Here is a 72,089-nt window from a genome sequence, read left to right on the forward strand (position 1 = left end):
CCAGAGATATCTTGGGTTTGGTATAAGTTGTTGTTTTCAGTTTGCTTATTAGGTCCTGGCCAATTACTCGGATTCTCTATCTAGAAATAATTGGGTACTGTATATATTAACATTAACATTATCATCATTCATCATATGTTAGTATGTTTACCGGTGACAAATTTTCAAGGATGTGGATATCCTTTCGGGTTTAGATGACTGTGCTGGAGTATGACAGCTATCTTGGCAATAATTCATGATGTATTGTATACTTTCATATGAGATTTTCTGGCTTGGTAGCATTTAAAAATCCTGGTTACGTCACACTAGGCATATACAGTATTACTGCATCGCACACTATCGTTCACTCTGGTTACGTCACTTAGTAATAGAGGAGCAATAATGAAAAGAAACTTGAATAGTACTTTGTTTTTGATTTTTTCTTATATGCGCATCAATCAATAACCGTACTCTAAAGAAAAATTTTCCGAGTCTTTCTGTTTTCTAGTATTACACATATAAATTTGATGACATTTTACATTTGTGATTTCTGGATTTTGCTTTCAGGATGAGGTGCATCAAAAATTGAGGCCGGAAGAAGCAACTACTTGTGTGTTGCGAACTCTAGTGTCGAGAATCAAAGACCATGCTAATGCAAAAGATATTTTGGAGATGATCAAGCCTAGTTTGGGAGAAAGATGCAATTCAATGTACTTGTCATCAAAATGTGTAACAAAAACGAGTTTGTAACAACAGGTTCACATTCACTTAAAACTCGTGAGTTCCTGTAATAACATAGTAGACATTCAATAAAAACTCGTTTATTCTTGTAATAGAAACATGTACAAACTCGTCTATTCTTGTTTAACTCAATGTTCCTGTCGTCGTCTATTGAAAAAATGGAAATGTGCAACTGTCGTTGCCAGAAAATGTCAGAAACTTTTCCACCACTGGTAAAGATAAAAATGTGTAACAATTTTTCCACCACTAGTAAAGATAAAAATGTGTAACAATCAAGGAAATGAGATGGAAAGATAAGGTCTGGACCGGAATTTGTCAGGAGAATCAAAACCAAAATAACAAAAAGAATCAGAAAATAACACCAAACCTAAAGTGTTGCCAAGAGAATCAAAACAAAAACTAAAATGCAAGGAAAACTACACCAAAAATTAGTGAATGATTACTGGTTTTTCAGGTTGTGGCTCTTTAAAGTTCATCCTTTTTTTTGAATGTCTTCATCTTATTCCTCATATTTTTTTGGCCAGACCTTGGCATCTTCGTATGCATTCTGAATCCACATGTTGCAGGGAGGTGGTATAGGAGCCCCTAACTTTAACTTCATTGGAACAAAATTGTTCCCTCCAAAAAAAGCCATCAGTATAACTCTATGTTTCTTACCTTTGATTGTCCCATGCCTCGAAGGGAATAAGGTTGCACACATTTCTTTTGAAAGCCAAACAAGAACAACACGGAATGTTTGAGCCGCTACAATACCATTTTCCGGCATTTTAAACCATTTACTGACGTCCATTTCATCTCCATCTTCAAAACTTAATCTTTTGAGCATGTTGTTCAACCTTTCCTCAGAGTACAAGACTTTATCATAAAACGTCCTGTGATTAAAAACTTCCGCATGCATATTATTACGAATATGTCGGAAATCATCTCTACAGGAAAGGCCTGGTTGGAAAGCAATGCTATGGAAGCCACAATGACCATCTGAAAGCACATAATGAGTTCCTTCTATGTAAAATTGCATAGCCTCTAGCAGTTGTGATACATAACTTGGATTTGGTAAATTCCAGTCTTCTGGTCGAGGTTCACCCCACCTCTATAGTTGCCACGCATCTTCATCATCCACAAGTTTGTCTTCAGCAAAAAAGTATTCTTTCTCTTCTTCATCTTCTTCTTCTTCTTATTCTTCTTCTGGGTTGTTCATTATTGATTCAAAATAGTAAATAGGCACATCATGGTCTGTTTCCTCATCCAAACACTCCAACGTAAAATCTATAATTTTTCTCTCCACATCTAGTTTTTCAGTACCGCTTGTAACTTCCTCTTCAGTCACAACCATAAAGTCGTTCACCCTATCTTCCACTACCTTATCGGCATCATCAAGTTTTTCAGTTCTGACCATACCTTCCTGGATTACCATTTCCATTGCGTCATTTTTAGTCTCAAACGTAACCTCTGAAGTTTCTGTTCTTGTCTTCTTTTCCCCCCAATATTCAATATTTTTTTTTGTATATTTTCTTTTTTGTTTGGAACCGTGGGTTTCTTCAGTCTCTCCTGGTTGTTCTTGAGTTTTGGTGCTCTCATGTAATACTGGAGGTACCTTATGAATACCCAACAAATACAAACAAAAACTAGGATATAGTTAACTAAGAAAAATATAAAAGAATGTATGTAAGCAAAATATTATAAACATAAAATACAGTTAAGACGATACCTTTTTTTGTGAATCAGCATGTTCATGCCTAGAAAGATCTCGATGACAAGAATTTTCTTCGATTTCTTTTTTATTTTCGGCTATTGTTTTCCTTCCTTTGGTTCGAACAGGAGCTGGTGGTTCCTGAAAATTATTCTTATCGGGATGAACAATTTTGGTTACAAAAACTGTCACCAATTCATTAATGCGACTCTTCTCTGGGTCAGTAGAATTTTCCCACTTTCTTCTTAAAATCTCTAACTGTGGCAGATAATCATACACAACATTTGAACGAGAAACATGTGGAACTAAATTAATCTGCCTCCATTGCGAATCGATAGAAGAAAGTGGGATGGGTTTACCCTGATTCCGATATTCAGATATCATGTGGGTACAAGGTAGGCCATGCGTCTTGTGTAGAATGCATCTACACAAGTTTTCGTCAATACTTCTCGACTTTTCCAATCTTTTTATTTCAGAGATGATGAAATATAAGGCGTACTGCCAGACATGGCAATATAGACTCTTGAAATCGTCTATTCTGTCATCATGCTTCATCAAGGTTAAAGTTTGTTGAAATTTGGCTTTGATAGTCACCAGTTGAGATTCATGCATATTGTGCATTTGATGCCAGCACTCAACAAATCCACCTTGACTATTTCCCAAAAATTTGTTGGAGAGTAAAGCGATCTCAGATGTTGCAAGGCCCATTCATAGTTTCTTGTTAGCTCGGCGCTCATAAATGCAAAAGCAATGGAAAATGTCGTGCCCATAAATGTCATACCCTCCGCATGAAACAAAGGCATCTTCCATCTATTTGTCTTGTATGTACAATTAATAATCACCACAGAAGGAAAACATTGAGCACATAATGTTGACTCTGGATGTGCCCAGAAGATATCAGTCACCTCACATGTATCAGAATTTTTCCTATTCCATGTTACATAATGGGAATCATCCAGGTACTTATGAAGCAGTTGCATTCTTGTTCTACCCGCTCTTTCGGATACCCTATGTTTTTGTATGCAGTTGTCAATGGTCTTCAAAGTTGAAGCGTTCTTTTTAAAATTTTCCCTTAAAGCAATGAGAATATGTCTTGGTGGCATACCGTGTTCGTGGAATTTTATAACAAATTGTTTTTCTTCGTCTGAGAGTCTACCGGCGAACGAATGCCCCAAAAGTGTATCTGCTGGAGCATGGTTATGGTGTCCATCTTTGACAATCAAATTCCATTTCGAAGCATCTACACAAGTCGACCGCAACTTAAAAGGACATCCACATTTTTTTGTTGCAGTTCCTTTCCTACATTTAGAAGGACTCACCGTACAGTTACGTTTTCTGTATTTCCCACCTCTCTCGCATCCAAGTACAATGGCGTAACCCTTTCCACCATGATTCTCATTCTTATTCACCCATTTTTTAATCACAACAATTATGTTGTATTGACTATCAATCTCGCGACACCCCTCTGTAACATTTTCTTTTGAATTAAATGTCTACACAACAAACGAAACATATATCAATATCGATACCAATACAAAATGATTTTTTTTTTGACGTATCACTCTGAAGAGTGAAGAAATAACATACAATACCTTATTTGTGGTGAAGTACTCAGTGGACTCAAAACCAACAACATTAATTGGTTCCTCGGAACTACATTGGACGACATCTAAAACGACTTCATCCTCTCTCTCTTCAACACCAATAGTTTCTTTGGTCGATTCTAGATGATCGGAGAATAGCTGTACAAGAAAAAGAAAAATGACCCACCAGTTCATAAGAAACTTAAAAAAGAATTACTGAAAAAGATAATATAAAAAATTACTGATTGAACAATGGTTACCGATCATATAACTAATTAACTAACCTCTTCTTCACCTAACGGGTTTTCAACAGAACTAGCATAATCTTTTTGTATGTTTGATTCATCTAGGGTTTGGATTTTCCCCCTAGATTTTCATTAATGGAATCTTCCATGATCTTGATTTACCTATTAATCAAGGATTAATTCGCATAGTCTTGAGGAATTAAACAATAAAAGAGTAGATATTGATGTATTATAATAATTGAATAGAAATCTGACCTAGGGTTTCTAACTGATGGGTTTTAATGGTTTTATTTAATATAAATGGGAGACTAGCGGAGAAGAAGGAAAAATAAAAATGGTAATAGTAAAGGTCATACTTAATTTGACTTTTTAGGTGGTACATAGGAAAAACAGAATTGAAAAGTAAATTAGTTTTAGAAATTGTAAATGAGAAAGGAAATAGGAAAAGTAGGGGTTCGAAATAGGGAAAACCTTTTTTTAAGCGTTTGAAAAATTGTTTAGTTAGCAATGATGCTGGTTGTGGTTTAGGTAGTTTTATTTTTCATAAATTAGACATTGATATTCAAAAAAGTGTTGGGGCACATCTTGTTGCTGGGTTACCAACTACAACTTTGTACGATTCTATTCTTGGGTGAGATTAATAATTTGGAAAAAAAACTATTATTATGAAATAAATAATTGTGCACTCATTTGTTTAACAAATGATCACTAGCTAATTCTAATCGCTGACTGTGTACCAGCTAAGTTCTTGTCGTGTAGCCTGCAACGTCGAATTTTTGGTGGAAAGGGAACCTTGTATATTTAAAGAGGATATTAATTTATTTGTCTTTTAGGACTAAAAAAAAATAATCCAGGAGTTGTTGAACCAATTTTGTGTAACGCGAACGATAATACTTTAAACTCGAAGGACTCAATATCAACTCGCTTTCTAGACAAGCTTTGCACTACCATAATAAGTATATTGAGAAATGACCTGTTCACAAATGTTTACTCATGGCTGATGACCACGACTTAATTTATGAATATTTCTGATAGCTGTATTCTGCAACGACTCCCTTTAAATAATAATGTATGTGCACCGCCTAGCTAGATAAGAGCAGATTTCTCATACTTCAATAATCATCCGCAATTCAATTAGTCGCAGAATTCTTAACGGCCTCTTCAAATATTCAAATTTTCCTAGCATAAGTATTTCATTTCATTTATTTATTTATTTATTTTTTATTTTTTTTTTGAGTTTTCTATCGTTTTGAACCAAAATCATATCTTTATCTTCTGGTTTTGCGATGGAAAGAGTAAATCAACTATCAATATTCATCTCATCATCAAATCTTAATGAATACAAAATCGAAATCAGTATATTCCTGATTAGTGTCGTGTCAGCCTATGTCTTCATGCACAGATGGAATCAAAGGAATGTAAAAGGCCCAAAATCATGGCCAATCATTGGTGTACTTGTAGAAGTTCTTATGAACTACTATAGAATGCATGACTGGATAACCGACTACTCTGTTGAATCAAAAACCTTCAACGTTCCACTGCCTTTTACAACTGCAACTTTCATTGCAGATCCTGCAAATATTGAACATATTCTGAAAACCAACTTCGACAACTACCCAAGGGGTGAAGATTTTCATGCAATCATGGAAGAGTTTCTTGGAGATGGAATTTTTAATTCAGATGGTGAAATGTGGAGGCAACACAGAAAGATTGTTGGTTTGGAGTTTGTATCTAGAAACTTGAAAAATTTCAGCACTATTATTTTCAAAGACTATGCCTTGATTCTCTCTGATATTTTACACCAAGCATCAATCCACAATAAAGAAATTGATATACAGGTAAGTCATTAAATTCCCAACTATTTTATAGCTGAATGTTTTTTTTTTTTTTTTTTAAATGGAAAGAGCATCCTTCAATATAATATTGTACAGGTGGATATAATGACCGTTTGTTTTTGGTTAGGATCTGTTCCTGAGGATGACTCTAGATTCTACATGTAAAGTTGGACTTGGGGAGGAAATTGGTAGTTTGGGTCATGAATTATCGGATAATCTTTTCGCTAAAGCTTTTGATCAAGCAACTAGTACTGTTACCTATAGATTTGATAACCCTTTATGGAGATTACAAAGATTTTTTAATTTTGGATGTGAAGCATTGTTTGTTCAAAGTATCCAAGTCATAGATGAATTTACATACAGTTTGATTCACAAAAGGAAAGCAGAATATGAAGAAGCTAAATCACCTGATAACAGTGGTCACAAGGAAAAGCATGATATGTTGTCAAGATTCATTAAGTTAAGTGACAATCCTGACAGTAAATTAACCGACAAAAGCCTCAGAGACGTCATTATAAACATTATTTTAGCAGGACGTGACTCAACGGCGTCAACACTATCTTGGTTTATATACATGATCACGATGAATCCTAATGTAGCAGAAAAGATCTACACAGAACTTATAGCCTTTGAAGAAAATCAGGCAAAAGAAATGATTGCTTATGATCCTACAGACCCAAAATCTTTTACCGAGAAATTAACACAATTTCTAAGTCTTTTGAATTATGATTCAGTTGGAAAGTTGTCTTACTTGCATGCAACAATCACTGAGACGCTACGGTTGTACCCTGCATTGCCCCATGTATGAAACCCTTTACCTCAGCCACATTTTCCCAAGCTTATTATTTTGGTAACATGTTTTTAATTTTGAAATAATTTAGTAACATTTGAAAACAGAATTAACTTTCCCTGTATATATACTTGTAGAACTCAAAAGGAGTATTGGAAGACGATGTTTTACCCGACGGAACAAAAGTAAGAGCAGGTGGAACAGTGAATTATGCGCCATACGCCATGGGGAGAATGGTATACAACTGGGGACCTGATGCAGTTTCGTTCAACCCTGATAGGTGGTTTAATAAAGAAGGGTTATTTGCAAATGCATCTGCATTCAAATTCACGCCGTTCAATGTAAGAAATACACAGATTCCAATAAAATGTTGATTATATTTATCGACAGTTGTAATATGAATGTTTAAATATGTGAGACTCATGTATGCAGGCTGGACCAAGGACATGCCTAGGGAAGGACTCGTCATATCTACAGATGAAGATAACACTTGCTATCATGTGTAGATTCTTCAATTTTCATTTGATTCCAAACCATCCTGTTAATTACAAAACCACGATAGGTCTTATGATGGAGCATGGGCTGAAGCTTACTGTGAGTACAAAAAAATATGGAAATGTTTAGGCAAGAAAGTTTAATGGCCCTTCATTAATTGGTATTACATATATGATCTATGTTTCACAATATGTGTTAAGTGTCACCCCGACCCACAGCCGAATTAATATTAGTCTCTTCAGTTGACTTGTATTCTGTTATTTCTCCTTTGAGAATGCTCCTTGATAAATGATTAGTAGGTATCAAAAGTTTAAACTTATGTTCCTAGTAACAATGAGTAATCTCATGTCTACATTGCTGAGTTACAGGACAGACTCCGTTTATATACACATCTGAATTCTCTAGACTGAATCTCTACACTCTTACACCTCACACGTGCGACTCTCACACAACTTGCACACTCTCATTTTACACAAACATAATTCTCACACTACTGACTCTCTTATGCTATTACCCTCCCTCAATCCCAAGTTGGCTGTAAAAGACAACTTGAGATTGCAAATATAATTCTCACACTACTGACACTCTTAAGCGAACAGTTGGTGCAGTAGTGACAAACCAAGGTCTGAATTGTAGAAGTTGCAGATGCTGAATCTTCGACGCAGAGATGTGATAATGTGAACAGTAGCACTGCCGCAGCTGGAGTGGATATCAGGACATACCAGGAATAGTAGCAGTAGATGTGTCACTAAGTCAGAATAAAGAATTAATCACTTACTGCAATAGCTCCAATACTCCTGCAGATATAGGATTTGACGATGTAGATGACCTGTATAGATTTGCACACATCCCATACTGCATATAACTCTATACACAAACACTTCCACCAGATTTAACCTGTACTGGTCAATTGGTATTTTAAAATCTGCCATTCTGAAGAGATAACTAGGCTGGAAAAAGAAAATGTCGACTAAGCTGTACAACATTCTTAGACAAACATAAGCAGCACCATCAATGTAAATCCACCGCAAATGTTGCAGAATTTATCGATAGAAAACCATGAAGCAAAACTTGTTGGCGCAATGCGGAAATGTGATGGGTTTATGGAAATGATTTTGAAAGAGAGGTTGGTTAATTGGAAAGTGAGGCTTTGATTAATATGAAAATGAAAATGTTACAAGAGGTTTGTGTAGCAACTTTGGCTTCCACTAGTTGTTTACAAAGAGGCACTTTGGCTCTTACTCTAACTCTAGCTCTCACTCTACTACTTGGTTACTCACTTGAGTTTTTGATGATCAAAATGAAACCATGGAGTGCCTATTTATAGGCCTAGTGAAGAAAACTCTAGAAATGAAAATTCTAGAGACTATGATCTACTATGCCTTAAGAGAATTCTAGAGAAAGAATTCTCTAGATTACATGTGACTAAAAAGAAGACTCTAGAGGCCCAAAAACTCTAGAATGTATTGGGCTTTACCTAGTCTAGGGAACTTCAAGATTATTCTAGAATAATGATCACAAATTAATTTTTATTTTTAACACTCCCTCTTAATTTGTGATGTTGAGCTTTTCTCTGAAATGATTGAACTTATCCACCGTGACTGCTTTCGTGAAAATGTCTGCATTTTGTTCTTGTGTTGGACAGAATTGGAGCTCGATTTCCTTGTCTTCTACAAGCTCTCTGATGAAGTGGTGTCGTAGCTCTATGTGCTTCGTCCTTCCGTGGAAGACTGGATTTTTTGTCATTGCAATTGTAGACATATTGTCACAGTAGATAGTCGTTGGCTGCATTTGCCTTTGTTGTAGGTCGGTCATTATTCTTCTTAGCCACACTGCTTCACATGCTGCACTTGTTGATGCTATGTACTCTGCTTCGGCTGACGATAATGCCACCGTGCTTTGCTTTTTAGAACTCCAAGAGATAACTTTTGTTCCCATACAGAAAACATAGCCTGATGTGCTCTTTCGGTCTTCAATAGAACCTGCCCAATCGCTATCTGTGAAGCCAATTAAATCATTATCTTTTTCTTTTGTATACTTGATGCCAAAATCCTTCGTTCCCTTGATATACCGAAGAATTCTCTTTGCGGCTGCATAGTGTAACTTGCTTGGCTCGCTCATAAACCGAGAAACAATACTGGTTGCATTGACGATGTCTGGCCTTGTATTTGTTAAGTAGATCAGTGAGCCGACTAGACTTCTGAATAAGGTTGGATCAACTTTTGTCGCTCCATCATTTTTTACCAATTTCTCATTGGTACCCATTGGAGTTGCAATTGGTTTGCAATCCATCATGTTGAACCTTTTCAGTAAGTCTTCCGCATATTTTTCTTGAGAAATGAATATTTCTTCTGGAGATTGTTTTACTTGAATCCCAAGAAAATATCGCATAAATCCTAAGTCTGTCATCTCATATTCTTTCATCATCTCCTTCTTAAATTTTTCTGTCATCTCTTGTTTTGTACTGGCATAAATTAAATCATCAACATAGAGACAGACAATTAGGAAGTCCGTACCTTGTTTTCTGATGTAGAGTGATGGCTCACTTGGACTTTTCTCAAATCCATTATCTCGGAAATACTTGTCGATTTTGCTGTTCCATGCACGCGGTGCTTGCTTAAGACCGTATAGTGCTTTGCGGAGACGATATACCATTTTTTCTTTTCCTTTTCGGATATATCCTTGAGGTTGTTCAACATACACCTCTTCTTCTAGTTCTCCGTTTAGGAACGCCGACTTTACGTCTAATTGGTAGACTTTCATTTTGAGTTGAGCTGCCAAAGCTAACACCATCCGAATTGTTTCCATGCGAGCGACTGGGGCGAATGTCTCGTTGTAGTCAATTCCTGGTTGCTGGGAATATCCTTTTGCAACTAGCCTTGCTTTGTGCTTTTGAATTGACCCATCTTCATTTATTTTGTCTTGTAGACCCATTTCAGACCAATTATTTCTTTATCAACTGGCTGATTGACGAGCTCCCATGTCTTATTTTTCTCAATTACTCGCATTTCTTCGTCCATGGCGTTTCTCCATTTTTCTTCTTTCGCCGCATCCTCATATTTTTGAGGTTCTAGTGCTATAAAAGCACAATTAGATACATTATAAATATCTCTTAGGGAACGCACCTTTCTAGGTGGGGCACTTGAGTCAGATGAGCTTGGACTTTGTTGTGTTGGACTAGGAGATCTCGGGCTTGCTGGTGGAGTGTTTTCTTCTTGGTGTGACAGATATGGCTCTTCTTCGATGAGTAGTGGAGACTCGTGGTTATCTGGTTCATCATTCCAATCCCAAGCTTTGAATTCATCAAAGATAACATCTCTTGATATTACCAGTTCCTTTGTATCTGGATTTAGAAGTCTATAGGCTTTAGACTCCTCGCTATATCCGATGAATATAAGCTTTTCTCCTTTTTCATCGAACTTTTCTCTATGTTGGGATGGAATATGTGAGTATGCTACACAACCAAAAATTCTGAAAGAAGTTACCTCAGGCTTTTTCTTATGCCATCCCTCGTATGGAGTTTTATTGTGAACCGCTTTTGTTGGCGAGCGATTAAGGATGTACACTGCTGTGTTGACTGCTTCCGCCCAGTAGGTGTTGGGTAGCTTCCTTGCTTTTAGCATACTGCGAGCCATTTCCACGATCGTACGATTTTTCCTTTCCGCAACGCCGTTTTGTTGTGGAGTGTATCGGACGGTGAGCTCCTTTTTAATTCCATTTTCTTTGCAGTAGTTGATAAACTCTTTTGAAGTAAATTCTCCACCACGGTCTGTACGGAAAACTTTCAATTGATGGCCACTTTGCTTCTCTGCCAGCGCCTTGAATTCTAGGAATTTAGTGAATGCCTCGGACTTTTGCTCAAGAATGTACACCCACATCATCCTGGTATAATCGTCCACGAATAAGAGAAAATATCTTCTGTTGTTGAGTGAAGTTGTTCTTGTCGGACCGCATATATCAGCGTGCACCAATTCGAGGGGCCTTCTTGCTCTCCACGATGTCTTCGTAAATGGAAGTCTATGAAACTTCCCTAGAATACAACCTTCACATACTTTATCTCCACCGTCGATATTGGGAAGACCAATTACCATGCCTTTTGATTTTAGAACCTTTAAGGATCTGTAGTTGAGATGCCCGTATCTCAAATGCCATAGCTTTCCTTCGTCTATATGGTTGGTACTCATTGCACAATTTTCAATTGATGGCATAGATAGGGGAAAGACAAAATTTCCTGACATTTTTACTTTTGCCACCAATTGATTATTAATTTTATCGTAAATTGTGCATTCTCCGTCTTCGAAATGTAGTGAGTACCCTTTTCTTATAAGTTGTCCAACACTTAATAAATTTTGAGCTAGGCCAGGAACATAAAGAACATCAGATATGTATCGAGTTTTACCTGACCTTGTACGTACGGATATGACTCCTCTTCCTTCAACATTCTGGAACTTTCCGTCTCCAAGTTTGACTGGCGGAATCTCTTGTTCCTCCAATTTTACGAAATATTCTTTGTTTCCTGTCATATGGCTGCTGCATCCGCTGTCGACGTACCATATACCTTGCGATTCTTGTTGCGAGGTGAGGCAGGAATAGAATACTTGATTCTGAGAATTGTTTTTCTCGGAATAGTTTGCTTCATTAAGCCAACAATCTTTCTCCATGTGATTTAATTTATCACACTTGGTGCACTTATACTTGCAATCTTCAGTTGCATGTCCAAAATTTTTGCAAACATTGCATCGGAGATTTGAGGAGTTATTTTTTCCGTACCTTTGATTGTTGTTTCTATAACCTCCTTTTCCTTTTCCACGTCCGCGGGAGTAATTTCTGGGTCCTTGATTTGACGTCGACCCTTTCTCATACTGCGAGTTGGATGATGATCCCCCTCTAGAGCTTTCTTTTTTGGCTTCTGTATTTTTCTTCTCACTGAAATTTATTTTTGATTGAAATGCCTGCTCCAATGGTTGCTCCGCGAACCTATTTATTCTTTTCTCATGCGCCTCGAGTGAACCCATTAATTCATGTACCGAGAGATTCGATAAATTTTTTGATTCTTCGATGGCAGCGACGATATGATCAAATTTGAATGGTAAGCTTCTTAATATCTTTTCTACCACTCTTTTATTTTCAATGGTATCTCCATAACTACTGATTTGATTTACTATGCCAGTAACTCTTGAGAAGAAGTTCTGGATAGTTTCATTTTCTTTCATAAGTAAATTATCAAAATCTCGCCATAAATTTTGTAGTTTAATGGAGATTACCTTTTCTGATCCTTGGAATGCTACTTTGAGAATATTCCAGGCCTCCTGTGAAGTTTTTGCCACCGAAATTCGAGGAAAAATAGCTTTGCTTACGCCCTGTTGTAGAAACAGTAATGCTTTAGCATCTTTCTTCTTATTTTCCTTATACTCTTTTTTCTCTGCGTCTGTCCATGACGACAGAGTTTCTGCCGACTCTGGTACTTTATAACCTTCTTCTATAAAATCCCATAGGTCTTGTGAAATGAATAGTGTCTTCATTTGTAGACTCCAATAATCGTAACTCTCACCATCAAAAATTGGAATTAGACTTTGGGCATAGTTGAAACCTTGAATATTTTGGTTAATTGCCATGAGTAGAGTTTTAGGATTACTGGGTTAGGTTTGCTCTGATACCAAATTTGTTGGCGCAATGCGGAAATGTGATGGGTTTATGGAAATGATTTTGAAAGAGAGGTTGGTTAATTGGAAAGTGAGGCTTTGATTAATATGAAAATGAAAATGTTACAAGAGGTTTGTGTAGCAACTTTGGCTTCCACTAGTTGTTTACAAAGAGGCACTTTGGCTCTTACTCTAACTCTAGCTCTCACTCTACTACTTGGTTACTCACTTGAGTTTTTGATGATCAAAATGAAACCATGGAGTGCCTATTTATAGGCCTAGTGAAGAAAACTCTAGAAATGAAAATTCTAGAGACTATGATCTACTATGCCTTAAGAGAATTCTAGAGAAAGAATTCTCTAGATTACATGTGACTAAAAAGAAGACTCTAGAGGCCCAAAAACTCTAGAATGTATTGGGCTTTACCTAGTCTAGGGAACTTCAAGATTATTCTAGAATAATGATCACAAATTAATTTTTATTTTTAACAAAACTTGTATTCTGGAGGCCAACCGGAGACATAGTGTGTGTTTGATGACATACCAGCACTTGTAGAACACATAAAAGGAAACATAGCAGCAAAATTACCAAACTGACATGAAGAACTTTGAAAAACAGTAGCATCTCAAGGATTTGGAATCTGAAGCTGACACACAGCACCAAAACCAGCAACATCTTGCAAATACTATGAAATAGAGAGCAATTGAGAGCAACAGATGGAAGTACACCAACATATGAGCAATATTGACAATTGTCTTCCATTATTCAGCACACTAGAACTTAGTAAAGTACCAGCCAGTACTCAATCAATCACTTAAAACTGAACTTTGATAATGGAGCAATGTGAGGAATAGTTGATGCAGTAGTAGATAAAACGTGGCACAACAATATAAAACGGACTAGAATAGGTGAGTATAAAAAGCACTTGACGCCGGAGTACACAAACTCCCAGTAGTGTCGCAGATTAAATGCAATGGCCAAACTTGAACGGTAGTCACCATACATCAGGCAGTGCTGGTTGCAGACACACGAAAAACAGATGGCGAACACCATTAAGAGCAACAGACATCCCCGCTGAAGTATATTAACACTAGCCAACACCAACAGTTTCATGACAAGCACACACACAACACCATGAGCATCATAAGCAAATAGACAAAGCCATACTTTTATTCCCCTTAGGCAGTTTTTGAAGCAGTGGACCGTGAAAGAAGCAAAGTCTTCAACTATATTATTATCTTTGATTATTCTCCATAAGGCCATGGCACTTTGGATTATTCACTCACATAAGAAATAGAAGTAAAAAGCACCATTGAAGATGAACTTCAACTGTTTCATTCAAAGAGCATGTAAAGTAGAAGAATTACAGGTTGCACATTGAACACATCTGCAAGCAGAAAGCCAGGTTGCATACTGAATGCATACAAGCTCAACAAAAAGAACTTCAATCTGTACTTAATGTAACTCAGCAACTCCAATTCGATGTTCAATTGCAGAAACACCATTAAGAAACGCAAGATTCTTCAACACATATGTGAGGACTTCCTTGAAGTAAGATATGAGACCAACAACTTCTCAATCTTCTGCTGAATCCAATCGGTGGAACGACTTTAAGTTTTCGCCCTAACTAGACCTTGGTGTAGCGGACTAGAACGCGCTCAGACTATCTCGGCATCAGGAATCAAGAACGGCAGATCTTGACGAAGAAATTAGATGCAAAATACAAGCTAATTATGATGTATACAACAGTTGAAGATGAAACTCAATGTAGTTGAGCAAGTGATGTAGAAATTGAACACATGAGATCAAATCTAAAGTAATCTAAACATGAAATTGGAGATTACCATCAGAGACTCAACTTCTAGTTGATGAGGTAAGAGATTTCAATCCAAACACCAAACAAGAAATTGAAATAACCAAGAGCTCAAACCCTAAAAGTGAGTTTTAGATCTAAAATACATGCTTAATCCTGTTTGCTGACGAAGCAGGGGTATCAACCAAATCAAAACACTAATTCCAACCAGAAAACACCATTAATGGAGGTGGATGAAGAAATTTACCCAATGTTGCTGTAGATGCAGATAGAAACACATAGATGAGTCGAATTTGTTGCAAAACAAAGATGATTTGGTCAAATCAGCCTTCAATTCTCGATCTATAGTAGCAGCAGCAGCAGCAGAAGATGATGAACTAATGGTGGCGGTGGTGATTGTTGAAGATGAAATAATGGAGGTTTTGATGAAGAATCACAGGCTAGGATCGAGTACCCTCAGAAATTGATGATCTCTGAGTCTGATAACATAGTAACATTGAGTAATCTCATGTCTACATTGCTGACAGTTTGAATCAAAAATGATTAAGAGAAAGATAATCTGAGTTACATGACAGACTCCGTTTATATACACATCTGAAATCTCTACACTCTTACACCTCACACGTGCGACTCTCACACAACTTGCACAATCTCATTTTACACAAACATAATTCTCACACTACCAACTCTCCTATGCTATTAGTTCCAGTGTTACCAATTAAGAAAGTATTCTCCGATATATTTCAAATCGTGCAAGAGCTCAGGAAATTTATTTTAAATAATATGGACAAATATTTGCTTCTGTCTCTTCAGCTTCTGTTTACCCTGGATCAGATTTCGGTCCAACCAACCTGCCTGTGTAATGAATAAAAAAATACAGACAGATGTACCAAAATAGACCAGAAAATTTAAGCCGAGTGCCCCTTATACTGAAACTTTGAAAGAATAATGCAGTACTTAAATAATAAAGAGTCTCAAATTCAGATTGTGGATTAACTAATGTTTTCTTAGCAAAAAAGGATTAACTAATGTTGGACTTAGACGTTCCAATTAAATACAACAATTTCCTAAAGAATGTCTACTACAAGACACACTACTTAGAGTAGAGCATCAGTTGCATGGCATGAAGTACATTTACATTGGCATCGATCAAGACTCTTTTTCTCTTCAAGAATATCAACATTCCCGAAAGTTCTTACCTATTCCATTTCATTAAAGTCTTGGTTTTCTAATACCAAAACCAAATTAAGTCCGTATATAAAATGGATGGGAAATCCTACAACCATATCCATTCAAGATTAAGTAACACTCTAAGAAAATCATCGTGAAAATCATTTGTTTATTCATCAAGATATTAAGGTTGAATACAAGATAATATAAAGACTTTTCTTGCTCTCCAAATAAACTTTCTCTCTCTTAATTTTTTGTCTAAAGCTCATCCTAAAGATCCCTCATTACACAGTTTCTTTCCCTTTATATAGGGTGATACATAGTGGATGACAGCTAATAGATCCCCTATTTTCGGAATCACTGTGCGTTACAATCGCTCATGTACATTCGCTCAACCTCGCACACTTTACACTTTCGCACAGATTATCACACTTTACTCGTGACTATTCTGACATCATAGAATACGTCATCCTATTTTTACTATATGCGATGATCTTCGCTTACATTGGATGACCTTTACTTCGCATAGATATGGAATATGCGATATTTCACTCCTACATTTTGCCTCTTCTCATGTCGTTCTCTCTATAAAGTGAGCGATATGAGAAATCTCCATCCAATAATATCGCACATGCACAACTTTTCATATTCTGGTTTGCCGACACATTTCCAGAATTTGAGATTTCCTAACTTACGCGTGTCTTTTTATCCACTCGTTATCTGACACGTCCTTATAACCGCTTATTTCTATCCATTCATTCTTCGCGTTAATGAGATAAAATCTCGGAAAACGAGGGTAAATTTTTCTTATATATCTTTTTTCATCTTCTTCTTTCTTCTTTTTACCTTCTTTTCTTTTCCTCCTCTTCTGCACTTTAACTGTGATTTCATTGATCTGATTAAGACATTTTTTTTTGTCTTTTTTACCTATGTATCCGTCATTCCCATTCTTATAATGGCTCCAGCTGGTAAAAAGATGGAAACAGAATTCACCAAATTGAAGAAAGAATTTGACGCAAGAGGTTATTCACTTTCTCTTCCTTCCCATTCTGATTATTCATCCAAACTCAATCCTGAGTTAGTAAATTCCGAACAGTGGTCTAATCAAAAGATCATCATTTCATTAGGACAACTCTTGAATAATCTTCCTATCCCATTGTATAATCCAGAAATTCCCTTATTCTATGAAATTTTATCCGATAATCGATTCGCAAGAGGTGTATTTCAGTTGAGCGGAGATGCTATTAGAATAGCTTTGGCATACTATCGTCTTGCAGCAGGATTAGGAACCTCTTATTCCTATGAAGTGCGAAATGTATCATACCGGGATAAAGCCATCAACCCTGCAGAGTACACTCTTGATAATTTCTTAAAACACTACTATGTTGCGATCATGAAAAACGAATCGACTAAATGGGCCATTCGCTTAAGAAGGAAAGATGGTAGTTCTGAAGACCAGAAAATTATGCGAGATGTTGACTGGAACGACAAATCTAATAGTACTGCTCGCAGGTCTAATGATTCATGGTGGCTTAATTGTCCTGTAATTTTAGAAGGTCCTTATGTGTCTGGCAAAGCTGCTGATGGTTCTGATCTTCCCCTTCCTAAGAAACTTTCTGCTTATCAACCTTGGAAATTTGTGCTGTCCGAGAATGAGAATAAGAAGATGGTATGACATCTTCGCATAAATATTATTAATTTCTCATAACCTTATTTTCTCTATTTCTTATTTTCCTACTCCTCTGATTTCAGGTTGCTAAGAAGGCCAAGACATCACATAATATGTCATCTTCGCAGAATAATGAAGTAAGAAACATTCTTTCTCTTAACTTAAACAATATTGTTGCCTTTGTTTCTTATCTTGATTATTCGCGTAGGTTGAAGCTTCTCGTATTAAGAATACGGGGAAAATCAAGAAACAACCCAAGAAACTCGCGTCTAAATCTGGGTCCATATTTTAGAATGTTGCCGATCCCGTAATTATATTTCGTAAATTTCCCTGAATTACTCGCTGCAGTGTTTTACATTATTTAAATAATTAGATAAAGATACTGAATAAAAGAAAGGAAGATAAATGTTGATAATGTACATAGTAACACTTACTTTGAGCTAAATGTATGCTGTTCTTCGCTGAAGTTGATTGAGGTGAATTTGCAATGAATTTATCGAAGGACGTAGCATTGAGGCAGCAATTTTTTCCTATGAAACTAATTTAGTATTTTCATAAATTTATTAATTTATGACGAGGTTTATTAATTTAGTATTTTCATAAATTTTAATTAGGATTAAAAAATAAAGGGGGATTTAATTGTCACCTGTAAAGCTAGATACCGAGTCATAACAATTCAGCCCAGGTATAGATTTGCAAATAGCCCCGAGATAGGCGGACATTTGTGGTCTGTTCATGACACATTAATTAAAAACCATTCACAAATTAAGCTTATCAGAGGCTAACTATAGAAGAAATTAAAGCACGGATATCGTCAAGAATAGTTCTTACTGGCTCATATTGATTTCTGCCATGACCTCGCCTCCAAACTGTTGGGAGAATAATTAAAGAGGATCAGTCCAATATATATACATTACAGTCGTATGTTTTATGATGAACTGAATGAATTTTCTTTAGATGTAGGTACTAATGGTTTAAACTATTGTATACCTCTGTCGGAAAGGTTTAGCAACAGCCCGACTCATTTCGTTGAGCATATAGCTCAAATAAGCAACAGGGCTGAGCAATGCAGCTGCTTTCAGCTTGGTAAGAATTTCGTCAGGAGCTTTAGGCCCCAGAGAGAATGATGCGAGTGCCATAATCGTTCCCTGCCAGAGACAATATATATAATTACTAAAACCGCATCAAATAATTATTATTACGATCAAGATTGATTTTTTTTTATCTTCTAAACAGTACTCACCTGGGAATGTCCAATATAGTTAATCTTTTTCTTGGTTTTTTTGTACACGAAATTAATATAAGCTGGAAGGTCAGAGAGTGCCATATCATCCCATGAAAAATCCCAGTAAAGCTGTACGTCAATATGTAATAACCATCAGATTATTATTGTAATTTTTATCTTCAATTTTAAACAACTAATTAAGAGAGTATACTAGTTTCTGTCTAAGAGAGTTTGTGAAGGTCTAGCAGTACGTACAGGAAAACTTGCATCAAGGTTTTTATGGCGACGACTATATCTCGTTCCTCTGGTATTACCGACCCAAACATCGTAACCATTATCAGCCAGTATGAATCCTAGAGATTGTTTCGGTGAATCCAGAAACCATGATGCTCCGTCCTGCATGCATAAAGGCCATCACCAAATATATATGTATCTATGTTTTGTGAAGAACAGATATCTGCTGCTATCTGAAGGAGCCGTTCGAGAGAATTAGAGGCGAATGCATACCATAAATAACCCGTGCTGCAAGAAGGCTGGTTCCTTGGTCTTTGGATTACCTTTAGCGCTGTTGACCCTCTGAAGGGAAAGAATGTAACCATCCTTGGTTGTCACCTGTATATACATCCTATATTTAGTTAATTACATTATGGGAATTAAGCGTAATTGTGATGCATGTAGTTTAGGATCGAGGATCATACAGTGAATTCTTGGCATTTGTAACCAGCTACTTTATTGACCATAGATTCACACACTCCACCCGCTGTCAATGGTGTTGCCGGAGCCGGAGCCGGAGCCAAAGGTGGAGCAGTATCTGGAGCCGGAGCCGTATCTGGAGCTAGTGCTGGAGCACTAGAAATGCTACCGCCAAATCTGGTACCATAAGCTCCACGAGGTTCATTAAAAATAACATGAAAGACTACTAGGAATGAGAAGCTATATTGGATGAGACCCATTGATTCCTTCTTCTTCTTGTACTACTTCAGGGAATTGTGAACTTCTTTGATTGAATGAAACAAATTCAGAGCTTCTTTAAGAATTCTACACAGATAAATAAAATCTAGAAAGATTCCACAGATCAATGGTTTTTTTTTTGTGGATCTACTTAATAGCTTTAGATTGTTTGCTGTCGCATTACTCAACCAATGGTGTAGAGTTGAAGAATCATTTTTTTTTTAAATTTCTTGGTGTTTAGTTTCATTAAAGGAGACGATATTTATAAGGAGTTGAAAAATGAAGAAATGGTAGGGAGACAAAATCGGTCTTGATTTTGAGTTGAAGTTGAATTGTGCATGGTAGGAGAGAAAATTTTATTTTCAACCACCAAAATTTTGTTGAATCAAGGAGTTTCACCGATTATCTCTCTCTTGATCTACTTATCCATTGTATTAAACCTTTTAAAATTCTTGATTTGTTCCTTGAAGAAAGATTTCGTAAGAAAGTTTTTGGTAAACAGAAAATGAATGAGCGCCTTGGCCTTGCAAAGATAGCATTAAGGTACTTATAGAATATGGACTGACAAAATATCTGAAATAGAAATGTAGTGAAATATGTACGGAAAATGGGTCATTTGTCCAAATATTTTTAAAACATGGTTCAAATGGACGAATAAAAATTTGTATGGGTGAAATGGACAACAAAAAAATAGCAAGGATGAAACTGGATTCATCCTGACTTAAACTTAAAAAATAGCAAGGATGAAACTGGATGCATCCTATGTAAATTAAAAATAAGAAAAAATATTTGAAAATGGGTAGGATGAAACTGTTTACATCCTGGCTATTTTTAAATATTTGTCCATTTAAACAGTATCAAAACCTAAATGTCCTTTTTACCCAAAAATTGTTGATTTTGGTCTTTTTAACCAATTTTGTGAAATATGTAACAACCTTGTCATGTTACAAACATTAACAGAAATGACAGACTCTTAACTTTAAGTTATTGCAGTTAAAATGTTAAACAGATTGTAGTAGTTCTTTCTACTTAGGAAAAAAAAATGAAAAAGAAAAGCTGGTAGTTAGACTTTGGATTGGGTCGTCACACCCTCTAGGGTATGTACCAGCCGGTTGACCCGTCCTTTCTACCGAAGATGCTTTTCTTGTCTTAATTTTTGCAATATCGTGCTCCGGTGCTGTTACTTTGAAGAAATTAGTGTCCTCAAAGAAAACCCAACCCAAGCTCTGGATACATTAGCATTGGATAATAATTTCACAGAACTTCAGTCCTATTGCGCTGGCCTTCGGGTTAGTAGTAGGAATTGACATGGACACTCTGGGGTCCTATTGCTTTGAACTGTGGTAAAAATTAGTGTGCTCAAAATATAGCCCTCAGAACCTGCATTAGTCGGACGAAAGCATCATATGGAAGATTAAATTTAAGTTCGGAAATGCTCACACAACAATGCCGGAATTTATAAACTTCAATACATACAAGCATGGGACGTTAATACTAAAAAATCACACAAGGGTGAAACATTCATACAATGTGATAGATAGAATGGAGTATTAAGAAGAATCTAGCGAGCAATACAGATTCAAATATTCAATTCAATTCAAAATAAATACACTTTACTTCTGTATGGAGAAAACTAAAGGATTAAAATCGGACGTAGCTTGCATATCACTTGGCAAACTGTGTAGGATATGCTTAATTTCACTCTCCCATGGTCTAATAGTATCTACCTCTATTTCTATTCAATTTATGAAAAGATACATAATTTTGGATTATATCTATTGTTCTAACGACGTCTTCAATTACAAAGTAACCTAATACTTTGAGTGGACAATGGACATACTTGTTTTTCCAGTGGGAGTGGGACAAGAACCTGGGATTTTTCAAGTAAAAAAAAAAGAATCTGGGATTTTGGATTGCATGCTGCTTTTGATGTTTGTAAAACTCAAGATTAAATATCTTCTCTTTGCTCATGAAATTTTGTTGTGTAGTTTAAAAAGTTTTGGGAACAATCAAAATAATTTTTTTTAAAAGAGAAACTATTAGGCATTATATTATGAGTTTTGTTATTTTGTGCATGGATTGCATCGGGAAAGTGCAAAAATGATTAAAAAAATAAGAGAGATGGTTTCCACTTGCATCGGAGAGTGTAAATTCACATAGATCTGCACAGGATCCGAAAACCTTTTTAAAAAGAGATGGTTTCCTCTTTTAAAAAGCTTTATTTTGATTGTTTCGAAAACTTTTTTAAATTACACAAGATAACAAGACCCTTATATTATAACACAAAATAATGATCAGTACGTATATAAAAATTTATTATATATGAAAAATCGCACGTCAAAAATAGCTTTTTTCTGTGCGCTGGAAAATAATTTAGCTAGTTATAACAAGAAAATTAAAACAACGATAACAATAAATAACCATTCTATCCATTAAAGAAGAATTGCCTATCAGATGCATCAAAAATCAACAACAACAAAAAACACTTACTGCGAAAGATTCTACATTGAAAGACCAAATCAAATACTTACGTACTGGGAAAGGTTCAAAATGTAGGCGCCGCCACATTGAAAGACCAAATCAAATACTCTCTCTGTGACAATGGATTATTCACGTTCTTTTTCTCTCTCGCTCACCTGCAGAACGTTTAATGGACAAGTAGAAAGATTCTAATTCCTCAAAACTTAATAAAATAGAAAGTTGATGATTAAATTGGATATAAAGGACGGCGGACGGACAAGGAAAGATGAGCGCTTCCAATTAATTCCTTCGTCACTCAGTGGGTGGTTTATAATAAAAATAGGTTTTTCATCAAAAGTCGGCGGGCCACTGATTAAAATAGGTTCTTCCCCCCCTTCCTATTATTACTATTACATAGAATGACAGATAGGCTTATGATGGAGAATCGCTGGAGGGGTTCCAAGGGACAGTGACATGAAAAGCCGCATCAAATACCACGCAACTGGAAATATACTCCGTTTACAGTTCTGCTACATGTTCTATTCCCATAACTCCGCAACATAAACCCAATACCACCTCCACAGCCAAGAGAGACGTTAAAAAAACTGCACGTGCCGAAATTAGTCTACTGCGTATTCCATAATAACTCGTGGCACATTACGGACGTTTTCCACCACTTAAAATACCTGGTGCAAAACTTCATACATGAAGAGGAGCTACATCAATATGTACTATTCCAGAGCAGGTATCTGCAAATGAAAATGCACATTTATGACCTACCATCAAAAAGAGTAGGAGCTATGGTATAAGAAGAATAGTAACCAAGTTGCTTAAATTGATTGGCATAATTAGAAGAAATAACTTTTTTTGAGAAATTTTCAATAAATTTAACATCTTAGTTATAAGAACTATCTCTTCACCAAGAAGCACATTGTGAATCTCTCAACTAGTAACAACCATCTCTTCAATAAATTCATTTAAGAAAAATCACCACAAGCTCAGAATCAGCTATCACGCATCCGGAAGCAGCTAAGGCATCAGTTAACTTCTTCAACTCAAGAGAGAAGTTCGGATGTTTCAATCTACATTAGTCGAATTTGAAGGAACTGGAGTTCGTGATTGCTCAACAAAGTAAGAACCGCCATAATCTAGTACTACCATACTAAGCTTTTTGGACCTGTTGCCTCACCTAAGTAGCAGCTTTAAAGCTTAGAGCACAGGTTGGCTGCTCTCTCAGTTCAAGTTCAATACTATTGGAATATGGAGCATATACTGGAGTGACCGAGGTGATCGTGCAGTGACCATGTGCGCACGTGAAGAATAAATAAAATATCTAGAAGATATGTGTAATCTTTTAGTTTCCTAGATAAGTATATTCTGATATTAATTAGGAATATATTTTTCATCTTCTCAACTCTATAAATAAGAGTTCAATTGTGTCTGTAAAATCATCTCATAATTTCTGATGATCAATATCAATCACCCTTTTGAGTTTCTCCGTGAACGTAGGACTAGATGACCGAACCACGTAATATCAAAATCTAACATGGTATCAGAGCAGAAATGCTCTCGATCCAATCGCTTCCGCTTTCTATTTTCATTGACACTATTTTTTTATAAGCTAATTTCAATTTTTGTGATTCTATTGATTTTGGCCTTGAGAGTCTTCATCAATTTAAATTCGGTTTTGTTCGCATAGTTTATGTTGTTGTCCTCCAACAAAATTAAAATAAATTTCTTCTCTTTGCATTCTTTCAAGTATCTTCTTTAAGATGTTTATCCAAGATCAACTTTTTTTTACTCCATCTTAGCTCTGATTTTCATGAGCTAATAAATCAGTAGAATTGCAAATCATGCCTTTGCTTTGGCATGTTACCATTCAAGTTTTTCTGAACTCACGTAGTATTATCTCTTCTCATTTTGAGATGTTATCAGCGAACAAATTAAGGTAATGCTATGTTCACTTCAGTTCGAAGTCAACATAGATTTAGTTGACATGATGAATCATTCACAACTATCAGGTTGTTGTTAAGTCTAAAATGTCAATGCTCATCATAAAAAAAATAAAATAAAATATCGAAAAATATGTTATCCTCTCTTTTTTTTTCGAAAATATTTTTATTAAATTCTAAATGATGTTTATCTTTTACCAACAATTTTATCAATATTGGTAACCTCAATTCCTCCATGGGAAACCTGGTAATAATCAGTGAAACAACTTCCCCCATGGTTCTATTCACTCACAAAATCCTACCGTCTCTGGTAATCACTTATCATTTCCGAAAAATATATTCTCTCCTTTGGATTTGATACTACTATTACTAACCAGTTAAATAATTTTTGAAATACCAATTTACCACTGGTTATTTGGAGATATCTTCCGTATTATTGTGAATCATAATTATGCCATTTTTTGGCCATTAATTTTTTGTATCCCAGAAATTGATCCTTTATTTTCGATAACATCTCTTATCGAAATTAATTAATTTTTCTCTTTTCCGAGAATCTTTTCATTTATAGAACATAAGATCATTTCTGATTCTATTTTCCGTAAGTTTTTTCGGCAATCCCTTGGTATAATTACCAATATGGACTTAGAATCAACATGAAGGTTCATATGGTTAGCAATTAAACAAACCATGAGCATCGACCATTCAAGCCAATTCTCAATAAAAAATCTACATATGCTATGCAAAATCTTCCATATATCTAAGAAAATCAATTCAAACATCTTAATTTTGTGTCATATGATTTTCTTTCCAAAACTCATTATTTTCTAAATATTCCCCAATATACAGGGAGATACATTCAATCCCAATTAGTTAATTTATTTATTTTTAACTTTATTTTTCTGGAAAAAAGAAAGGTATTTGTTTTAGTTACTCATGAAAATCATCCATCAAGCGAACTGTGGTGGCCCAAAGATCAAATGCAGCAGTCAATAATCAAAAGTCTCAGCAAAAAGATTCAAGTTCAAGATGTTTTTCAAGAGATTGTTCAAGTTGCACATTAAAATTTTCTCCGTGTCCAACTTGAGGGGGATATTGGAATATGGAGCATATACTGGAGTGACCGAGGTGATCGTGCAGTGACCATGTGCGCACGTGAAGAATAAATAAAATATCTAGAAGATATGTGTAATCTTTTAGTTTCCTAGATAAGTATATTCTGATATTAATTAGGAATATATTTTTCATCTTCTCAACTCTATAAATAAGAGTTCAATTGTATCTGTAAAATCATCTCAGTTCCTACTGATGATCAATAATGGTTTCACCCTACGAGATTTATCTGGATGTAGGTGTTAGTGCCGAACCACGTTAAAATCTCTTTTTCGTTTTATCTTTGATCAATGATCCCTCGATACCCATAATTTATTAAATACTCATAAAATAAAACGACCCACTTTAGTTTGGCGTAGAGTTTGTAACTTAGTTCCCAACCGAGTTACAAGAGTAGAAGAAGTTTGAGAAAACTTCTCCTCAATTTGCTTCCATTAATCAAAACATGTAGAAGCACCTGTAAGATGTGTGGAAATGAGCTAGGTATTTAGTACTTGGAATGAGAACACAGTTCACTTGAGCTTCCCAAATACTGTGTCGTCTAATTGGCAAGCCATCTTCATGTAATCTTTGTTTCTTTTTGTACTTTGTTTTCTCTAGTTTCATCTACCTCTGTTAGAACTATTTGAACATTCCTTCGTATATCTATTTATAAATATTCCTTTTTGATCAAAAAAAATGAGAACATGTAAGGGGGGATCGTGTTTAGTTTTCTTCTGGAGGTGCCGATGATAGAGAACAAGCCGTGAAGGGCTCAACGCAAGAGAAAGGAGGAAGAATTCCATTCCCAACAAACGTGAATTCTCTATATGTTGTCTTGTTATTTATTTCGATGGATTTTAAGATATCCATAGCCGACTTACCCCTTTTCAGTTTTGGTGACATTTTTATGGTGTGTGAGTCGAAGCAGAGTTAAAAAGACGTAGGGTTTCGTTAAACTATCTATATATAGCAATTATAGGAAGAACGGGTAGAAGATATATACTTTAATTAATGGCCCGCCGACTTTTGATGTAAAGAGGATCTTTTACACCACTGAAGTGACAAAGGAAATAATTGGAGGCGCTCATCTTTCCTGGTACTTATCGTCTGTCCGCCGTCCTTTATATCCAATTCTATCATTAACTTTTTGTTAATTAACCTGCTCAGATTTTCTGTTAATTTTATCTTTTTTTTGGCACGATAAAATTAATGCTTTTTTGATTTTTCTGATTTTTGACAAAATTTTTCTTTTGGAAAAAGCAAAGTTCATTCAAAAATGAAGTGCTAAGAAAGCACTTAAAAGATACATCAAATTGGAAGCACTTGAAGGTTGATTTCAGCTGGTGTTCTTAAAAATCTTCTAGTCGTCAATGAAGTCCGCAAACTTAAAATGTTTAAAGGATTTTCTGTTATTTAAGCTGCTCAGATTTTGGGTATAAAATTCTTTCATACTTGTCCATTAATTGTTGTGTTGGTGAGCGAGAGAGAACAACAACGTGAATAATCTCATGCTACCCAAAGAGTTACAGAGAGAGTATTTGATATGGTGTTTCAACGTAGCAGTGTACCCCTTCTCCGGGTAAGCAATTTTCTTTTGTTTTTCGAAGCATCATGTAAGCAATTCTGTTTTTAATTAAAACAGTGGTTACTTATTGTTATTATTTTATTTTTCTTGTTATGGGTAGCAAATGTATTTTCTAGGGTGGTGGAGGAAGGTTGTTTTGGTGTGTAATTCTCAATAAGTTATTCATTTTAAATATTTACTTTCTTTTCTGTGTGCTAAAAAATGCCTAATAATTTCTTTTTTAACAAACTTTCTATTTTAGAAAACTTTGAATAGTTTTTGAACAACGATATTTTATAAGCTAATGAATCATATTATGAGAATTGTTTTGATATTGTCCTGAGTATTTTGGTTTTATTTTTAAGATATTAAATCTTGAGTTTTAAGAAAAAGAATGGAATCCAAATTTCACTTATTTTAATTATCTTTTTAATTAAATCATAATCACTTAGTATGTATAAATAATATTTTCAATCTCCATAGATAATATTTCAATCTCCACGGAATAACTGTATATTGCATACTATATCATCGATAAGTGTGCACACGTGGTACACATATCGGTCGCATCACATAGTCATGTTGCACTAAGTTTGTGTAACTAGAAATTTATGGCAGATACCATTTAAAAGTATTCGGCTGCGTTTAAATTGAGTCATACATAATGATAGACTATCACAATTTAAGTTTAGTAATTCATGAATATTATCTAGTGATTTATTGAAAAACGTGTCGTTGCATCACCTATTTAAAAAACCTATATATATGGAATTAATAAATATATTTATCTTATTATTTGATAGTCAAGAGCCCTATTTATTGCACACACCTTTAAAATGTGTGCTAAAAATAAATGTATCGTCTTGGATGGCCTAAGCCTAATGGTATGTATTTATTAAAACTGATTTCTCTTTTGGTTTAACTTAACTCCAACCTAAAAAATGGAAAACAGCATATACCATATCTAATTCTTACCCAAAATATCATATTACCAACAAACGAAACATAAACTAGTATTAACTTTTCTTTTTTTAGCTCCTAAGATTTGTTTTTCAATCTAGACAAGTAAAACAAATTGATGACCACCACAGAATAAATTCTAAGACATTAAAGTAGACCAATAAGGATCTAATCTCAATTTTGATTTCTTATATTTTTTAGTTAGGGTGTCTGTGGAAATCAATCAAGTAGGCACGGAAGGCATTGCCTAATAGAATGTCAAAGGTATGGATATATGTTAATCATTTTCACTTTTAGTTTTTAAATTAAAATAATTAATTTTTAACTATTGAATGCATATACAATTTTTAACATGTTTTTAAGTTTTGGGGTAGGATCCGTTGACATGAGTCGATTGAATTCTTAGCACCATTGTTTCTACCAAACCCAATCTGTAATGAATTTGAAGCTAATTTTTTGGTCACATGTTCTTCTTATAAGTCTCTACACTCCAACCAGAAATTAGAGAATTACGAGATATGCAAGATCACCATATACCATTTTGAGTATCAACCTTTGGAGATTAACGGTTGAAATTAAAATTTGTGGATGGTGAAGTTTCGCATTTCAGAATACTCTCATTTTTGGTAGGATCGTAGAGTTTTATATGAGGAAAATATCACCAAAATCTATCATGACATGATTAGAATGACATTATCATGACATTTTAGCGCCATTTTTTCTTAGGTTATGATCGAAAGAATACATATTGTGTTGTCTTCTTTAGATACTTCATTAACATTAAAAAGGTAAATAGAAGAACATCAATTTGATAAATACATAACAGTTGACTTAAATCAACCAAGTAGATAGATTTGTTTTGTGCACACTCTTTAAACAAGTATGCACAACATTAGACTTAATAGTCCCTGTTTTGATTCATTTTTTTAGTGGGTTATGCTTAGAAAATGAAAATGATATTTGTAAATTAATAATTTTCTCGATAATGCATTTTTATACAACATGTAAAAGTTTACTTTTTTTGATGCGGTATGCTTTCGATTTTTGTGACTATATACTTATAATATGTGATGTCAATAGGACGGAAGGCAAATAAATATTTCGTAATTATGTCTTATTTTAGTAATTGAATACAAATAGTGGATACCATAGACTCTTATTACCGTCCCTCGTACTTAATTAGTTATTTTATTGTTACGTTATTATTCTTTCGAAGTTAGAATTCCGTATCTTGTTGCTTATTCGATTAAGATTACTAGTTTCATATGAGTTCGGCTTGTATTTTCCGTTATCTTCTAATCAGACAGTTCGCACTTACAAAAATTATGGGTATTTATGTGAATTGAATATTTGATTCTATATTGCTTGCTAGACTCTCCAGAATTACTCGATGCTAATATGCTATCCATCACATTGTATGAAGTTCGTTCATGTTGTGTGAGCATTTCGGATTTGCATTTAATCTTCCATGTGATGGTTTTATCTAATTATTGCAGATTCTTGGGGCTAGTCGCCTATTCAAGTGTCATATCTAAGGGTCACACCAGTATACGTAAGCGGCAGCTTCAATTAATCGCTTCAAAAGGACAGACCGGACGACGTTACCAAAAATCCAACTACGAGTTGTTTTTCCTTCGTTAGGAGAAACATTAAATTGCAACTACATGTTTTTTTATTGCAACAATTGAATGTTAAGAGTCTGTCTTTTCTGTATAACAGGATTGATGTCTGTTACATGACTTGTCTGTTACATCTTTTACGTATATTTGTGTTTCAGATAATTTGTGAGTCCGTGTTTTCTGTTTATCAGAAACTTTCTTAAGAAATCTTTTATCAAGGAACAAATTAAGACTATTAAAAGGTTTAATAGAATGGGTTAGTAGATGAAAGAAAACATCGGTGAAACTCCTTGATTTTCAACAAAATTTTTGTGGTAGAAATTAAAATTTCACTCCTACAATGCACAATTCAACTTCAATCCAGATCAAGACCGATTTCTTCTCCCTACCATTCCTCCATTTTTTAACTCCTTATAAATACCGTCTCACTTAATGAAACTAAACACCAAGAAATAAACAAAAACAGAATAAAATGGTTCTTTACACCATTGAATAATTCAACAGCAAATAATCTAAAGATTTTCATTAGCTCCACACCAAAAAACCATCGATCTGAAAATTCTTTCTTGATTTTAATTTATCTCTGTAGAATTCTTAAAGAAGAGGTGAAATTTTTCTACCCAATCAAAGAAATTGAAAATTCCGTAAGTAGTACCAGAAGAAGAAATCAATGGGTCTCATCCAACGTTGCTTCTTATTCCTAGTAGTCTTTCATGTTGTTTTTAATGAGCCTCGTGGAGCTTATGGTACCAGATTTGGCGGTACCATTTCTGCTCCAACACTGGCTCCAGATACGGCTCCGGCTCCAGATACGGCTCCCGCTCCAGATATGACTCCAGCTTCCGCTCCGGCTCCGGAAACACCATTGACAGCGGGTGGAGTGTGTGAAACTATGGTCACAAAAGCTGGTTACAAATGCCAGGAATTCAAAGTATGATGTTCGATTCTAAACCACATGCATCACAGTTACGCTTAATTTCCGTAATAATGAAATTAACTAAATATAGGATGTATATACAGGTGACAACCAAGGATGGTTATATTCTATCCCTTCAGAGGGTCAACAGCGCTAAAGGTAATCCAAAGACCAAAGAACCAGCCTTCTTGCAGCACGGGTTATTTATGGTATGCATTCTCCTCTAATTCTCTCGAATGGCGCTTTCAGATAGCAGCAGATATCTGTTCTTCACAAAACATAAACACATGCAGATGCTGTTATTCATATATATACATGGGATATACAAATATATTTGATGATGATGGCCTTAATGCATGCAGGACGGAGCGTCATGGTTTCTGGATTCGCCGAAAGAATCTCTAGGATTCATACTAGCTGATAATAATTACGATGTTTGGGTCGGTAATACCAGAGGAACGAGATACAGTCGTGGTCATACTAGACTGAATACACTTTTACCTGTACGTACTGCTACACGCCTTCACAAACTCTCTTAGAAAAAAAGTATTATATTCTCTTAGGTGGTTATTTATTTGATATATATATGTATATATTGACGTACAGCAATACTGGGACTATTCATGGGATGATATGGCACTATCTGATCTTCCAGCTTATATTAATTTCGTGTACAAACAAACCAAGAAGAAGATTAACTATATTGGACATTCCCAGGTGAGTAATGTTCAGAAGATTAAAAAAAAATCAAGCTTCATCGTAATAATAATAATTTTGATGCGGTTTTAGTAATTATATATTTTGTCACTGGCAGGGAACAATTATGGCACTCGCATCATTCTCTCTGGGGCCTAAAGCTCCTGACGAAATTCTTACTAAGCTGAAAGCAGCTGCACTGCTCAGCCCCGTTGCTTATTTGAGCCATATGCTCAACGAAATGAGTCGGATTGTTGCTAAAACCATTGCGCAAGAGGTAGACAATAGTTTAAACCATTTAGTTCCTATTTCTAAAGAAAATGCATTCATTCCATCTTAAAACATACGACTGTAATGTATATTGGACTGATCCTCTTTAATTATTCTCTCCACAGTTTCAAGGAGCCTATGCCATGGCCGAAGTCAATATGAAGGAGTAAGAATTATTTTTTGACAATATCTGTAGTTTAATTTATTTTATAGTTAGCTTCTGATAAGCTTGATTTGTGGTGGTTTTTTATTAATGTGTTATGAACAGCGAACGTATGTCGGCCTATCTCGGGGCTATTTGCAAATCTATACAGGGGTTGAATTGTTTTGACTCGGTATCGAGTTTTACAGGTACGGACCAGTTAATCCCCCTTTATAATTCAACAACAATTTCTCGTCCTGATTAATTTTTGGAAAATACTAAATTAGTAACCTACTAACTTTGGTGACACTAATTCATAGGAAAAAATTGCTGCCTCAATGCCACGTCTTTTGATAAATTCATTGCAAATTCACCTCAATCGACTTCAGCGAAGAACAGCATGCATTTAGCTCAAAGTAAGTGTTTTACTACGTACATTATCAACATTGATCTTCGTTTCTTTGATTTAGTTCATTACATATATCTTTATCTAATTTATTTGAATAATATAAAACACTGCAGCGAGTAATTCAGGAAAATTTACGAAATATGATTACGGACTCCTCAACATGGTAAAGTATGGACAACTAACGCCACCGCCATATCCCTTAACTAACATTCCCAAGAACCTTCCAATATTCATCAGTTACGGAGTCAATGATGCACTAGCCGACCCGCAGGACGTCGAACATTTACTGAGTGATATGAAACATCCTAAAAATAAACTTGAAGTTCAAAAGATTGCTAATTATGGTCATCTTGATTTCATCATCGCTACGAATGCTAATCGTATCGTTTTCAAGCCTATGATCGCCTTTCTCAAGCGTCAAAAATGATTCAGCAATTTGTCCGCTTGCTTGGTATGTAAGTTCATTCATTGTTATGTCAGTCACGGGCTAGAAATTATCCAGTTGGCTTTGCTTGGAGTCTGATTTTCCGTTGTTGAGATCAGAGAGTTCGAATAATTTTCCGGACCTGGGTGGGTGGTGCTGTAAGCAGCTCGATCTTCTGCGGGTGTTGTAGGAATAACATATGTTGTGTTGTTGATTGTTGTTCCATATCTAATTATCAATGAAATCAACTTATTTTTCCTTTTCTATGTGTCGCTTATTTTTTTTTCCTTTTTTTCTTATTATTATGGGCTTCTTGGCAAACAAAGCCAACGGCAAAGAAACAAAAAAAAAGAAACGAAACGAAATCCAACTTTAACAGGACAAAAGAAATATAAGAATAAGCCATACAGACTACTCCAAGAAGAAATATGAATCCTTGTTTTTCTTTGTTCGGAGAACTATTAAGATGCTTTTTAATTACAACAACTTAAACTTTAAGTCTGTCCTTCCTGTATATAACAGAATTGATGTTTGTAACATGACTTGTCTGTTACGTTTATGTTTCAGATAATTTATGAGTCCGTATTCTATAAATAGCTTTTGCAAGGTCAAGGCGCTAATTCATTTTATGTTCATCAATAACTTTCTTACGAAATTTTACATCAAGGAACAAGTTTAGACTATTTAAAGGTTTAATACAATGGATCAGTAGATGAGAGAAAACATCGGTGAAACTCCTTGATTTTCAACAAAATTTTGGTGGTTGAAAATATAATTTCCACTACTACCATTCCTCCATTTTTTAACTCCTTATATATACCGTCTCATTTAATGAAACAAAACACCAAAAAAAAAATGGTTCTTCAACTCTGCACCATTGAGCAGTGCGACAGCAAACAATCTAAAGATTTTGATACCTCCACACCAAAAAAACTTAGATCTGAGAAAATTTTCTAGATTTTAATTTATCTGTGTAAAATTCTTAAAGAAGCGGTGAATTTTTTCACCCAATCAAAGAAGTTGAGATTTCCCTCCATTAGTACCAGAAGAAGAAGAAAACAATGGGTCTCATCCAATATTGGTTCTTATTCCTAGTAGTCTTTCATGTTATTTTTAACGAGCCTCGTGGAGCTTATGGTGCAAGAATTGGCGGTAGCATTTCTGATGCTCCAGCACTGGCTCCAGATGCAGGACGTCGAACATTTACTGAGTGATATGGATCATCCTAAAAATAAACTTGAAGTTCAAAAGATTGAGAATTATGGTCATCTTGATTTCATCATCGCTACTAATGCTAACCCTATCGTTTTCAAGCCTATGATCGCCTTCCTCAAGCGTCAAAAATAATTCAGCAATTTGTCTGCTTGCTTGCTATGTAAGTTCATTCAAATTGGCTTGGCTTGGAGTCTGTTTTTCCATCGTCGAGATCAGAGAGTCGAATAATTTTCCAAACCTGGTATTGGGAAATATGTGTATATTTATTAGGAGATATGTGTATATTGTATATATGGTTAGGAAATATATTATTTAGAAAAGATTTTTTTTTTTGTGTAAATTGGGTTTTCGGATTTCTTCCTTTTTATCTAGAGAGAACCGGATTTGTATCCTAAAGCTTTTTGATAATACAAAGTCTTCATCTTCTCTACCTTGTTGTTTCATGGTATTTAAGCGAGAAAAGATTAGCACCATGACTGTTGTAGCTAATGTAACGATCACAACCATTAATTCAGGTGGAGGATCTCTATCGTCACAAGATGTATTCTTACTGATATTCAATGAGAAACCATTATACAAATGCTTAAAACTTGGAATAGTGATTCGAAGGAGAAGCTTTATGGTAATTTGATACCTTATACAGGAGCTTCACGATATATGATTGGAAGTAAAGAGTTTTTATTTAAGACTCATGAAATAGGGTTTTCTTCTGTAAAGCTTCCGAACAACACATACTCTCATGCTCCAGGCGAAGGCACTATCGTGTTTGAAAAAAATATGAGATTATTTCGTGTTTTATTCATTCCTGATCTTCACTGCAATTTGATTTATTTAGCTTGTTTAATTAAAGATTTGAGATGTATTGTCACTTTGAATGATAAATTGTGTGTGATACGGGACTGCACTACGAGGAAGGTGATTGGTGTGGGTGAGGAACGAGATGGGGTCTATATTTTCCACAGTGGAACGCTCATTACAGCAAATCGAGTATCTGTTGGAGAAAATTATTGTTTATGGAATAGATGTTTAGGTCATGCGTCTAATAAGATTGTTTCTTCACTTTCGGGCATGAATAAAGTTGATTTTAGGAGATTTCTTAATGAATCATGTGATATTTGTTTTAAAGCTAAACAAACTCGGGATGCTTTTCCTGTTAGTGAGAATAAAGTTGATGATTTGTTCGATTTAGTTTATTACGATGTGTGGGGTCCTTATCGTACTCTATCATCCTGTGGTGCACATCATTTTCTTATCGTTGTCGACGATTATTCTCGTTGTGTTTGGGTTTATTTGATGGCACATAAAATTGTGATGGTGCAAAATATTCAGAATTTTTGTGCTATGGCTAAGACACAATTTGATAGACGGGTTAAGAAGGTGCACAATGATAATGGTACGCAATTTCTTCCATTAATTCCTATCTTTTATTGAACAAGATATGAAATTTCAAACTTCATGTGTGGATACAACTAAGAGAAATGTGCGAGTTGAACGCAAACATCATCATATATTGAATGTGGCACGTGCTTTACGATTTCAAGCCAATTTACCTCTTCGGTTTTGGGGTGAATGTATCTTAAGTGCTGCTTATATCATTAATCGCACGCCTACTACCTTGCTCAATTGGAAAACTCTATGAGTTGTTACATAGAAAGCCTCCTATTTATGCTCATATTCGAGTACTTGAATGTTTGTGCTATGCAAGTCATGTCCCTCGTGATGAAAACAAGTTTAATCCACGAAGTCGATGTTGTATATTTTTTGGTTATCCTTATGAAAAAAAGGGTCGGTATTTCTTTGATTTGGAAAGGAAACAATTTTATATCGCGTGATGTAGTTTCCTTGGAGAACAAATTTCCTTATGCAGTTGTTTCTTTAGATGATAACGATGGAGATTGTCATTTTGAGATGGAGGACAGGTTGGTACTCCTTACAAAACAATCAAAATTAACCACTACGAATCTAGAGGACAGAGGGAGAACCATTGAAAATACTGATTCACATGATATTTTAGGTGGAGATTCAAGAGAAAGTGACCAAGTCAAAGAACGTGACAGGTGTTCACATGACCTATGTACAGAAAACGTAGTGAATTCCGGTGTTTCGTCTGAAGCTACAGAAAACGTGTCAGCCGGTACTTCACCTGGGCATATTCGGTCTTCTGACTACATTTTTTCTGAATAATTATTACCTTCTACAGAAATCCACGTAGCACCTAGTGACATTTCTGACACGGATATTAGACGAAGTACTCCGTGTCGAGTTCCTAATACTCGATTATGGGATTATGTATGTAATACTTATGGATACCAAAAACCACCTTCGATGCATGGCGCCGTATGGAGGAACGAGTAACTTAGCATCTCTAGAACTAGGTACATAGTATCTTAGTTTAGTTTTTTTAATTTATATGTAAAGGACATTTTTGTAAATGCATTTCGACTCTATAGTACTTAAGAAAACATCTAAGAGAGAGAAAATGATCGGATTTTATTTGGTCAAACTTCATCTTCTTTCCCAAAAAACTAGATCTAGAAGAGCTCCAAAAACTTATTAATGGAGTCTCACCTTGTAAATCAATTAATCATAGTGAAGAACCATGGATGTAGATCCCATTATGGATCGAACCATGTAAAAATCATGTGTCTCATTTACATTTCTAGCATACTTAGTATTCATATTTCAGTTGGATTGTGAATAAATGTTTAGATTTAGGATTTGGTATACAAATGAAGGTTTGGATGTGACTATGAATTTTCCGTAGTTATATTTTGGCGCTAGAAACAGGGAGGAGGAATGAACCTGTGATATGTTGATTCGAGTAAAAGATCTAGAAATTTTGATGAAGTTTGGTCAAAAAGTTCCAGTGAAGTACTCATACTCATTAGTTCCAGTGAGCTAACGAGTTTTGAAGGCCAAACAATGGAAATCTCAACAAAGTTTTAACCAGCATCATCAACCTCATCGTAACAGAGAAGGATTTGAAGTTTCAAATCAATCTTCATCAACAATCTAGTCTCAAAAGGACAAATCTCTTCCTTATCTAACTATCCAGATCTGAGAGTTTTAAGCCTTTTATTCTTCATAAAAGCTTGATTTTCTTTTGTTATCTTTAACTCAAAATCAGTTTTCTTTACAGATTTGGAACAAACAAATCTTGTTTTACAAACCCATTTAAATGAATTTCAGAAAATTTAGAGTATCAAAATTTTTTGATTTGGGGATTTTCCCATGTGCGAAGTTATATGTATACCTAATCGAGTTGACCTGTTGATTGCAGTGATGTATGATTGGAAATATTTCCCAGCACAGACTGCTAACGGCAAAAGAAAAAACCAGCCTCGTCAAGAAATCTTTGTAGCCGATAGGGGAAAACTTGGAATCGATCGCAAACATCTGTCGAAGTAGCAGAAGAAACCAATCAGTTCAGGCGAAGAAAGTTACAAAGAAATACTTCGTGGTAGAAGAAATCTCTCAGTGGCGAAGAAGAAAGACACTCGACTCAAGTTTACAACAACAGCAGCTCTGACGAAGATCGTGGAAGTTGATGACTTCCAACGAAATAACAGACGACGAGATACTACGCGAAGTAAAACAACTCATAATTTACGGAGGGTAGACGATAACAAGGTACTTCAATGATATGGAAATGGCGAGTGTGAACTGATGGCGACATAGAGACTTCAAAGAAGGGAGCAAGTCAACTCGTGACATCTCAGATTCATTTCGTCAAAGTTACTTGCTCGTGAAATGCCGGGCAACTCGTGATATTCAGGCACTTCGCCAAGAGGCATTCAACAATAGCAAAGCAAAGACATGACCAAGACGACCTTTCTATTCCAAAAATACGAAGTTCGTCCCCAAAATCCAGCGAAGACAACAACTTTAACTCAGCAATAATGGAAAACGAACAAAAGAAGACGAACCAGATAAACCAGCTCTAATGACCACAAGCAGCAGAATTAAAAGTGATAATTCTCATCTTTCTTATTTCGTTTTATCTCTTACTACAGTAATTATTTGAATGATGCTGGTTACTGAAAGTTCTTAGAGTTACAACAACCAAGCTTGCATTTGTAGCATTGACAGAAATCATTACTAGAAATTGAAATTGTAATATTATTGGTTTTTAGCTTTTTCCAGATAGTTACTAATGTTTGAATTCAAAGGATATACTAAGTTCATCGTCTAACGTAAAGAAACCATACTGGCTTGGCAAAACTTCAACTCTAATCGAAGTAAAAACAAATAGAAGCATCCACGAAGTAAATTCATACGTCAGTTTTGCGAAGATGAAATCAGCGAAGAGATCAATGACCTGAACTAGAAGAGCATCAGCGAAGAAGAAATACAACATAGACACCTACTTCAAAGAAGTACAGAGAGCGAAGAACTGGAAACGAAGAATTCACGTACTCAAAGTTACTCCAGCGAAGTGCAATTTCAAAGAAGAAGAAGTTCTGCCCTCTCTCCTATCTCCTAACCCGAGCCCACCTCCTCCACCACCACTAACCACCATCTAGACACCTTTCTCCCCTAACCTCCGTAATCATGCCTCCCTCACCGCCAGTGTACTCTTCCCCACTGCCTACTCCACCTCCAATATCATTCCGGATAGATCACAAAAACTTCACCTTGAAGCTAAAAATTAATGGCGGCATGAAAAGAAACACATCTTCTCATATTATTCTATCTGAAAATGGATCCAAAGCTGAAGCTTATGGAGCCATAACAATGAATCTTGCGTTTAAATTGGAGTCTGCCATGATTGAAGCCATAAAAGATGGAGAAAATGATGATGCTAACTGGCACTTTACTGATAATCCAGCGTGGTTGACAATGCAAAAAACTTCAAATAAAAAAGGCTTTTTCCTTCGTCTCACTCTATCTAGGCTCGACGGCAAAGGAATTCTTAGATCATTTTACATTCCTGCTGGTGAGTTTTGCTCAGGATGGTCATCTATGGCATCTGCACTGCAGTCTTTACTTCATCCATCTTCATCCAATTTGAATACATAAAAGACTAATATCTCATATCCAACTACTAAATTGTGCTCCAATTTTTCTTCAAACTCCAATCCCTTCTCCCCAAGCCCCCCCCCCCAACCACCTCACGTCTCCCTTCTTAACCTACCCCAACCTCAGTAACATCTGTTATGTTTTACCATGTAACTTAGTCACAATCCCAAACCATATCTCTGTCACAGAAATCCAAGACCCATCCCCACAATACGAAGGTTTTTTTCTAAATCTACAAGATTCTCTCAAAGACCACAAACTCTCATTAGAAATTTGGGAAAAGGGGTTGGTATGTACTGCGGCTAACCCCATCTATGCATGGAAAGATATTGAACTAGAGTTGGTAAACTCTCTAGAAACACTAGAACCCTTCGACATGATGCCCATTGACAATCATAGAGCAATCATGTTCTTTGAAGATCAAAAAGTGCGAACATTGTTCTCCAAATCATCATCAGTAGCTTTGGATAATAACTTTCTTACTTTTTCTCCCTGAAAACCATCCTCATTAAAACACCTCATAATCATAACAGAGAAACATTCTTCACTATTGGATTTTATGGTCTCCCAATGCACTTATGGTCCTCTACAATCATCAACGCTCTAGCTAATAAATGCGGAGAACTAGTTGAAGTTGATAAATCAACATTAAATTTATCTGATATTTCGGCAACAAGAGTCAGAATTAGAAATCTCAAAGGGATTAATGCAATCCCCAGATGGTTGAATTTGAAAACGGCGGTTGGGTTCGCCAGAATTCTAGTTCAACTTGAAGACGTGGTCCCACGCGACCCTTTCTGGAAATGGCCTCTGATCTCAGTTGATCCAATCCAGCTAACAAGGGGCAAAAACGGAAGATCAAAGCATCAAAAGAGACCGAGAAAAGAGGTCAAAGATAAGAAGAATGCGACCCCTCGAAGTAAGTCTGCTGCTTCTTCTACTAGTTCTGCAAAGTTTGGAAATGTGTTTAATGCCTCATCAATGAACGTACGTAAAAACAACATTAAGACAAAGACAAGCAAGAGGTCTACAATCAAAACAAAAAATAAGAGGTCTAGGTCTCACATGGGAGACAACAGACACGAATTTTCTCCAATGGACTGGATACCATATCCTTCACCTAACGTCTCCCTGCAACAACCATCTGCTTCTCCTGGTCAGTCTCAATCATCCTCTCAGACTTTTAATGTTGCTTGTGCGCAAAGTACTAGAAAAAAAGAAGCTTTTAAAATTTCGATCGCCTTGGTTCTGTTCTCCCCCTTGGGCCATTATTAACCCAGCATCATATTCATTTACCTACCATAACACCTTTAATGTCCCAGGCCCTTGCCCTACAATCCCTCGTAACACCGAAAATCGGCCCGCAGATTACAATCCACCCTCCTCTGGCCAAAATCCTCAGTCCCCTCCTTCAACCTCAAATACTCTTTCGTCTAATCTCGATCACCTCTCAGTTACGTTTAACAATCAATACCCAACACCCCAATCCTCATTATTTACATCTCACATATCATCTCCTGAACTTCTAAAAACTCAAACCTTTAATCATGAAAATCACCCACCGTTATCGCTTTTTGTCTCTCTCTTCGCCACCCAAGACAATGTTGCTGCAACCATCACCCACTAATTCTATTTTACCATCTTTATCAATTGGGAAACCGAACTCTAGAGAGCTCTGTGTGTACAAGACGACGAATAGTTCTGTTGGAATTTTGGGGCCTTGTCCGGCTCCCAGTTGGTTAATATCTTTGGTACCAAATATATGTAATGCTGATCGAATTACATATAATTGGATTAATCAAGAAGCTCTCCGTCTAATTCAATTAGGATCTCGTTCAGGTATTGACTTTGCCTCTTCACCCCTGTTATCCAAATCTATTGTCCAATCTCTCTTGTCCAGAGATGGACCAATTGATAAATCAAGCTCCCCTTTCACTCAACCTCCTAAAACTTCTCAACCATCTGAAAATTTTTCCTTATCAATCCTAGACCTACCTGACCATAACTCTGAAATTTTTTCGGAACCCCCAATTGCTTCATACAACCCAAACTCTGAAATTTTCTCTGAAGACATTATCTCAGACATCCACAACCTTTTCGTTGTCTCCCCTCTACCTGTTTGTGACAATTCCCCAACCAATTCAGAAATATGTGATGCAATTTTCACTCCTCCCTCAATCCCTGACTCCTCACTTCCCCATTCCCCCCTACTTCCCCTGTATCCCCCACTTCTTATACCCCTTCTTCTTTGAATAAATTTCAACCAGTTCTGTCTAAAAAGCTACAAAGGGAATATCGACGACTCAACTTCAATACTCATTCTTCCTCTCTTGTGGACTTACCTTCAAGGTCTGCAAAAAATAAGGGACAGAAGAGTTACAAATGAGTACCACAATCATGTCATGGAATACAAGGGGTCTGTGCTCCTCCTCAAAAAGAGCGGCAGTCAAGCAAGTTCCACAGTTGCATAAACCATCAATTGTAGTTCTCCAAGAATCGAAAATGTCTACCTGCACAAAGGTTGATATTGCAGAAATTTGTGGATCACGCTCGATGGGTTGGACTTTTCAACCATCCGTAGGTGCTTCCGGTGGAATAATCATAATCTGGAATCCTATTATAATCAAAGTTATCTCTTCGTTGGAGGGTGAATACTCACTTTCAGTTGAATGTAGATTTGTGGCTACTAACTTTCATTGGTTCTTCACAGGAGTATACGGTCCAAACAAGGTGTCTGAAAGAAAGTTTTTGTGGCGTGAACTACATTACATCAGAGGCCTCTGGGAAATTCCTTAGGTTATCGGGGGCGACTTCAATGTCATTCGGTGAATTGAAGAAAGAAATACTTCAAGAGGTATTACTCATAGCATGAGAAAATTCTCCCGGTTCATCTATATTCATGCTCTTATCGACCCTCCTCTTAAAGGGTCCAAGTTCACTTGGTCGAATGGCCAAGCATCTCCAGTTCTTCTCAACTGATTTTGAAGCCAAGTTCCCATTTGTCTCTTAATTGGCTAAAACAAGGCCGACCTCGGATCACATCCCAATTGTTTTGGACCTAGCTGAACCCTCATGGGGACCATCACCATTTCGTCTAGAGATTATGTGGTTTAATCACTCATCTTTCCTGGAGAATATTAATGCTTGGTGGTCCTCCTTCACCTTTCACGGATCACCCAGTACCATCTTTTGGAACAAGCTTCAAGCCTTAAAGCAAAAAATCAAGCTATGGAACAAGACTGAATTCGGTCTTCTGGATCATAAAATTCAAGAGTGTCTTCACACTATCGACACACTTGATGGTATTGAAGCTGATATGGGGTCCCTCCCAACAGAAAAATTTATTGAAAGACCTGAAGCCAAAATAAAAATTGAAGATGTTGAAGTTCAAAAAGAAATCTCAATGAAGCAAAAGTCTCGCAATGAATGGTTAAGAGCTGGTGACCGTAATACCCCATTTTTTCACAAGACAGCGTCCGATAGAAGAAGAGCAAATCGGATTAAGCAGATATTCATCGATGGAGTACTTGTCACCGATAAAGATTCAATTGTTGATCATATCACAAATTTCTACTCCAACTTATTATCTGAAGAGTTCCCTCACAGGCCAAGAATTGGTGACGTACATCTACATCCATTGCCCCAAGTAGATGCAATTAATCTGGAATCACCAATCACGGAAAATGAGATCTTACTTTCCTTAAAAAGCTTGGTAAATGATAAGGCCCCAGGCCCGGACGGCTTCCCTATAATCTTCTTTCAAAAATGTTGGTCTTTTATCAAACAAGATTTCATGGATATGGTTCATGAATTCTCAAGTACTAGCTACATGGATACGAGGCACAACTACACATTCATAAAATTGATCCCAAAGAAGAATCATGTGGAGACAGCCAAAGATTTTAGGCATATTAGCCTTCTTTCCAGTGCATACAAAGTCATCGCGAAGGTATTATCATCTCGTCTGCAACCATTAATGACTCAATTAGTTGATCCAAGTCAATCTGGCTTCATAGTTGAAAGACAAATCATCGACGGAATTTTAATTGCGAATGAACTGGTGGATTCTCGAATCAAGGATAAAGACCCTGGACTAATTTGAAAGGTGGATTTAGAAAAAGCATTCGATAGAGTGAGCTGGTCTTTTCTTGAGGATGTACTACGTAAAATGGGCTTCAAAGAAAAATGGTTAAGTTGGCTGAGATACTGCTATGGCTCCCCAACATTCTCAATCCTCCTAAATGGCTCTCCTTTTGGAAATTTCATGGCTTCTCGCGGGCTACGACAAGGAGACCCACTCTCCCCTCTTCTTTTTGTTCTAGCCATGGAAAGTCTCTCGAGGATAATTGACAAGGCTGCAGACATTGGACTATTTAGTGGATTTTCGGTGAAACCAGGATCCCTCCTATTTCGCATCTACACTATGCTGACGACTCGGTATTCTTCATCAACCTCTCATGGGAGGAATTATGCAATCTAATGAGCATACTTAAATGCATTGAAGCAGTCTCTGAACTTCGAGTAAATCCTTCGAAAACCAAGTTAATTCAAGTGGGTCAGGTTCCAGACTTGCATCAGTGGGCTGCTAATATTGGATGCACAACTGAAGCCCTACCTTTCATATACCTGGGAATGCCTCTTGGGGCTAAATCAAAAGCAAAGACACTTTGGGACCCTATTGTTGAAAAATTTGACTCAATGCTGGCCTCGTGGATGAAAGGTTTTATCACAAGGGCTGGGAGAATCACCCTAGTTAAATCTGTGCTCTCCAGTCTCGTTATATTCTACTTCTCTGTGTTCCTTGCTCCAGTTGCAGTAATAAAGTCATTGGAGAAGATCATGCGAAAATTTATATGGGATAGTGGCGGAACTAAGCAGATACACTTGGTTAACTGGGAGGAATTGTGCAAGCCTCTTAAACTAGGTGGGTTAGGAATAAAAAGTATAAGGATGATGAACAAATCTCTGCTAGAAAAATGGGTTTGGAGATTTGGTGAAGAGTCGCATTCTCTTTGGCATCGTATTATTCGAGACAAGTATGGCGGACCTCAATCCGTATGGACTCCCAAGATTCCTTCTTCTCCTTACGGCTATTCGGTGTGGAAACATATCACCTCTCATGCACATCTGGTAACATCTCTGTCCAAGATATCTATTGGCGATGGCTGCACAATCTCATTTTGGCTTGATTGCTGGGGTTCTGTTGAATGCTTGAAAAACATGTTTCCTGCCTTATACAAAATTGCTGGACTGAAACATGGTTTCTTCAAAGATCATGTATCTCCAGATGGCTCCAGCTGGTCTTTTCACTTTAAGAGACTCCTTAAAGAAGCTGAAGTAAATCAACTGGCCTCTATGTTGACAGTCATTGGTGACTGTGCACCACAGCTCTCGGATCATCCCGACAGTAGAACTTGGAGGCCTACACCTACAGGTAATTTTTCCGTCAAATCCACCTACAACTCCTTAATGGAACTTGTTCAATCCCCACTAGTTCCTAATTTCCCTTACAAGACAATATGGAATCCTCATGTTCCCCCGAAAATCAACCTACTCTTTTGGACTGCATCCCTTTCTAAAATTAGCACTCAAGACTCTCTTCAGCGAAGGAACTTCAAACTAGCCAGTCGATGCCCTCTTTGTCTCTCTCATTGTGAATCCACTGAACACTTGCTCTTGAGCTGTCAATTTGCTTGCAAGGTATGGTCTCTTATCCTCCCTAGCCATTCTTCTTGGATTCCACCATTATCAATTCTGCAATTGGCGCAAACCTGGTCAAGTAACACCATCACAGGACCTGCTAAACTGATTTGAGACTTGGTTCCTGCTGCCGTTCTCTGGGCAATTTGGAATGAGCGTAACGCAAGAATTTTTCAGGAAAAATCCCAGTCATACTTTCAAGTAAGTGTCGAAGTCAAAGCGTCTCTTCTTGCATGGAGTTTAGCCTTCAAAAGAAACTTTAACTTCAGGTTATCCCACTGCATCTTTTCTTGGGATAACATTTTCGTTAACACATAGTTGTAATACTTTTGTTCCTCTCACTTCCATCCCATTCTGGTTGGAATGTATCCCATTGTTATCTCTTTTCGTTTTCCAGTTTCCCTTTATGCTTGTATCTTATACTTGTAATTCTTTCTCCTCTTATACTCATATTGAATAGCGAAGCAAGAAAACAACAAATTAAAGGAAGGGCATGAACACATGGTTACCAGTAGCAAAGAAAGGGTGCAAATGTTAAGCTTACTTCGTCAAAGTTTTATCCGAAGGAGAAAATCACGAAGCAAAACTAAGGGTCAGTTCGCCGAGAAGGAGTAACCAGCAAAGAGAAGAAAAAGATGGTCATAATTTACGTCGTCAATCACCAACTTCGTCAGCCACAGTTCCGGCGAAGAAGAAGATAAGACAGAATGGAATAGGGGAGCACCTTGTATCTGTTGGAAAACGATTAATAAAAACTTGATTTTTAATGGTTTTAATAAAAATAATAATTTATTGTTTTCTTTTGTGAATGAAAAAACTTATTAGTCCCACATTGTGAAGTTTCCACTTCTTAAATTGTTTTATTCCATTATACAAAGAAATTCACTACTTTTGTAAAATCTATGGGAAAAGGGTTGCTCTATATTTTAGAGAGACCCCTAAGGAAAAATATTTTATAGCGTTTTTAAGAGTTCGCGATTTTCCTTAACGGTTTTTTCGGAGTTGCCAAGCTCAAGTTCAGCATCTACTACATATGCTAGTAGTAGGTGTAGTAGGGTGTTTTATCCTGTAGATATCCGTCCTGTGAGGGCTATAGCATCACTCTTGAGTGTATCCGGGCGCTAATGTCTTAAGGGCAACGTGTTGAACACGTGACTCACTTTGTTTTTTCCAAAGTTTTGCCTTGTTACTGTTGCGGAGATTTGGGGAGCTCGGCCGTTTCGTCAAATAGATCACTTCCATTATAAAGGAGCTAAGTATCAATAACTTTTGCTTATTTGATTTTTTCCTTGTTTTTAATTATTGCACCCAACAATCTTAAGACATTATAATTTGTAATAATCGAAAATGGTTGGTTGATTTGTGAATCATGGATGTTAATTGTGGAGTGAAAAACAAAAATAATTTTTTGGTCAGCTGTAGAGTTTCGAGATTATCTCTTAACCTAGAAGGAATTTCGATGAACCCTTTTGGTACAACGTAGTAGACATCCTGATAGTTACCCACGTAAAATTTCAGAATTTTTGGAGTAGAAAAATATTTTTTTGATATTTTACAAAACAGACAAATGTTCCTGAAAAATTCTGACGGGCAAACTTTTGTTGTTAACTAAAGTATTTTTTATGGGGTAATCATGAGTTTTTTGATATGGTGGTTCAAACGAAGTTTGTAAATCTAGATATTATCTTCAAAACTCATATTTTATCTTCCGTTTCGGAACTAAGGTTTGTGAGATGTGGTGTATTAGGTGATTGGGAAATTACCGTGTTCGTGGTCAGAGTATAAACGAAGATTGTGACATGAAATTGAAAAGGAACATGGCTACCAGGCGCATGTGGATGAACACAAGTCTTCCAAAGCTGACAAAGGAGGGAATATCAAACACAACTCTAACCGTAGTCTTCATAAGAAAGGTATGTTTCGTAAAACTGAATCCGGCGTTACTTTAATTAAGGGTGATTGTTATGTTTGTAAAATTCCGGGACATACAGTAGTAAAGTGTAGACAACATAAAACCTTAATAAGTAGAAATTTAATGCTAATTTAGTTGAAACAAATTAGAACGAGTTTATTGACATGATGTCGGAAGTTATTTTAACAACCAATGTGAGAGACCAGAAGGTGGACTCTGGAGCCACCAAGAATGTTTGTTGAAACAGAGACCTGTTCACCTCCTATCAGAGGATAGGGTATGTCGAGAAACTCTTTTGAGTAACTCATCTGCAATAGAGGTTGCATAAAAGAAAAAGGTCGAGCAGAAACTCATATCTGTAATACTCTCACATTGAATGAAGTTTTCATGTTCCAAGCATATGCAAGAATCTTGTTCTATTGTAGATGGAAAAAGATTTAAGATCTTAATTGAATATGGAAAACTTGTTGTAACAAGGCAGTTATTTCTTAAGCAAGAGTTATAGGACTTTGGGTCTATATAAGCTTAACGGAAAAATCTGATGATGTGAACAGAGTTTATTCTTGTGATTTCTTTATGTGATTGATTGTTTTATGTGGTAAGATTGTAACCGTAAACTTATAAGTCAATGCTTAACTGGATAGCATAGGCTGTGTACCCAAATTTAGTTTGGACTTTGAACACAAAAGTGAAATCTGTGAAGAATCAAATATGCTTTAAAACCTTTTAGCAAAAATGTTCAGAGTAATATTAAGCCTTTATAATTAATTCAGTTAGGCCTAAATGACATGAGTTCAACCCAAAATCACTGTGTTAAAAGCTGGTTTATAACTTCCGTAGATGATTGTACGAGGTACTGTCTTGTATACTTTCTTAGGGATAAGGATGATGCCTTAAAAGCCTTAAGATGTATAAACTTGAAGTTCAAAACCAATTAGAAGCCTTGAACATAACAACTGTATCCTTAAGAAGATGATAATTGTCATGTTGATTAGTTCAGGATTACCTGCGGCCTTGTGGGGGGAGGCAGTCATGTTAACTAGTATATCCTGAATAGAGTACCCTTAAGGATCAGATAAAACTCCATATGATTTATGGATAGGTAGATGACCTTCTTATGAATGCGTCGAAGTGTGGGGGTGTTTGACTAAGTTTGCCATTCGTCTTCCTAAAAGAAGTAGATAGAAACCAAAAATGTTGATTGTGTCTTCATATAAGGTATGCTGAGTATACTTCTACATATAGATTTTTGGTTGTGTGTTCTGATTTTTCAGACTTTGGTGTGATTTTTTCTGACTTTGTGTGAATACTATTACATAATCTAGGGATGCTGAGTTCTTTGAACATGTTTATTCTTAAACCTGTACCTCATTAGAGATGTGTTGTTGATCCCCTAGATTTATTTTCAAATAGTCAGAACTTATCTTAAAGGAAGATGAAGTTAAGGTTGAGCCTAAGAGAAGTAAAAAATTAGACTTGAGACTTCTTATGAAGCCGACTTCATAACATGCCTAGCTTAGTCTAAGCCCACTTGTAAAGAAGCCTTGATATCTACTGAAACCCCATTCTGGTAAGAAGCTTCATTTAGTGAAATGGACTCAGTCCGTCGGAACCTGACTTGGGAGGTTTTTTACCTCCAGAGAGTAAGACCATGAGATGTAAATGAGTCTTTAAGAGGAAACATTAGGTATATGGAACTGTAGAAAAATATTAGGCTAAGTTGGTAGCTAAAGGCTATAAACTAAAAGAAGGTGTATATTTCCTTGATTCTTATTCACATGTGACGAGATTACTTCGTTGAGATGCTAATTGTTATTGCTGTCATAACAAATTAGAGATACATCAGATGGATGTTAAGACAGCTTTTCTAAAACGTGAATTAGATAAAGAAATTTACATAGACCAACCTGAGGACTTTGTAGTGAAAGGTTATGATGACAAAGTTTGTAAGTTGAACAAAATTTGTATGGTTTAAATAAGCACGTAAACAGTGACATGGAAAATTTGATCATGTGATAATGTGTAGTGGATTTAAGTTAATGAATCTGACAAGTATATTTACAAGTAACTTGTTAAGGATGCCTGTGTGATTGTATGCTTGTATGTTGATGATATGCTTATACTTGATACAAACATAGATGTGATTAATTCCACTAAAAAATGTGCGCTGAATGAGAACGTTGACTTGAAAGACTTAGGCCCTGTTGATGTAATCTTAGGGATGAGGATTAGAAATAATCTAACATTTAGTCTTAGTCATTCTCATTATGTTGAATTTTGCTTAAGAGATACAATCAGTGTGATTGTAAGCCTGCTTGTACTCCGTACGATTATTCTTGTAGACTCAAGAAAATTAAGGATAGTGGAGTATCTTAACTTGAATACTCAAGAGTTATAGGATGTATGAATTTAATGAACTGTAAGTGTCCAGACATTGCCTATATGTGAGTAAGTTAAGTAGATATACTTGTGTCCAGAGCAAGAGCATTGGGATGCACTTAGTAGAGTATTACGGTACCTAAAATACTCTATTACCTTTTGTTTGGTTTATGAAAGGTATCTTGCTGTCCTTGAGGGACTTTGTGATGCAAACTGGATAGTTGACTCAGAGGAGTCTAAGTCTACGAGTGGATATGTTTTCACTCTAGCAGGAAGGTTTTTTTGGAAGATTTCCAAACATATATATTGCTCAATTCATTATGGAATCTGAGAGTATTGCGATAGATAAAGCACGAGAGGGGGCTGAGTGCCTAAGATGCTTTTTAGAAGACATTCCTCTCTGGCATAGGCCTGTGCCAGCTATATCTATATACTTGTTAGCCAAGCTATAATAGCTAAAGCTAAAAAACTAATCTCAATTGGCGTTATTTCCATTGATTGGATAAAGTCCAAGGAGAATATCGCGCAACCTTTGACGAAAGGTTCATCCAAAGAGATTGTTAGAAACACATCGAAGGGGATGGGGCTTAAGCTCATAAATTAAACTTGCCATGAAGGATACTCAACCTTGCTGACTGGAGATCCCAAGATCAAGGTTTCGAATGAGACAACTAATTTGTGGTGGGTAAAGGTAAACACTATCAGAGAATTTTATTCTCTGTCCCTTCCCTATGGTGTAGACGTGATAGTGTGACTGCATGTGAAGGATGACTTTTAAGAAGTCTTAATGAGTTCTATAGTTTCAATTTAAGATTGAAGTGGGGTGTAGCAGTAACACTCTTTATGGAAACTCACCTATCTGAATGAGGAAGTGGGCCGCTTCCTATGAGAATATGAGCTTTGATTCTCTAGAGCATTCTGAGAAACAGGATATGTCCAGGGCCAAATTGGACAAAACGGCACGAGCTTGGCAGCACTTGGAGATATCACCGTGGTTGTTATCGCGAATTACATCAAATGCTAGCAGTTCAAGACATAGTTCACTGTCTCTAGCAAGTAATTCCGGTAATATCTCACTAAGCAAAGGTTCAAGACCTCATGGACACCTCTGCCTAAAATGGTATTTCCTGCGCTTTTTATGTGATTTTCGTTTTGATGGTTTTGGTATTACTGGAACTTAGGACCTAAGGGTCACTAAGGGTTCACTAGTTCATGCTTTTTCACTTTGGTGTAAGGAACCTTTAGTCTCACTTGTGAGGAACTAAAGATGAAAGCTCTCTATACTATATGATCTTTGCAATCCATAGTATGACCCTGGGGTCAACACACTGTTGTGTGTGGGAGATGACGTTGGAATGGCTAGTATGACTTCAACATGCACGATCTGTCTGTCTGTTCACTCAGTTCGGGTCGTGAGATTGGGTTGTTGATTTACCAAGATCTATCTGTGTTTTTTGTGTTTTATTGAGTTTTCATTCATGTGGGGGATTGTTGGAAAACGATTAATAAGAAATTGATTTTTAATGGTTTTAATAAAAATAATAATTTATTGTTTTCTTTTGTGAATGAAAAAACTTATTAGTCCCACATTGTGAAGTTTCCACTTCTTAAATTGTTTTATTCCATTATATAAAGAAATTCACTACTTTTGTAAAATCTATGGGAAAGGGGTTGCTCTATATTTTAGAGGGACCCCTAAGGGAAAATATTTTATAGCGTTTCTTAAGAGTTCGCAATTTTCCTTAACGGTTTTTTCGGAGTTTCCAAGCTCAAGTTGAGCATCTACTACATATGCTAGTAATAGGTGTAGTAGGGTGTTTTATCCTGGAGATATCCGTCCTGTGAGGGCTATAGCATCACTCTTGAGTGTAGCCGGGAGCTAATGTCTTAAGGGAAACGTGTTGAACACGTGACTCACTCTGTTTTTTCCAAAGTTTTGCCTTGTTGTTGTTGCGGAGATTTGGGGAGCTCGGCCGTTTCGTCAAATCGATCACTTCCATTATAAAGGAGCTAAGTATCAATAACTTTTGCTTATTTGATTTTTTTCTTGTTTTTGATTATTGCACCCAACAGTATCTTCAGACGAGAAACGACGGCAACAACTCAAGGAAATAAAGAAGGAGATTCAGAGAAACAGGGGATGGATACACTAAAATCAAACAAAGACATCATCAACAATTAAATCTAAAAGGACAAATTCTCTTCTTATCCCTTTATTTTGTCCATTATCAAACTGGATCTACAAATCCATGTACTGAATCCCCGAAAACTTAAGTGATGAGACTTTGATCTAACTGTTTTTTTTTGTTTATCTCTTGTCTGTGATAGTTAACGAAGGAATATAACACCAACAACAAATCAAGGCACAAAGAAAGACAGAACAACATGGATTGCAACAATATTTGGCCAAAGAAGCATAGAGAAAAGCAACAACATCCCAAAGAAGCCTACAGGCAAAGTAATTCAGTACAAACAAGGTATCCAGGTTATTCCGGCGAAGCCAGTAGAATTCATAGGGAGATCAACAGTTCGGTTAGAATTAAACGGAGACAAGCGAACCAAAAGACGCAGTTATAAAATCTACATCATCAACAATCACCAAGTTACCCCATATGGATTCTCATCAAGATGACCAAAGCATCCAAGAAGAGAAGATACAAGCAGTCTCATCCTAACTAGAAGAACAATGAACGAAGAAAGAAGCAAAAGATGAAGTTATACTTCGTCAACGATCTTTATCTCGTCAAGTAATCACTTCGAGACGGACAGACCTACGAGCAACTTCGTCAACAATATTTATCTCGTCAAGTAATCACTTCGGGGCGGACATACCTAAGAGCAATAAAACCAGCGAAGTACATATCTCTCGCGACCAACCAGTTCAAGAGCTACGAGAAAGAACCGGCTATCTAAATAGCTCAATGACGAAGCTTGTACCAGGCTGTTAATCAACGCATTATCAACTGAATTACACCGGCAAGAGATGTCTTCAAAAAAATCAATGAAGGAAGAATGAACCCAAATCCAACAAGCAAGCCAGGTACTTCTTAACACCAGCAGCAAGAGTGACGAAAAGATCGAACCAATGATGATAAAGTGTGCGAAAATGGAGAAAGCAAGGGCAAGCACTTCGCAACAACTCAACAACAATGATTTCATCGCCTACAAAAGCCAACTCGCCATCACAACGAGATAATTATCATTAAATTAAAAGTTTTCATAGCATAGCATGATATATTGTCTCTATAAAAAATACTCCTCACAAAGAAGAAAAGAGCAAAAGTAAGACCTCAGATTAGGAGGAGAAAGAGATTCACGAAACGGTTTCTAGGGAAACTTAAAACCTTCGCCTAGGAAGGCTGGGAATCCACGGCATGCACCCTAGTTCGCACGAATGTGCAAGAGGCGAAGCCTAACGCATGTAGTGAACCACTCCCATACAGAAAGTTAGGGGCAAGGATAAGACCTATCCGCCGAGGGTCCCACTGAATGTGATGGCCTTCGGTAAGGGCTGTGGAGTATGACTAAGGCACCGACGTATTCGGTTGAGCTGCGGGTGCCTGGGACGTCTGGAGCGTTACCGGCCATGTCCGTCTGGCAAGTCTTGGCTGCGGAAACACTTGGTCCTAAAGAACCCCACCTAGGGTATGACTTCGTAACAAATAGCCATATCGACGAAAGGGATAAGAAGTCACGAAAAAAGCTGAATGTCGAAATAACCGGATGGGAAGAGCTACGCATGCATGTCATAGGTAGCTTCCTTGAAGGGGCATTATAGTGGGAAGGGACGTGACCATCCAGATTAGGGAGCTGGTGACATAATAGTCGGCAACACTAAGGGGAATTATTCATGGGAATAATTAGGCATGTGGTGTTGTCGCAAAGTAAGACCCCAGTAAAGAATGTTAAGGCGAGGTTGATGGATTGTTATTCGCAATAATAATGAGCGCCTGAGACTTCGTCGAATAAAGACCCTTAATGAGAGGGTGGGGAAAAGGTAAGAACCTTATTTAGGAGGCACAAGTAAGAACCCCGTAAGGACACATACGTAGAAGATTGGAGCAAAGACCTTACCCGTAACAATTTTCAACACCCAAAATATGTATAAGAGGTAAAAAGAAAGAAAGAAAGCAAAAGCAAAAGAAAAGAAAGAAAGAAAATGAAGTGAAGAAATCATTGAACAAAAGAAGAAAAGATTATGAAAAGAAGAAAAAAGAAGGCATAAATATATCAATGGGGCATGAAGAAAGAGGCAATATATCATGTTATTATAACTTGAATAAATATTTATATTGCTATGATTATACTACTGCTATGCTATACATGCTTACAATGTAGGAATAAGCTCCGAGGCAATAAAGCGAGGCAATGCACGAGCTAAAGTTGAACGGAGACATACATGGGGCGAACTTGGAGCAAAGGCGAAATCGATGAGGCAAAGAAAGCAAGCATACAAAGGGCCATGTGCGAGCGAAGATGAACGGATGAGCGAAGAACCAAAACCATGTGAGGAGGAATCAAAACAACACGAAGCGATATCAACGCCTTCAATACTTAATGAGTTAAGTAACATACACATCATCCATACATTTCATTTTATCAACTATAGGTAAGCATATTATTTATGTTCATTCATCGTATAAGCATTGCATAAGTATTTTCATCACATCCACTCATTATATATATTCATCTCCACACTACATACTTCGTCTACTTTAAGGAATGATTCTTCTTACTTCGCGTATATATTTCGCAAAAGGACAAGGGAAAATGATCAAGAATGGTTACTTCGCGTACTTTGGAGTTCTTATTCATACTTCTTGAAGATTATATTTATCGCCAGGAATACTTCTTGAAGCTAATTAATAAGAAATACTTCTCATACTTCGTACTTCATAAAGATGTAAGACAATCAACTACAACAAGGGCAGAGGCACGTATATACTTCTTAAAGGATACTTCGGATATTTCATACTTCGTACTTCTTAAAGGATACTTCGCATACTTCATACTTCGTATTTATTATACTTCGTACTTCTTATATTTTGCATACTTCATACTTTGTACGTTTTAAGGAATAATGTATACTTCACACAGCAAGGCTTCGGAACTTCGCGAAAGAACAAGAGGCAAGTATATACTTTTCAAGATGTTATTCTTTCGCTCATTCCTTCGTCAACAAAGGTCAAAGTCATCCACTCAAGCACCACACGTCTCGCTCCAAGAACTACACCAAAACGGATTTTTCCTTAAGGATCGCTCTTCAAGCAATACTCAAGGAAAAAAGGGCAAAATGTGGATACCAAAAACCACCTTCGACGCGTGGCGCCGTATGGAGGAAGGAGTAACTTAGCATCTCTAGAACTAGGTACATAGTATCTTAGATTAGTTTCTTTAATTTATATGTAAAGGACATTTTTGTAAATTCATTTCGACTCTCTAGTACTTAAGAAAATATCTAAGAGGGAGAAAATGATCAGATTTTATTTGGTCAAACTTCATCTTCTTCCCCAAAAAACTAGATCTATGAGAGCTCCAAAAACTGATTAATGGAGTCTCACCTTGTAAATCAATTAATCATAGTGAAGAACCATGGATGTAGATCCCATTATGGATCGAACCATGTAAAAATCATGTGTCTCATTTACATTTCTAGCATACTTAGTATCCATATTTCATTTGGATTGTGAATAAATGTTTAGATTTAGGATTTGGTATACAAATGAAGGTTTGGGTGTGACTATAGATTTTTCGTAGTTACTATACTGTCAAAGAAATAGACCCCGTCTTCTCTACTGCTCACTCGTCAATGTCCTCGGGTACGCCTTATCCCATAGCTAATTATGTGTCTTGTGCAATTTTTTTTGCTAATCATACTCGTTTTTTGGCGGCGATTACTACTCTTAAAGAACCTATCAGTTATGTTGAAGTTGTTTGCCTTCCCTATTGGCGTGTATCCATGTCCAAGGAAATTAGTGCTCTTGATAAGAATGACACGTTATCTGTTACTGATATACTGCCAGGGAAGAAGACTATCGGTTGCAAATGGGTTTACAGAATTAAATATAATTATGATGATAGTGTTGAACGGTATAAGTATCGTTTGGTTGTTCTTGGGAATAAACAAGTTGAAAGGGTGGATTATCATGAAACATTTGTTCTCGTAGCTAAAATGGTTTCAGTTTGAGCATTTTCAGCAGTCCCAATTGCTCATGATTGGTAGGTACATCAAATGGATGTTCACAATAGTTTTCTACATGGGGATATTGATGAGGAAGTATATATGGAACTTCCTCCTGGATATTCGACTAATTCTCATGGTAAGGTCTGTCGACTACATAAATCTCTGTATGGTCTTCGTCAAGTTCATCATAATTGGTTTTCTAAGCTTGCAGGTGCTCTTAAGGCTTTTGGATTTGTACAATTTTATGCTGATTATTCTCTGTAATTACCATACGAGGAGGTGATAAGTCTATTAATGTACTTGTCTATGTGGATGATTTAATTATTGCTGGGAACAATTCCGCTGCTATTACTGCTTTTAAAGCATATTTAAGCCGTTGTTTCATATGAAAGATTTGGGAAATCTCAAGTATTTCCTTGGTATTGAAATGTCTCGAGGAACTGATGGCATGTTTTTATCTCTATGGGAATACACCTTGGATATTTTGTCTAAGACTGGTCTTCTTGGAGCCAAACCAGCTTCTTCATATTGATCAACATCATCGTTTATCTCTTGATGATGGATCCCTGTATTCAGATTCATCCCAGTATCATCGGCTTATTGAACGCTTGATTTATTTGACTATTACCCGTCCTGAATTTTTTTACTCGGTACATGCATTGGCTCAATTTATGCACTCTCCTCGAGTGTCTCACTGGGAAGCTTCTCTGCGAGTTCTTCATTATCTAAAGGGAAATACTGGTCAAGGGATTATTTTACGCAAATATAGTGTTCGTTAACTTACTGCTTATTGCGACTCTGATGGGGCCTCATGCCCCCTTAGTCGTCGTTCTCTTACCGGTTACTTCATATTTTTTGGGAGGCTCACCTATATCTTGGAAGACAAAGAAGCAACACACATTATCTAGTTCTTCTGCTGAGGCCGAGTACCGCTCCATGGCTCATACTTGTAGTGCGCTCACATGGTTAAAGGAATTATTGAAATCTCTAGGTGTGTTTCACTCTCAGCCTATGCGCCTTTACTATGATAGGCAATCCACAATTCATATGACTTCTAATCCTGTTTTTCATGAACGCACAAAACATATGGAGATTGATTGTCTGTATGTACACGATCAAATTCAATCCATCCCTATTATTGCTTGTTATATTGGCACGACCACTCATCTTGCAAAATTTCACCAAAGCTCTTGGATGTCCTCAGTTTGAGCTGCTTCTTCGCAAGTTGGTCATTCGTGATCTCCATGCTCCAACTTGAGGGGGAGTATTGGGAAATATGTGTTTATTTATTGGGAGATATGTGTATATTGTATATATGGTTACGAAATATGTTAGTTAGGAAAGATTTTATTTTTGTGTAAGTTGGGTTTTGGGGTTTCTCCCTTTTTAGATAGAGAGAACCGGATTTGTATCCTAAAGCTTTTAATAATAAAAACTCTTCATCTTCTCTACCTTGTCGTTTCAACTGGGGTGTGGTGCTGTAAGCATCTCGATCTTCTGGGGGTGTTATAAGAATAATTATATGTTGTTGATTATTGTTTCATATCTAATCATCAATGAAATCAACTTATTTTCCCTTATATATATATACATATATTTTTTTTATTATTATTTTGTAGGCATCCACAGCGGAGGAACCAGAAATAAAAATTTAGGGGGACTAAAATAAAATTCTATAAACATGTTGGACCCTGAGGACTAAATGTTATGCACTAGGTAGGCTAAATACAGAAAATAGGATGAATTTTAGGGGTGTTTATATGATTTATGGAATTTTAGGGGGCTAGAGCCAGGGGCATCCAGGAAAAAAAAGGCAACGACACAAACACAAAAAAACAAAATCTAACTGAAACAAGACAAAAGAAAACATAAGAGGATGCCATACAGACTTCCCAATAGAAAAGATATTGTGGCATGGATTTGGGGAGATATCCATATATCCGACAAGATTACGAGCCGCATTGTTTGCTCTTTTCTTGGAAAATTTAAACTCAGCGTCACATAACGAAGAAGCTAAAGCCTTAATTTCTTCAATCAGTCACTGATTTCCCGAACGTATCCTCAAGTTCTGCTTTATAAGAGGTTATTTTTTGCGTTCAAACTAACGGCCTACAAACTTTGGTTATTTTCTGATGAACTATATGAGGTTCATCAACGAATTATTGTTGAATCGATATTTGACAAATTAAAATATCTATTCTATTAGATGCAAATCAAATCGATATATAACTCAAAGTATAATAGCTATTCCCTCCGTCCCAAATTAATTGAGCTATTTGTAGTTTGCACAATTATTAAAGCAATGAGAAAAGGAGAGCATGTTTAAGCATTTTTACAATTATATCCTTATGGATATTAACTAGTAAAACTTAGAAATGATTTATCTTTTAAACTATACCACGATTTTTCGTAAAATTTATACCCTTAAAAACAGTTTAAAATATCTACATAACGAATATAAACATGGCTATCAAATTACACATATTTCTTATAGTAATAATAATCAATTAAAATGGTAGTTTTAGAAATAACCCCTTGATTAATGAGATAGCTCAATTATTTGTGAGACAAAACTTTAAACCAATTAGCTCAATTAATTTGGGACGGGGGAGTATAATTCATCCAAAAGCAAAACCCCCACATTTCCATTCCATCGGATACCCACAGAAACATATATATACGTTGAATCAACAACCTAGTCTTCTCCAGAACATACACCTTAGACATATCCTTCCCTTGTACCTCACTACCACCATTGACGGAGCTTGGAATACATCATTTCAGGATTAAGTGGATCTTCATGAAGAATGTCTTTCAGTAACTCTGAAAATTTTGCATCTCTTCCTGCTTTACCTGAATCTTCGCAACATAATCTGCAATAATTCTGTATCTTCTTCTAGGGTATCTGCATCTGACCTGTTGTATCCTATCATACAAGAAATAGTGCATAAATGCTCTTTGTTTGATAACTCTCCCAAGTTTGACTATGATTGCACACAATTCTAAAATGATAGTGAGCGTGTCCAGAGGAGAGAGTAGGATGATTTGCACAAGCTCTAGTTTGTCGTTATTGATTGTTTCGATCTCATCAAGGAAATGCATTTTATAACTCAGTTGGTGAAAATTCTATTCTGATTTCATGTTCTGGGTGTAGCTAGAATCCTAGAATCTCCTTTTCCTAGTTCATCAAGATGAAGCCAAATTTGGGTATTTTTTAAAATTAGTTATCTAACATTTACTTATATAGATTTATCAAATAACTAGTCTTTAACCCGTGTGTTGCATGGGCTTAAGATTATCATGCCAAATTTCAACTAAAAAACTGACGTCGAAATTGGCATGGTTTCTCTATTTTTTTTAATTTTTTTTTTTAAGCTTCTCTATTTTTTTTTTCTGTGTAACTCAGTATTCTTTTACCTCTGCATATATTTAAGTTCATCAAAGTAGTTTTCTCATATACTGTCCTAAATGTTTTTAAATAAAGTGTGAACTTCATCATCACTATGCATCATTCTTCCCACCGGTTACGTTTGGCTCAAGAGTGGATATATTTTATAGACAGAATAAGAAATTAATACTGGAAAATTTAATACTCGATTTGAGAGAGCTAATAAACCAAAAAATCCAAGTTAATGATGTCTGTATATGAACTTTACACCTTGATCACAATATCATGTGGACTCTCATCGAATCAACCATTGCAGTCCGTTGGATTCTTGACGTTTCTTGTGTTTGACCACTAAGCCTCCGACTTCTAGCGCATTGGATATCTATTACAATCATAGTAATGTACTGAATTCTTAGTGATGAAGATATAAGCAACCTGGGAAGATGGAGTCAAGGAACCATGATGTGATTTAGCTAAATAATTTGACCGCTAAGCTTCCGACTTCTGCCGCACTGGATATCCCTTACAATTATAGAAATTTCCTGAGTTCTTAATGGTGAAGATATTAGCAACCTGGGCAGATGAAAGGAGTCAAGGAACCATGACGTGATTCAGCTATAAAAGTTAGAAAATGATATTGACTTAGTATTACACCTATAAAACGCATATCAATATAGTCGAATGCATCTATAAAAGGCATATCAAAATAGTGCACAGGAACACAATAAGGGAGTTCATTCTAGACACCGTTATCTAAGTTTAATATAAGTTGCTTCATTGATCTATATTTCATTAGGCAGCTGTATTAGAATTAAAGGAATTCAACTGTACTAACTTCAGCAAATTGGCAGCATAAATACAAATAGTAGTGTGTTCTCGTAACTTAAATTCATATATGCTTCTAAAAGCAGTAAAGAGTAGATGTACAACCACTAACTCACTTTAGTTATGAATAGTCTTTATTCCTTCATAGTATGCAGGATCGGATTCCAATTTCCATCTTCATAAATGAAGTCCTCCATTTGTAACCACAACTGATGCACATGAAAACCAAGAACAGAAACACAAATTTAAACTACCAAACTACAAAAAAAAAAAAAAAAAAACTGCAGGATAAGGGGAATTTGGAATTTGGAGCACGTTAGTGAAATTAAGACATATTTGAAGTTTTTTCCTAAAGGTTTGGTTCAAACTTTTTCATAAATTTATAGTTTTATAAGATGAGTGACTAATAACGGTACAATAAAATAAATAGATTGAGAATGATTTGCATACTATTCCCAGTTAATGATCATAAAAAAAAACATCGATTAAAAAAAAACATAAGAAGAAACCCATGTTAGGATTCTTCGTGTAGCCATGAAGAAGATCTTGGATGGAACTTTACTAATTTCCAACTGATTATAAGTCAAGTGTATTATGGGTCTTGGGTAGAAATAAAAATGGAAAAAGGAAAATGATGAATTTACCTTCAACAGCTACACGATGGAAAAGTCGTCACTCAACAGCTATGTAGAAGATAACAGTTCTGGTATTAAACTCGTTTGGGTTTTCTAATAACAAAAATTGAGTTAGTATTTCTATTTCTAATTATAGATGCTTCTAAGAACATTGAAATCAATTAGAAGTACAAATACTAAGACATTCAACTAATAGTTGTATTCTGTCCTCTTCGGAGATCATTTCTGCAGCTCCTATCGTGGATGGGAGTGGTGCGATATTTCTTGAGCCAACACCCTCAATTTTATCTATGCCATGAGTGAATCCAACCCCTTGCTAGCTTGCAACCAAGAAAACAATATACTCAGCAACCTCAATAATCCAAGAAAATATAAACCATTTCAAAAGAAGGTAGCATAATCTCGATCCATATTTTAGTATACATAACTTGTGAGTATTATAACTATAACTTTGTTAGTACAACTCGGAACATGAAATTGGCTAAAATGCACACATCGCTAATACCGTGCGTGGATCTTAATTGGATGAAGAGGAAAAAGAGTAGATAGGAAAGAGTTACCAACATCACGACCATCAATAAATCAGAACTACCAATTCTGCAAACATGCAATGAACCACCAATAACCATATTAGGATTAATTAGGTTATGGCTAAATTCCAGTCTGGACTTCTTATATAAAAGTAATAACAATAATTTCAATTTATTGATATAAAAGCATTGGAACCTTACGAAAGGATATAATAACTACCGCTTCAACTATATATCACAAAACAAACCATATGTTTCCATAGCAATTGCAGCCAAGGTAACCCATACCTAGGAGATGTTTTATAGACCTCTCCATTTCAGATAGATTCTCATTGTTATCCTATAGCGGAAGTTTTTTAAACCAACTTGAGAAACATTCAATAAATATGAGTAGAATCCGAAGACATCAACCCTGTTATATCTTTATGCAATTTTTCAGAGAGAAATAAGACACAATCTGAAACGCAGTATAAGCTTTCATGCCATAAACCACATAAGCATTGACGAACATGTTCATGGTATTATTTCAAGTTCATGATACGACGAAGCTCCTTAGAAGTAAATTTCGCCTGTACACGAAGAAGAAAAAAACTAAGCCATCTGATATTTGATGTTACCAATACTAAGCGAAACATTACTCCTATAACTTCATCCTGGCCTGTACTATTAGATTGGGGGAATAATAACATTAACATATGTACCACAATATGTGATTACCAAACAAATACGTATTGTTAACGAAATCTCTAATAGACAATAGAACTGAAATAACATTTACATTGTCCTAGCTTTTGAGCCTTGTTCAGGTCATGCAGGCTTGTTCTTCTACTCTGTTCCGTTATTGTTTTCTTTTCCTACAAAATTATAACCTTTTCTCTTCAGAAAAAAAATAGCATTGACAATTGAACTCAAACACAAGACATACATGCAAAAGACAACAAAAATCATTGACCGCCACGATCCAGCTCGTACCTGATAGCAGACAGATATCTTTCTCACTATATGCAGACATGTGACCTTAATAGAAATTCTTTCAGTACGTGGCGCTAAAATTAAACTGTATCCAAATGAAAGTACCCACTAACACCTTAGAAAAGCAACAATATCAGTTGCACAGATCCTAGAATGAAGGTCAAACAAAGTAGGGATCCTAGAAAATAAGTAGAATCCAACATTTAAACATTGTGATTCAAAAGGATTATCTTGTGAACGTCGACGTCAAACCGTACGTTTGATCCAGAGTAGAAACTGGTCACCATATAAACTTACAATTACTCTCAATAAGTCGAAAGAGTAGAGTTGCAAACCTTTACCTGACATATCTCCGTTGGATTTCATCCTCGTCTCTGGACTTCAATTCATGCTCTCGTGAATAGCCTATAAGATAAAATCAAAACAGGAGCAGGTAATATTTTTTCGAGAATATAATCGTATAATGGAAAGCATTCTACATGAGTAGAATACAAAATAAATCATATTACAGTTATCATGATTGAGATTTGAGAACAACATAATCATTTGATTTATGCAAGTAACCCCGTGTTCTCCTAAGCTTTTATAATTGATATCCCCATTATGACAGTCTTCACCTGTAAATAGGAGCAGGAGCAGATTGTATCTCGCCGTTTTTTTTTTTTTTTTCGTTTTTCTTCTTGACCATTTTCTTCAGAGTATCAGTAGGGTTTTGAGGAGGTGAGAAGAGAATTAGGGATACTGGCTAGATTATGTTTTTGACGTTGAGTGGTGAGTAATCTTCACCGAAGGTGTTTGATGTGCACGCGAATTTGTTAAATATATTGAAAACCCTTGATTCATATTGGTCGGGAGCCAGGAGATCTAGAATTCAAGCTTTTGGCCTAACTTTCAACCTGAGACCAGTAATTTCTACTCAAATTATATATACAATTGGGATTTATCTAGTAGTCAAGGATTGACCATTTGATTTTAAATAAATTAACTAAAATGTTCAATGGAGGTTCTTAGACAGGGAAGCCTTTAACAATGTAAAGGACTGCCTACTCATGTCCTCCATAGTTAAAGACTTTTGAAATGCAAATTGTTGTATTTGCTCCTTAAAGAATTGTATCCAGGTATTATAATTGTTGTGAACTCTTTGCATCTCCATTGTGTTGCATTATGGATCAATGAAGTCCTTTGATTTTAAGGTTTACTTTGGTAGGATATTGAATGTACAGAACTTTTCTGATTGAGTTTTCTTCACTTAATCCTAGAAATTACTTCGTTAGAGGCTGCAGGAATATCAAATACTTCTTTCTTTTTCCGGTGAAAACTATTGTTGGAGAAAAATGAGTTTTAATAAATTGTTTTGGTCTTGGTGTGGTTTGATCTTAGGACCTAAGGGTTCTATGGATGCTCACTCATTTCTTTGAGTGAATGAATCTCTTTTTAGTCCACATTGGGTATAATAGAGAAGGAGCTCCACTATATAACCATGTGCTCATGGATATGTTGTAAAACAATGTGGGTGGAGCGGGTGAGACGAAAAATACATGTTTTGACCCATACATGTGCGTGTAAACAATGCACCAAGTCACATATTTAATAGAATTTATTTTTGCAAGTTTTTTCTTAAAGAAATTAATCTAAAAATATTTTCTTAAGAGTTTTATTTATCAAAAAATTAATTTTACGTGTTTAACTTGTTTTTTAAGAAAACAAATACCTAACTTGATTTGCAAGTATCTTCTCCATTAAATACAACTCGAAAATTTGTTTTCAAAACAACCGAAAATTATTCTTTCATGCTAGGGTTTCTCCATACGTTTACTTCCATCCATGTTCCTAAGTTCAAGTTTGGGTAGCTTGCGTTGTGCTAACACTAGCTATATCAAGCAGTCTTATCCTAGACACATCTTCGCTATGACGGGTTTAGCATTACTCATCTCGAATATACCCGCGAACTAATGTGTTAAGGACAACTTGTTGAACCTGTGATTCTGCCCTCGTCAAGTTGTATGTGACAGAGCTATTTTTCGTCCGGTCCTTTACATCTAACGAGTATCTTCTTGTTGCAAGATTCGAACAACTATATCATTGAGTATGGAAGAGCCAGTTTTTTTGTTGCGGTGGTGGTGAAACTGCAGAAGCATGATTGACTGGCTTCCCAATCCAAAACTGAAACAAGCTGTGAAGTATTGGAATCATATGCACCAATTAGAATCAGTGGGGTATACTATCCAGATATCTCATGATGACATGAATATATGTGGCTCACATTACTATATCTGGCTCACCAAATAAAATCAAACTCTACAGAGTCCAATTTTATGCCCTACCGATTTTAATGTTGATTTCGACTTGTCGAGATTATACTTGTTCCAGTGTACTAATTTGCTTAAACGCAAGATCCAATAGAAGCTAAAATTTGAGCATCAAATCATGAACACATAACATAGCGCGGGAAATACATATTTTTCTTAACTTTCAGTTACAAGAGTGAACAACTTCTTCTTTCAACTCAGATAAGCAGATCTTTGATCCAAATCTTGGTACACCAGAAAAACTAAAAGACAAAATGCCCCTTAATCTTTCCGTAATCAATGTTTCGAGAAAAAAATACAATTCAGATATGCTCATGCGTATTCAGGTCTCGTTCGTTCATTTTCTATTCAAACTCAGACTAATTGCATTTGTTTTTACAGTAGCTATTTATTTTCCTTTTTTTTTTTGTGCAAGAAATTAACACGGTATTTCTTTCTGTTACGTTTTCTTGTTTTTTTAGCCCATGAGTCCATACTAGAGAGTCGTGCGATCATAACCACTCTCCTTTCTTGACACCAAAAACGAAGAGCAAAATTGAATCGACCCCATAAAATCAAGTCAAAAACAAAAGATCGTCGATGACAAAAATACAGACAAATAGAGGGTGTAGATTTCTTTGACACCTATTCGCCAGTGAGTAGAATTAGCTCACTAGGATGTTAATTGCTATAGCTTCTGTCCATAATCTAGAGATACATCAAATGGATGTAAAGACAGTGTTTCTTAATGGTGAGTTAGATGAAGAAATTTATATGGAACAACCTGAGGGCTTTGTAGTTAAAGGTTGTGAAAAGAAAGTTTGTAAAATGGTTAAATCGTTGTATGGGTTGAAACAAGCACCTAAACAGTGGCATGAGAAATTTGATCATGTGATGATTTCTAGTGGTTTTAGAATTAATGAATCTGATAAGTGTGTTTATACTAAATTGTCAAGGATGCCTGTGTGATTGTATGCTTGTATGTTGATGATATGCTTATACTAGGTACAAACATGGATGTTATTAATTCCACTAAGAAACTGTTGAATGAGAACTTTGACATGAAAGACTTAGGCCATACTTAAGAAAAACTTCTAACGGCTATAGTCTGAGTCAGTCTCATTATGTTGAATCCATACTTAAGAAATATAATCAGTTTAATTGTAAACCTGTTTGTACTCCGTATGATTTTAAATGTCATCTCATGAAGAATAAGGGTGTAGGAGTTAACCAACTTAAATACTCGAGAGTCATAGGAAGTCTGATGTATTTGATGAATTGTACGAGACCAGATATTGCTTATGCCGTGAGTAGGTTAAGCAGGTATACCTGTAATCCAGAGCAGATACATTGGGATGCACTTATTAGAGTGCTAAAGTACTTGAAGTACACAATGACCTTTAGTTTGAATTACGAAGGGTATCCGGCCGTCCTTGAGGGATTTTGCGATGCAAACTGGATAACAGACTTAGAGGAGTCTAAGTCTACGAGTGGATATGTATTCACTCTAGCAGGTGCGTCTGTATCTTAGAAGAGTTCCAAACATACATGTATAGCTCGTTCCACTATGGAGTCGGAGTTTATTGCGTTAGATAAAGCAGGAGATGAGGTTGAATGGCTAAGAAACTTTTTATAATATATTCCTCTCTGGCATAGGCCTAATCCAGCTATATCTATACATTGTGACAACAAATATGCGATAGGTAGAGCTAAGAATAACTTCTACAGTAGAAAGTCTATACATATGCGTAGAAGACATGATTCTTTGAAAATACTAATCTCAACAGGCGTTATTTCCATAGATTGGACAAGGTCCAAGGAGAATATCGCGGACCCTTTGATGAAAGGTTTGTCCAAGGAGATAGTTAGTAAAGTATCTAGGGGGATGGGGCTTAGGATCAATAATTAAACTTGCCATGAAGGATACTCAACCTTGTTGACTGGAGATTCCAAGATCAAGGTTTCGAACGAGACAACTAATTTGTGGTAGGTAAAGGTAAACACTATCAGAGAATTTCATTCTATGTCCCTTCCCTATGGTGTTGATGTGATAGTGTGACTGCATGTGGAAGATCACTTTTAAATAAATCTTAATGAGTTCCATAGTTTCAATTTAAGATCGAAGTGGGGTGTAGCAGTAAACACTCTTGATAGAAATCACCTATCTGAATGTGGAAGTGGGGCCACTTCCTATGAGAATTGAGCCGATTCTCTAGAGCGTTCTGAGAAACAGGATATTTCCAGGGCCAAATTGGACAAAACGACACGAACTTAGCAACGCCAGGAGAATATCATGCGTGGTTGTTGTCGCGAATTACACCAAACTCTATCATTTCAAGACTAGGTTCACTGTTTAGCAAGTAGTTCCGGTAACTTCTCACTAAGTAAGGGTTCAAGACCTCATGGACAACTTTGCCTAAATGGTTATTTTCCTTACTCTGATTTTTTCGTTTTCCGAGATTTCATTCATGTGGGGGATTGTAGGAGAAAAATGAGTTTTAATAAAAAAAAATTGGTCTTGGTGTGGTTTGATCTTAGGACCTAAGGGTTCTATGGATGCTAACTCATTTCTTTGAGTGAACGAATCTCTCTTTAGTCCCACATTGGGTATAATAGAGAATGAGCTCCACTATATAACTACTATTGTACTGCAAGTGACGCACAATGATTACGCGTTACATAGTTGCAGACCAAGTCAGAGTCCCGCCGTAATGGTGCAATGCGAAGCCATAATAGCGCAACGCAGGCCATAATAGCGATATTACTATATAGACTGTCAAGGGTCGAGAATGGCATAAACCCACAGGGACAATGTAGTGTAAGTGCAGCACTACATTGCAAATACATTTGGCTACACTACGGGAAAAATATACATCTACAACTGGAGATTTACAACTCTTCCCTAAACATCGTAGAAAGTCATATATTTTACAACTGGTTTCAAAGGAAGAGTTATCGTATATCATCACTGCCAACCCTTAGGAAACAAGGGGTTGCGCTAAGAAAACAAACGACAACTCCTTAAGCAAAAAAGTTTTGACGACATTTAGCTATAACAACTCTGATCCATAAAGGTAGTGACTAAGCCTATCACAATTTTCACAAGAGTTGTTGAAGAACACCAAAATATGATGATGAAAAATAGTGTTAGAGGGGAGATTCGAACATGAACCTACTGCATGAAAGTCTGGCTCATCAACCATCCTTACAGTTCACAAGTTTTCTTTTTTTTTAATAAAAACGTATAACAACACTTATAAGTGTTGTTGAAGTAAAAATATATAATGTTGGAAAAAATGAGATTAGAAGGGAGATTCGAACATGAATCTACTGCATGCAAGTCTAGCTCATCAACCATCCTTACCGTTCACAAGTTTTGGTTGTTTTTTTTTCTTAATAAAAATGCATAACAACACTTATAAGTGTTGTTCAAGTAAAAATATAGAACGTTGGCAGAAATGAGGATGGGGGGATTTGATCCTCAGCCTCCTGCATGAAAGTCTACACCACTAACCATTCCTACACTATCACAAGTTCTGTCAAGTTTGTGGTTCTTTAATATACTAATTTTAAGACAACCCTTTATAAGAGTTGTGAAACAAAATATAATGTCCAAAAAAAATGCTCAGGTGACTAAGCCGCAAAATATTCTGAAGGAATCTTACTTGTAAATGGACGGATTCGTCGTTCTTACCAAGTTTCCGACTTAGAGTAGTCCACTCACGGCCAGGTTTCGATCTCGGAGCCTGGTTTGCATAAAATATGGAGAAATAGGGTTTGTTTAAGGTTTCGTAGAATATTCCGAAGGAATTTTACCTGTAAATTGATGGATTCGTCGTTCTTACCAAGTTTCTGATTTAGAGTAGTCAACTCGCAGCCAGGTTTCGATCTCCGAGCCTGGTTTGCATGCAATATTCATAAATAGGGTTTTATTTTAAGGTTTCTTAGAATATTCCGAAAGAATATTACCTGTAAATGAATTGGTCGTTCGTAAAAAGTTTCTGACTTAGAGTAGTCCACTCCCGGCCAGGTTTCGATCTCGGAGCCTGGTATGCATACAATATGCAGAAATATGGTTTGTTTAAGGTTTTGTAAAATATTCCGAAGGAATATTATCTGTAAATGGGTGAATTCGTCGTTCTTACCAAGTTTATGACTTATAGTAGTCCACTCCCGGCCAGGTTTCGATCTCGGAGTCCGGTTTGCATACAATATGCAGAAATACGGTTTGTTTAAGGTTTCGTAGAATATGCCGAATGAATCTTACCTGTAAATAGATGGATTCGTCGTTCTTACCAAGTTTCTGACTTATAGTAGTCAACTCACGGCCAGGTTTCGATCTCGGAGTCCGGTTTGCATACAATATGCAGAAATACGGTTTCTTTAAGGTTTCATAGAATATGCCAAATGAATCTTACCTGTAAATAGATGGATTCGTCGTTCTTACCAAGTTTCTGACTTATAGTAGTCAACTCACGGCCAGTTTTCGATCTCGGATCCTGGTATGCATACAATATGCAGAAATAGGGTTTGTTTAAGGTTTAGCAGAATATTCCGATGGAATCTTACCTGTAGATCGATGGATTCGTCGTTCTTACCAAGTTTCTGACTTAGTAGTCTACTCGCGGCCAGGTTTCGATCTTGGAGCCTAGTTTGCATCCAATATGCATAAATAGGGTTTGTTTAAGGTTTCGTAGAATATTCCGAAGGAATCTTACCTGTAAATGGATGGATTCGTCGTTCTTACAAAGTTTCTGACTTATAGTAGTCCACTCCCGGCCAGATTTCGATCTCGGAGCCTGGTTTGCATACAATATGGAGAAATAGGGTTTGTTTAAGGTTTCGTAGAATACTCCCAAGGAATCTTACCTGTAAATGGATGGATTCGTCGTTCTTACCAAGTTTCTGACTTAGAGTAGTCAACTCACGGCCAGGTTTCGATCTCGGATCCTGGTATGCATACAATATGCAGAAATAGGGTTTGTTTAAGGTTTCGTAGAATATTCCGATGGAATCTTACCTGTAGATCGATGGATTCGTCGTTCTTACCAAGTTTCTGACTTAGTAGTCCACTCGCGGCCGGGTTTCGATCTTGGAGCCTGGTTTGCATCCAATATGCATAAATAGGGTTTGTTTAAGGTTTCGTAGAATATTCCGAAGGAATCTTACCTGTAAATGGATGGATTCGTCGTTCTTACCAAGTTTCTGACTTAGAGTAGTCCACTCTCAGCCAGGATTCGATCTCGGAGTCTGGTTTGCATCCAATGTGCACTAATAGGGTTTGTTTAAGGTTTCGTAGAATATTCCGAAGGAATCTTTCCTGTAAATCGATGGATTCATCGTTCTTACCAAGTTTATGACTTATAATAGTCCACTCCCGGCCAGGTTTCGATCTCGGAGTCCGTTTTGCATACAATATGCAGAAATACGGTTTGTTTAAGGTTTCGTAGAATATGCCGAATGAATCTACCTGTAAATAGATGGATTCGTCGTTCTTACCAAGTGTGTGACTTATAGTAGTCAACTCACGGCCAGGTTTCTATCTCGGAGTCCGGTTTGCATACAGTATGCAGAAATACGGTTTCTTTAAGGTTTCGTAGAATATGCCAAATGAATCTTACCTGTAAATAGATGGATTGGTCGTTCTTACCAAGTTTCTGACTTATAGTAGTCAACTCACGGCCATTTTTCGATCTCGGATCCTGGTATGCATACAATATGCAAAAATAGGGTTTGTTTAAGGTTTCGTAGAATATTCCGAAGGAATCTTACCTGTAAATGGATGGATTCGTCGTTCTTACCAAGTTTCTGACTTATAGTAGTCCACTCCCGGCCAGATTTCGATCTCGGAGCCTGGTTTGCATACAATATGGAGAAATAGGGTTTGTTTAAGGTTTCGTAGAATACTCCAAAGAAATCTTACCTGTAAATGGATGGATTCGTCGTTCTTACCAAGTTTCTGACTTAAAGTAGTCAACTCACGGCCAGGTTTCGATCTCGGATCCTGGTATGCATACAATATGCAGAAATAGGGTTTGTTTAAGGTTTCGTAGAATATTCCGATGGAATCTTACCTGTAGATCGATGGATTCGTCGTTCTTACCAAGTTTCTGACTTAGTAGTCCACTCGCGGCCGGGTTTCGATCTTGGAGCCCGGTTTGCATCCAATATGCATAAATAGGGTTTGTTTAAGGTTTCGTAGAATATTCCGAAGGAATCTTACCTGTAAATGGATGGATTCGTCGTTCTTACCAAGTTTCTGACTTAGAGTAGTCCACTCTCAGCCAGGTTTCGATCTCGGAGTCTGGTTTGCATACAATATGCAGAAATACGGTTTGTTTAAGGTTTCATAGAATATGCCGAATGAATCTTACCTGTAAATAGATGGATTCGTCGTTCTTACCAAGTTTCTGACTTATAGTAGTCAACTCACGGCCAGGTTTCGATCTCGGATCCTGGTATGCATACAATATGCAGAAATAGGGTTTGTTTAAGGTTTCATAGAATATTCCGATGGAATCTTACCTGTAGATCGATGGATTCGTCGTTCTTACCAAGTTTCTGACTTAGTAGTCCACTCGCGGCCAGGTTTCGATCTTGGATCCTGGTTTGATCCAATATGCATAAATAGGGTTTGTTTAAGGTTTCGTAGAATATTCCGAAGTAATCTTACCTGTAAATGGATGGATTCGTCGTTCTTACCAAGTTTCTGACTTATAGTAGTCCACTCCCGGCCAGATTTCGATCTCGGAGCCTGGTTTGCATACAATATGGATAAATAGGGTTTGTTTAAGGTTTCGTAGAATACTCCCAAGGAATCTTACCTGTAAATGGATGGATTCGTCGTTCTTACCAAGTTTCTGACTTAGAGTAGCCCACTCGCGGCCAGGTTTCGATCTCGGAGCCTGGTTTGCATCTAATATGCAGAAATAGGGTTTGTATAAGTTTTCGTAGAATATTCCGAAGGAATCTTACCTGTAAATGGATGGATTCGTCGTTCTTACCATGTTTCTGACTTAGAGTAGTCCACTCCCAGCCAGGTTTCGATCTCGGAGTCTGGTTTGCATCCAATGTGCAGAAATAGGGTTTGTTTAAGGTTTCGTAGAATATTCCGAAGGAATCTTACCTGTAAATGGATGGATTCGTCGTTCTTACCAAGTTTCTGACTTAGAGTAGTCCACTCTCAGCCAGGATTCGATCTCGGAGTCTGGTTTGCATCCAATGTGCACAAATAGGGTTTGTTTAAGGTTTCGTAGAATATTCCGAAGGAATCTTTCCTGTAAATCGATGGATTCATCGTTCTTACCAAGTTTATGACTTATAATAGTCCACTCCCGGCCAGGTTTCGATCTCGGAGTCCGTTTTGCATACAATATGCAGAAATACGGTTTGTTTAAGGTTTCGTAGAATATGCCGAATGAATCTTACCTGTAAATAGATGGATTCGTCGTTCTTACCAAGTGTGTGACTTATAGTAGTCAACTCACGGCCAGGTTTCTATCTCGGAGTCCGGTTTGCATACAGTATGCAGAAATACAGTTTCTTTAAGGTTTCGTAGAATATGCCGAATGAATCTTACCTGTAAATAGATGGATTGGTCGTTCTTACCAAGCTTCTGACTTATAGTAGTCAACCCACGGCCAGTTTTCGATCTCGGATCCTGGTATGCATACAATATGCAGAAATAGGGTTTGTTTAAGGTTTCGTAGAATATTCCGATGGAATCTTACCTGTAGATCGATGGATTCGTCGTTCTTACCAAGTTTCTGACTTATAGTAGTCAAATCACGGCCAGTTTTCGATCTCGGATCTTGGTATGCGTACAATATGCAGAAATAGGGTTTGTATAAGGTTTCGTAGAATATTCCGAAGGAATCTTACCTGCAAATGGATGGATTCGTCGTTCTTACCATGTTTCTGACTTAGAGTAGTCCACTCCCAGCTAGGTTTCGATCTCGGAGTCTGGTTTGCATCCAATGTGCAGAAATAGGGTTTGTTTAAGGTTTCGTAAAATATTCCGAAGGAATCTTACCTGTAAATGGATGGATTCGTCGTTCGTAACAAGTTTCTGACTTAGAGTAGTCCACTCCCGGCCAGGTTTCGATCTCGGAGCCTGGTATGCATACAATATGCAGAAATATGGTTTGTTTAAGGTTTTGTAAAATATTCCGAAGGAATATTATCTGTAAATGGATGAATTCGTCGTTCTTACCAAGTTTATGACTTATAGTAGTCCACTCCCGGCCAGGTTTCGATCTCGGAGTCCGGTTTGCATACAATATGCAGAAATACGGTTTGTTTAAGGTTTCGTAGAATATGCCGAATGAATCTTACCTGTAAATAGATGGATTCGTCGTTCTTACCAAGTTTCTGACTTATAGTAGTCAACTCACGGCCAGGTTTCGATCTCGGAGTCCGGTTTGCATACAATATGCAGAAATACGGTTTCTTTAAGGATTCGTAGAATATGTCGAATGAATCTTACATGTAAATAGATGGATTCGTCGTTCTTACCAAGTTTCTGACTTATAGTAGTCAACTCACGGCCAGTTTTCGATCTCGGATCCTGGTATGCATACAATATGCAGAAATAGGGTTTGTTTAAGGTTTCGTAGAATATTCCGATGGAATCTTACCTGTAGATCGATGTATTCGTCGTTCTTACCAAGTTTCTGACTTAGTAGTCTACTCGCGGCCAGGTTTCGATCTT

General features: G+C 36.5%; 5 protein-coding genes across 6 annotated transcripts; 2 read left to right on the forward strand and 3 right to left on the reverse strand.

The window, feature by feature from the left end:
* Positions 1 to 1,219: 1,219 nt before the first annotated feature.
* Positions 1,220 to 1,738, reverse strand: LOC113328335. Its single transcript, XM_026575449.1, has one exon. It carries the CDS (start codon positions 1,736 to 1,738, stop codon positions 1,220 to 1,222), a length of 519 nt encoding a protein of 172 aa, XP_026431234.1.
* Positions 1,739 to 3,000: 1,262 nt separating this feature from the next.
* On the reverse strand, positions 3,001 to 5,189 carry LOC113328337 (protein FAR1-RELATED SEQUENCE 5-like). The gene is made up of 3 exons (XM_026575452.1): positions 5,133 to 5,189; positions 4,003 to 4,152; positions 3,001 to 3,903 (listed from the first exon to the last, which is right to left on the reverse strand). Exons 1-3 carry the CDS (start codon positions 5,187 to 5,189, stop codon positions 3,001 to 3,003), a joined length of 1,110 nt encoding a protein of 369 aa, XP_026431237.1.
* An 84-nt stretch (positions 5,190 to 5,273) lies between these two features.
* On the forward strand, positions 5,274 to 8,427 carry LOC113327834 (cytochrome P450 704B1-like). Its single transcript, XM_026574954.1, has 4 exons — positions 5,274 to 6,076; positions 6,201 to 6,875; positions 7,001 to 7,204; positions 7,296 to 8,427. The coding sequence occupies exons 1-4, from the start codon at positions 5,525 to 5,527 to the stop codon at positions 7,485 to 7,487; spliced, it is 1,623 nt and encodes a 540-aa protein (XP_026430739.1). The 5' UTR covers positions 5,274 to 5,524; the 3' UTR covers positions 7,488 to 8,427.
* A 7,705-nt stretch (positions 8,428 to 16,132) lies between these two features.
* Positions 16,133 to 20,549, reverse strand: LOC113327835 (triacylglycerol lipase 2-like). 2 transcript variants are annotated; one of them, XM_026574957.1, is made up of 9 exons: positions 19,576 to 20,549; positions 19,385 to 19,489; positions 19,133 to 19,273; positions 18,896 to 19,006; positions 18,643 to 18,800; positions 18,484 to 18,521; positions 18,299 to 18,381; positions 18,087 to 18,182; positions 16,133 to 17,994 (listed from the first exon to the last, which is right to left on the reverse strand). In XM_026574957.1, the coding sequence occupies exons 1-6, from the start codon at positions 19,828 to 19,830 to the stop codon at positions 18,488 to 18,490; spliced, it is 804 nt and encodes a 267-aa protein (XP_026430742.1). In that variant the 5' UTR covers positions 19,831 to 20,549; the 3' UTR covers positions 16,133 to 17,994; positions 18,087 to 18,182; positions 18,299 to 18,381; positions 18,484 to 18,487. The 2 variants fall into 2 exon arrangements, with proteins under 2 accessions (XP_026430742.1, XP_026430741.1); XM_026574956.1 differs by having other exon boundaries at positions 18,087 to 18,190.
* Positions 20,550 to 29,907: 9,358 nt separating this feature from the next.
* LOC113327768 (triacylglycerol lipase 2-like) lies at positions 29,908 to 32,598 on the forward strand. The gene is made up of 9 exons (XM_026574901.1): positions 29,908 to 30,406; positions 30,496 to 30,600; positions 30,754 to 30,894; positions 30,998 to 31,108; positions 31,206 to 31,364; positions 31,483 to 31,523; positions 31,626 to 31,708; positions 31,820 to 31,915; positions 32,022 to 32,598. Exons 1-9 carry the CDS (start codon positions 30,146 to 30,148, stop codon positions 32,333 to 32,335), a joined length of 1,311 nt encoding a protein of 436 aa, XP_026430686.1. The 5' UTR covers positions 29,908 to 30,145; the 3' UTR covers positions 32,336 to 32,598.
* Positions 32,599 to 72,089: the final 39,491 nt, after the last annotated feature.

This window comes from Papaver somniferum, unplaced genomic scaffold (genome assembly GCF_003573695.1).
Source record: "Papaver somniferum cultivar HN1 unplaced genomic scaffold, ASM357369v1 unplaced-scaffold_107, whole genome shotgun sequence".
Classification (NCBI taxonomy): Eukaryota; Viridiplantae; Streptophyta; class Magnoliopsida; order Ranunculales; family Papaveraceae; genus Papaver; species Papaver somniferum.

What these genes read in the sequence shown, in the direction of transcription:
- LOC113327835 (XM_026574957.1), bottom strand. Translation starts at nt 19,830, where the DNA reads ATGGGTCTCATCCAATATAGCTTCTCATTCCTAGTAGTCTTTCATGTT. An exon ending in TGCAGCACGGGTTATTTATG is followed by an intron (nt 19,274 to 19,384) that starts GTATGCATTCGC and finishes TTATGCATGCAG; the next exon opens with GACGGAGCATCATGGTTTCT. An exon ending in ACCTTGATGCAAGTTTTCCT is followed by an intron (nt 19,007 to 19,132) that starts GTACGTACTGCT and finishes ATTGACGTACAG; the next exon opens with CTTTACTGGGATTTTTCATG.
- LOC113328335 (XM_026575449.1), bottom strand. Translation starts at nt 1,738, where the DNA reads ATGCAATTTTACATAGAAGGAACTCATTATGTGCTTTCAGATGGTCAT.
- LOC113327834 (XM_026574954.1), top strand. Translation starts at nt 5,525, where the DNA reads ATGGAAAGAGTAAATCAACTATCAATATTCATCTCATCATCAAATCTT. An exon ending in ATAAAGAAATTGATATACAG is followed by an intron (nt 6,077 to 6,200) that starts GTAAGTCATTAA and finishes GTTTTTGGTTAG; the next exon opens with GATCTGTTCCTGAGGATGAC. An exon ending in TGTACCCTGCATTGCCCCAT is followed by an intron (nt 6,876 to 7,000) that starts GTATGAAACCCT and finishes ATATACTTGTAG; the next exon opens with AACTCAAAAGGAGTATTGGA.
- LOC113327768 (XM_026574901.1), top strand. Translation starts at nt 30,146, where the DNA reads ATGGGTCTCATCCAACGTTGCTTCTTATTCCTAGTAGTCTTTCATGTT. An exon ending in ACAAATGCCAGGAATTCAAA is followed by an intron (nt 30,407 to 30,495) that starts GTATGATGTTCG and finishes ATGTATATACAG; the next exon opens with GTGACAACCAAGGATGGTTA. An exon ending in CTCGGTATCGAGTTTTACAG is followed by an intron (nt 31,709 to 31,819) that starts GTACGGACCAGT and finishes ACTAATTCATAG; the next exon opens with GAAAAAATTGCTGCCTCAAT.
- LOC113328337 (XM_026575452.1), bottom strand. Translation starts at nt 5,189, where the DNA reads ATGGTAGTGCAAAGCTTGTCTAGAAAGCGAGTTGATATTGAGTCCTTC. An exon ending in TTGAGTCCTTCGAGTTTAAA is followed by an intron (nt 4,153 to 5,132) that starts GTATTATCGTTC and finishes TTTCTTGTACAG; the next exon opens with CTATTCTCCGATCATCTAGA. An exon ending in AGTACTTCACCACAAATAAG is followed by an intron (nt 3,904 to 4,002) that starts GTATTGTATGTT and finishes TTTGTTGTGTAG; the next exon opens with ACATTTAATTCAAAAGAAAA.